General features: G+C 37.1%; 1 long non-coding RNA gene across 2 annotated transcripts; it reads right to left on the reverse strand.

The window, feature by feature from the left end:
• Positions 1–5,579: 5,579 nt before the first annotated feature.
• On the reverse strand, positions 5,580–42,087 carry LOC148007687 (uncharacterized). Of its 2 annotated transcripts, XR_015646675.1 has the most exons (8): positions 41,973–42,087; positions 37,881–37,974; positions 32,720–33,167; positions 30,847–30,912; positions 29,405–29,474; positions 15,209–15,253; positions 13,860–14,010; positions 5,580–5,747 (listed from the first exon to the last, which is right to left on the reverse strand). It is a non-coding gene; the product is annotated as an uncharacterized LOC148007687 (long non-coding RNA). The 2 variants fall into 2 exon arrangements; XR_015646679.1 differs by lacking the exons at positions 29,405–29,474; positions 30,847–30,912; positions 32,720–33,167 and having other exon boundaries at positions 15,209–15,249; positions 37,877–37,974; positions 41,973–42,081.
• Positions 42,088–72,089: the final 30,002 nt, after the last annotated feature.

Below are 72,089 nucleotides of genomic sequence, written 5' to 3' on the forward strand. Positions count from 1 at the left end.
CTTGTTCCCCTTTTAAAGAAGGAGTAAAGCATCCACATTTTGGTCATCCTCTTGAGTTCCATGTGTTCTGTGCATCTAGGGTAATTCAAGCATTTGGGATAATAACCACTTATCAATGAGTGCATACCATGTGTGTTTTCTGTGATTGCATTACCTCACTCAGGATGATATTTTCCAGTTCCAACAATTTCCTATGAATTTCATAAAGTCATTGTTTTTGATAGCTGAGTCATATTTGATTGTGTAGATGTTCCACAGTTTCTGTATCCATTCCTCTGTTAAAGGGCATCTGGGTTCTTTCCAGCTTCTGGCTATTATAAATAAGGCTGCTATGAACATAGTGGAGCACGTGTCTTTTTTATATGTTGGGGCATCTTTTGGGTATATGCCCAAGAGAGGTATAGCTGGGTCCTGAGGGAGCTCAATGTCCAATTTTCTGAGGAACTTCCAGACTGATTTCAGGAATGGTTATAGCACTCTGCAATCACACCAACAATGGAAGAGTGTTCCTCTTTCTCCACATCCTGGTCAGCATCGGCTGAGTTTTTAATCTTAGCCATTCTGACTGGTGTGAGGTGGAATCTCAGTTTGTTTTGATTTACATTTCCCTTATGACAAAAGATCTTGAACATTTCTTTAGTTGTTTCTCATCCATATGGCATTCCTCAGCTGTGAATTCTTTGTTTAGATCTGAACTCCTTTATTAATAGGTTTATTTTTCTCCCTGCAGTCTAACTTCATGAGTTCTTTTCATATTTTAAATATAAGCCCTCTATCATTTGTAGGTTTGATAAAAATATTTTCCCGATTTGTTGGTGGCCATTTTGTCCTAACAACAGTGTCCTTTGCCGTACAGAAGCTTTGTAGTTTTATGAGATCCCATTTATTCATTCCTGATCTTAGAGCATAAGCCATTGGTGTTTTGTTCAGGAGATTTTCTCCATTGCCCATGTGTTAGAGATTCTTCCCCTCTTTTTCTTCTATTAGTTTGAGTGTATCTGGATCTCATTAATCTTTAAACTGTATGTTAATTTGTCTATAATGTGATATGCCAGTGAACAGGGTTCTGTGTTATGTTTCCCATGACTCTGAGGGAGAACATTTCTTAGATGTCCATGTGAAAATTAGGGATAGGATTTAGCTTTAAGATAACTGTTTACATCATTTGAAAATAACAGTTATTTCTTACACGCAATCCCTCTGTATTGTACTACAAACTTTTTCCATCAGTCTTCCTGTTTTGTCAAAAGCTACATGGCTCTGTCAGAATAGAGACAATCACTACTTCAAGCAACACTTGGCTTGTGCCTTAAAGGCCTAGAATGAAATATGTGTCTGCGATCTAGGATGACTAAAGAGTTTCTGCTCTGAGAATACATTTTGTTAAAGGCAATTTACTTTGCTGTAAGTTCTTTGATTTCCCTATCACATTTTTTTTATTTTTCCTATCATAAATCTGCCCAAGAAGCTTGTATTTGTCAGGTGGCTGTCCTATTCTGTGATGATTAAAGAACAAACTTGAACACACACACACACACACACACACACACACACACACATACACACAAAGGGGGATTACTCAATATCTTCGTCTGAAGAGTGTAAGACTCAAATTTTGGGTGTCTTACTTGCTGTGGTTTACTCTAATCATAAGCCTTACATAGGTTCTGTACCTCCAATTTCAATGTCTTTCCCATACTTATCCCTTTTGTATTCAAATATGAATTCTTTCATCTAGTGACCCATAATTGGTCACTGACAGGCTTGTTTTACTGGTTTCAGGAAGAGCTCAGAGTTCTATCTCTTTATATGCAGGCTGCTAGCATAATTCTTCCTTCCATGAAGCCTGGCATAAAAAAAACCATCACATTTCACCCAGTGGTCCCATCACCATATTCAAACACGTGTGTCTCTGTTGATGATACCTAAATATAGCATGATGCAAAATACATTTAGTTCAACTTCAAAATTCCCCTAGTCTATAGCAGTCTCAATAATGTTGAAATTCTAAATTTAAGATTTCTTCTGCGATTCTTCCAATCACTTAAGTGTAATCCCCAAAGCTAGACAGGCAACCAGGTGGACAACATTCAAACTCTGCATCTTCATCTGTGATGTCAAAGTGGTCTTCAGACCTTCAAATCAAATTTTACCTTTGTTGTCTGCAACAAACTTCTTTCTCCTGGGCTGAGGTTATACTATGTTATAACCTCATAGATATATCCTATGGCTCTGGCATCTTAAAAATCTTAGGGTGTCCAAGGAAGCTTTAATGTTACAATGTTACAGATTTTGTTACAATGTCTGCAATCCACCCAAAATCTTTTAGGCTTCTCCTACTGCTGTCCGTACTTCTGTATATTTGCACACTGTAGTACTCTAAACTCAGATTAATCCACTCCACTGCCACTGTTCTTGGTTAACAGCCCATGGTACTGGTATCTCCAATATTCAAGGGTCTTCTAATGCAATTAGTCTTCACCAACAGCCTATCATGGCTCCCTTAATGGTGCTAAGCCTCAAATCCTTTTCATGACTCCTTCATTCCTGGGCTGTCGACTACAATTGAGGCTGTACATTCACCAATGACCTTTCATGATCTCTTAGAGTGCCAATGTTCAGGTGTTCTCCATGACCCCTTTATGACTTCAATTCCAATACAACCTGGGTGATTTTTTCTTATTACCAAGTACAGCTGCAGCACTACATACATCCATGGCTATCTCTGGAATACAGTTTCTTTGTGCCCTCAGAAAATACTTCCCAGGAGATTTCCCTTCAGCAATGCTGGTCTATTCTTCATCACTGCTAATGTGTTATCCCCAGCTAACCAGCATCAATTGTTCCATTAGTTCCTTCTATTTTTCACTCTAAAGCCAGAGCCACATGGCTGAAGCTACCATGTCCTGTTGCTTTTTTGGGCTGGAAAATGACCTCCCTTACTCTATTACCAGCTTTCTGTTTTCATAACTCCTTCTCTGTGTAAGCTTGGCTTTCCTGGAACTTGCTTTGTATATTGACCTTGATCTCAAGAATTTTCATGGCACTGTCTCATATAATGCTGAGATTAAAGGCATATACCACCATGCCTCTATTCAGTCTTTTCTTTAGGCAGAATCTGGTTGGTCCCACCCTGGCCTTGCATTTAGAGATATTTTTGGCTTTGGCTTCTGCGATGAAAGTTGTGTATGAACATGCTCGGTTCTAAACAGAACTAGGTATGTTCTTGACTGTAGATCCCTTAGTCTGTTATTTCCTAGAACATAGGGTTTAGGTCCATTTCACTTTCTTGTGCCCCTGTAAAACTTGAATCATCTATTTCATATTTTTTTTCTTTCTAAGCTTGCTACATTTGTTCAAAATGCTGTTCATGAGACTTAATTAAAGACCAATGTGCTGAGCTTTTTGAGAATTCCTTTGTCAATGCAATTAATATAAATCTCTTTATTTTAGCATTACGTAGACTACTCAGAAATGGGCAAAACACAGCCACATTCTTCACCAAAATGTCACAAAAATCATTCAAGGCAACATTCTAAAATTCTACTACACTCAACGCTCTTGGAACACTTTGGTACACTTCAAATGATATTCAGGGATGACGAATATGTATTCCTACTAGGATATTCCATTAAATGCAACTTAAAGAATCCCACTTTTTTTAAAGTCCCCAAATACAGATTATTCCACAAAAAAGGCATGTACTCATCAATCAATCACATCAATACCCCAGTTCCTGGTACAAACTTCTATCTTAGGCTTTTACTGCTGTGTACAAACTCCATGACCAATGCAAATCTTTTTTAATTATTTTTTTAATATTTAAGTCTTTACCCCCTTCCATTCTGGCCTCTGACTGTTCTTTATCCTATACCTCCTTCACCCGTCTTTCTTCAGGAGGATGCCCCTGCAAGACCACACTATCAAACCTTTCCTCTCCCTAGGCATCAGGTCACTTGAGAGTTAGTTGCATCTTTTTTCACTGAATCTAAACCAGGCAGTCCTCTGCTCTATGTGTGTTGTGGGCCTCATATTAGCAGGGTTTTTGTCTCCTGTTTAGTGGCACAATGTCTGAAAAATCTCAGGATTCCAGGTTAGTTCAGACTTCTGGTCTTCCAATAGGTTCTCCAACCTCCTTATCTTCTTGCAGCTTTTCCCTAACAAACCTATGGGGTTTACCAGTTTCTGTCCATTCATTGGGTATAAATATCTGTATTTCACTCAGCTGATTGTTGGGCCCTTTTGAGAGCAGTCATGTTAAGCTCATTTTAAAATATGGTATACCCTATCTACAAAAATCGGTGCCAGACCTTGGAATCTACCCTTGAGCTGAATTCAATTTGGGCCAGTCACTAGACCATCTTTGCCTCAGGCTCTTCTCCATTTTTGTCCCTGCTATTCTTCCAAACAGGAATAATTATGGGCCAGGTTTTTTGACAGTGGGATGGCAACCCCATCTGTCAACTTGTTGCCCTGTTTTCTACTGAATATGCACTCTAGAAGTACCCTCTACTGACTGTAGGAAATCTCGTCTAAGGCTACTTCCTTTGAATCCTGAGAGTCTCTCACTTCCCTGGTCTCTGGTATGTTCTAGAATATCCTCCCACCTCCTATTTCTTGAAGTTGCCTTTTTCCATTCTTAGTTCTGGCCATCAAGACTTCAATCTGGTCCCCCACATACCTGATCATGTTGCCATCTTTCCTTCTCTGTTCCCTTTCAAACTCAGGACCTTCCCTCCCTCCCCTATAATTGTTTCCTTTCCCTTTCAAGTAGGATTGTGTCATTCTGACTTGGACCCTTTGGGTTGTTAAACTTCTAGAGTTTTGTGTATTGTATCCTGTGTGTATGTTACTTTTTTTGCTAGTATCCACTAAAACCAGGAACACTGAGTGTAATAGAAGAGAAACTGGGAAACAACCTGGAATTTACTGGCACAGGGTGAAATTTGCTAAACAAAACACCAGTGGCTCTGCCTCTAAGATAAATAATTGATAAATGGCATGTCATGAAAATGTAAGGCTAAGGACATAGTTAATAGGGAAAATCAGCAACCAAAAGATTGGGATTTTTTTTTTTTACTAATTCACATCCGATAGAGGGCTAATATCCAAAGAATATAAAGGACACAAAAAGCTAACCACCAAGAAACACAATAACCACTAAGAAACAATCAACCCAATCAAAAAATGGGGTTCGTAACAGAGAATTCACAGCAGAGGCTTCTTGAATGGCTGAGAAGCACTTAGAGTAATCTGAAAAGTCCGTACTGATCAGGGAAATGAAAATCAAAACCACCTTGAGATCCTACCTTACATCAATCTGAATGGTCAATGAAAAACTCAGGCCACAGCACATATTGTGGAGGAATTGTAGAAGGAGGAACATTAGTCCATTCCTGGTGAACTTGCAAGATGCTACAATCTGCAATCAATCAACTAAGCTATTAAGAACAAGTATTCCATGGAATTTGCAGGCAAGTAGAGGGAAGTATAGAACATCATCATGAGTGAAGTAACTCAGACTGAAAAGGATGTACATGGTATGTACTGACTAATAAGTGGATAATAGCCAAGACAAGTTTTATAAAGTTGAACATTTAATTGGGTCTGGCATATAGGTTCAGATGTTCAGTCCATTATCAGGAAGCCAAGAGCATGGCAGCATCCAGACACGCATTGTGTAGGAAGAGGTGATAGTTCTCTATCTTCATTTAAAGTCTGCTAGCAGAATTCTGGCTTCCAAGCACCTAGGAAAAGGGTTGAAAGCCCATATTCACAGTTAGACACCTACTTCAACATGGTGATACATTATAATGTGACAGTTCCTGGGTGGAGCATATATAAACCATCACAGAAAGCTTTCTTAAAAGGTAATCGCTAATAGGAGACCAAATTCAGGATATGCAAAGTGTTGGTAAAGGTATGAAGGAACACCCATTCATAGCCTGCCCCACATGTGTCCCATACATATACAGCAACCAAACTAGATAAGATGGATGAAGCAAAGAAGTGCAGGCTGACAGGTACCAGATGTAGAACTCTCCTGAGAGACATAGCTAGAATACAGCAAATACATAGGCGGATGACATCATTAAACCACTGAACTGAGAATGGGACCCCTGTTGAAGGAATCATATAAAGGACTGAAAGAGCTTGAAGGTGCTTGAGACCTAATATGAACAACAATGCCAACCAACAGAGCTTCCAGGTACTAAGCCACTATGCAAAGACTACACATGGACTGACTCTGGCCTCCAACCTCATAGGTAGCAATGAATAGCCTAGTAAGGGCACCAGTGGAAGGGGAAGCCCTTGGTCCTGGCAAGACTGAACCCCCAATGAATGTGATTGTTGGGAGGAGGGCTACGTAATGGGTGGAGGATGGGGAGGAGAACACCCAGACAGAAGGAGAGGGGAGGGTTTAGGGGGATGTTGGCATGGAAACCAGAAAAGAGAATAACATTTGAAATGTAAATAACAAATACCCAAGATAATAAAGATGAAAACAAAAAGAAATTCCAGTGTCAAATCATATCAATATTAATTACTCTCCTGCTCCAGGCGAAATTAATACTCTCTTCTGCTGTTCTTGACATTAGACTTATATGCAAGTAGATCTAGATTATTATATATGAAGTTTTAACAGTGAAAGCCATAGTATGAATAACAGAAGTAACAGTAGTAATTTCAAGAAGCAAATATACTGTCTAACCACAGATTCCTCTGCTTGTGCCACGCATATATCCTAAACGTTGACTATGTTATTTCTTTTGTATGTACAGTTCTTTATATTTTTTAAGTATTGGGTTTGTAGGCAATAATAATTTATCCTTGTTTTGGATTAACTATTTTTCTTGTTTGTAGTTTATTTCCATTGTAAATGTACTAAAGATTGATCTTAAGTAACAACATTTTTAAATGTGTATTTGCAACTAATAATTTTATTTAAAACATTATTTTGTCTTTGTCAATTTCAGTATGCAGATGTTAGAACATAATTTTGAAGATAGAAGTAGTTCACTGACAGAGCCTGTCTGGAGCAAGAGTGAGATTATCACCTGTCCAAACAATGAAAATCTCATTCTGAGATCAACAGGAATAGGACTGTTTTCCCTCTTGCTCTGGCCCAGAGCACATAGAACTTATTATCTTATCTACCTCACCTTTAGGTAGTTACTTTGTCTGGTGACTAAATTAGTGCTCAAACTTCCTCTCTCAGTATGAGGATATAGAAGCACCTAGAATTCTTTTTTCAAATAAAGCATTCTTAGAAGTTCAGCCACAGCTAAGAGGTATACTCACCCCACAAACACCTATCTCCTACCCAATTTATATAACTCTTCTTAACCCCAATAAAAATAATTATTTCTCTGAAAAGCTTCCCTGGAGATGGCTTCTTATTCAATACTCATGAAGACCGTATTATTCTCTAAAGAATCTGGCTGATCAAAGCTTCATTCTTTCCATTCAAGCTTGGTATACAAGGGTGCCAGGATTCCCCAAGGACAAAGCACACTGAGGCCAGTAGATAATTAAATTACAGAACAGATAAGAATATGCCATAATTTAAATTTTTCTCTTCAGAGGAATGGAGGCTGAATGGCTAATTCCAGTTTCCAGGTAGGATTGTAAGTGGAGGGACAAAGAGACCATCCAACATTGAAAACTTTCTACACAAATATGTCCTATCTGTAAGAAATGCAGGGACAAAGATGGAGCAGATATCCAAGGAATGGTCAAACAATAATCTAAAACTTAAGATGTATCTCATGGACAAGCACCAATTCCTCACTACAGTAATAATGCTCTGCTATGCTTTCAGACAGAAACATAAGATGAGTATCCTCTGAGAGGGTCCTCACAGCAAAACACAGAAAGAGATGCAGGGACCCACAGCCTACCATTACTTGGAGCTTAGAGAATATTTTGGAAGATTTGCAGGGAGGCTTGGGAGTCAATTTAGGGATAGTAAATTCACAAAAAACTTTTGGGCTTTAGTTAATGGACAAAATTGATGGACTGGGTGTTACCTGTATCATTTGTTTTATAAATTGAAGAATGGTAATGATTTTCTCAATTTATATTTAAGTGAAAAGGCCTTTTAACTGGACAAAAAAGGGGAAATGTTGTGGTTTGCCCTGGAGTTATCTGTATTTTGATGCTAATTCCACTGCTGCAAGGAAAGCTGCCTAGTCACATACTCAGCACTCAGGTCACTTCACCAGAACCTTCTCCACACTGAATTTGTAAAATACAGGTGAAGGGCAGGTACAGGATAAAAGGAGGCCTGTCATTGGATGAGAAGGAATGATGGGCAGGAGAGAAGTTTGAAGGAAGCGGAGGAGACTGGAATGGAAAGGAGAAAGAGACAGGAGGGAGACGGATAGAATCCATGACAGGACAATATGGCAGGTGATATTAAGATTCTGCACTGTGTATTTACATGTTGTTATTAATGTTCTTAAGGGATGGCTAGTATTGGGCTTTGTATGTTTAGGTGGGCAATTATATCTTATCAATTGGGTCAGAGGTTATCGTGTTGTGTGTTTTTTCATGTCCACTGATTTAAGTGTAAGGAAGTGTGTGGTGGCTGGTCTGGGTTGCCACAGAGTTGGGATGTGTGTTTCTGTCATGGAAACCTGCTTTGTGAACTAGATAGGTAGAGAAATTGCTGCCAGGCTCAGAGAGAGGCCTTTAGCAGTGTGATATGGGATGGTGCCGAGCAGATGAGATGCATCGCTGACTGAGACTTGCTGATGACTAGCAGACATCTTCGGGGCACTGCAGTTTAGACCTAGTTGGGGAAAAAGACAACCATTTCTTTTTATTTTTTTATATTTTTGCAACAACAGTTGCTGGATTTGTCTTAGAGAATATGTCCTATGCCTTACATTAGCTTTCCATTTTCATGAGGTCCCATTTAGTAGTTCTTGATCTTGAATCATGATCCATTGGCATTCTGTTTAGGGAATTTCCCCCTGAGCCAATGAGTCCCATGCTGCTTTACATGTGCTCTTCTATTAGATTCAGTATATCAATTTTTATATTGAGGTCCCTGTTCCACTTGGATTTTAGTTTTGTGCAAAGTTACAATTTGGGGTTTATTTTAATTTTTTCTATGTACAGAGAACCAGTTATAATAGCACTATTTATTGAAGATGCTTTCTTTTTTCCATTGTATATTTTTGGTTTCTTTGTCAAAGATCCAATTTCCCAAAGTTTGTGGTTTTATATTTGCATCGGCAATTCTATTCCATTGATCAGTGTACTTGTCTTTGTACCAATATCATGCAGTTTTGATCAATATTAATTTGTAGTTGAGCGTGATGTCAAGGATGGTGATTCCCCTATCCATTCTTTCTCTTATTGTTAAGAATTGTTTTGGTGTTCTTGTTGTTTTTGTTTTGTTTTGTTTTGTTTTTTTTTTGCCTTTCCAGATGAATTTGATAATTGCCTCTTCCATGTCTGAAGAATTTTGCTCCGGTTTTGCAGGAGATTGCATTGAATCTATAAATTGCCTTTGGTAGGATGGCCATTTTCACTCTGTTATTTCTACCAGTCCATGAGCATGGGAGATCTGTCCATTTTTTTGAGACCTTCTTCAATTTCTTTCTGGAGGTCTTGAAGTTACTAGTTTGGTTAGAGTTACCCTAACATATTGTATATTATATGTGTCTATTATAGAGTGAGTTATTTCCAATTTCTTTCTCAGCCATTTTATCATTTGTATACATGAAGGCTACTGATTTATTTGATTTAGTTTTATATCTGGCCACAGTACTGTAATTGTTTATCTGCTGGCGAAGTTCTCTGGTAGAAATTTTGTAGTTGCTTATGTATAGTATCATATCCTATGCAAATAATGATACCTTTATTTTTTATTTGCCAATTTATATCTCTTTGATCTCTTTATGTTGCCTTTTTGTTCTTGATAGCACTTTGAGTACTGTATTGCATATACATCAGAATAGGGAGAATCCCTGTTTTGTACCCCATCACAGTTGGGTTGCTTCAGATGTCTCTCCATTTAAGTTGATATAAGCTGTTGGTTTGCAGTAAATTGTTTTATTATGTTTATATATGGCCTTGGATTCCTGATTTCTCCAATACTTTAAACATGACTTGTTGTTGTATTTTTTACAAATGCTTTTTCTTCATCTAAGGAGCTGATCCTGTGACTTTTTTCTTTGAGTTTGTGTATATGGATTTTTATGAGTTTCCTAAGTGGATTACTTTAACAGATTTTTATGTACTGAACATTTCAAACGTCATCTGCCTTCCTGGTTTCTTCCAGAACCCACCCCCATCTCGTTCTCTTCAGCCCTGCTTCTATGATTCTGATTTCTTTATGCCCTCAACTCTATACTCACTGCCCTAGTATTCAACCTTCACAGGAATAAGTGACTCCTCGCCCATTAATGTAAGATAAGGCCATCCTCTGATACATATGCATGTGGAGCCATGGGTGCCTCTATGTACATTCTTTGGTTTATGCCTTAGTTTTTGAGAGCTCTTGTGCCTCTGGTTCATTGATATTGTTGTTCTACCACTGGGGTTGCAAAACACTTTAGCTTCTACAGAACTTCCCCTAACTCCTCAATTGGGGTCCCAGTGTTCAGTATGATGTTTGTCTGCAAGTATCTTCATCTGTATTGGTAAGACTCTGGCAGAGCCTCTCAGCAGACAGCTATATCAGGCTCCTCCAGTCAGGAAACACTTCTATGCCTCAGCCATTGGATCTGTGTTTGGTATTTAAGGGATGGATTCATAGGTGAAACAGTCTCTGGATGGCCTTTCCTTCAATCTCTGCTCCACTTTTCAATCCTGCCTTTCCTTTAGACAGGAAAAATTTTAGGTTAATATTGGTGAGATGAATGGGTAGCCCTATCCCTCAATTGCAGGCTGTGCCTAACCTCTTTATATTTTTCCCCTTATTCTCTCTCCCCATTTTTGGGTATTTCAGCTAAAGTCATCCCCACTGGGTCCCTGCTTTCCTGGCATTTGAGATTTTCTGGAGCCTGTTCACCATCCTACACTGCTACACTCCCCTGTTGAATTTCCTGACCATCTCCTCCCATACCTGATTGTGCCCCCCTTTTTCTTCTCCTCCTCCTATTTTTTCTTCCATTTGCTTCTCACCCTCTACCTTTTATGATAATTTTGTTCCACCTTTTTAGTAAGAGTGAAGCATCCATACATTGGTCTTCTACCTTCTTGACCTTCATATGGTCTTTCAGTTGTATCGTGGATATTCTGGAATTGTTTTTGTCTAATATCCAATTATGAGTGAATACATACCTTGTGTATTCAGTTCTGACTGGGTCAGTTCACTAAGAATGATATATTCTAGTCCCATCCATTTGCCTAAAAATTTCATGAAGTCATTTTTTAAAAGCCGGAGAGAACTCTTTTGTGTAAATGTACCACATTTTGTATCCACTCCTCTGTTGAATGGCATCTGGGTTTTTTCCAACTTATGCTTGTTATAAATAAGGGTGCTATAAACATAATGGAGCATGTGTCCTCGTTATATGTTGGAGCATGTTTTCAGTATGTGCCCAGAATTGGTATAGCTGGCTTCTCAGGTCGTATCTCCAATTTTCTGAGTAATTATTTGAGTGATCCATATCCTTACCAACATCTTCTATCTCCTGAGTTTTTGGTCTAAGCCATTCTGACTGGTGTGAGGTTTCAGAATGTCAGTCTCCTTTTGATTTTCTTTTCCCTGAATACTGAGAATTCCTTTGGGGCAAAGGGTTTTTTTTTTAACAACAATACAAAATAATAATACTTGGCTTCCTTAAAATGTAATACAAACTGTTTGAAAGCCGCTACCACCTTCAGAGGATATTAAACACTAAGCAATTGAATCTACAGTTTGAGGGTTGACTACAAAAGTTCAAAGATATGTAACATTTCTACTCAGGTGAAAGAAAGTACTTGATTCCTCAGATGTCTTTAGCTTAAATAACTATATCCTACAATAGTTGCCTACTAGAGGAAATAGAGGAAGCGAAAAAATGACATAAGGTTTATACAGAAATGTTAGATTGAATTGCAGGTCATTTTCACACAATTTCTATCACCCCATGTTGTGAGATCTTTGAAATAGTTCTTACCCCTGGCTCCAGAATTCCCCTGGTTCTTAAGACTGGCAACAGATCCTTGCATACCTCCACAACTATATCAGAAATACCAGGGAAAGGGAAGTTTCAAGGAATTTGACACTCGTTTTTATTTTGTTATAATGATGTTGAGAATTAGAGTAAAAGTCAATTTAGACAAAGTTCGTATTTGATGGTAAAATTCATGAAAACTATTATGTTTTTTTATTGGAAAGAGGAAATATGCTTAGAAAGGGAAGATCTTATTTAAAAATATTAATTATTAGAATGCTCCTGTTGAACACAAGTAGAGCATTTGTCAAGCACCTTCGTAATTCTATAGACAGATCCCTCTAAGTATAAGGGAAAATATTTTCAGCAGAAATGAGAACAGCAGCAACAACAAAACACTTAAATGTCCTAAAAAATGAGAGTGTTATCTTCCTCACTCAAATTTCATCCAGGATACAGAATCTACTATTTAGGTTATATGTATATTTTCACATATAATTCTATTTTAATAAGAAACATTATTTGGACCCTGTAATAGTCTATCTGCTGCAATATATTTATCCTCAGATAATATCTTCAACTGCCTCAGCTACCTCACTTGGTCTGGGCACATCTCATTGGCCTTTCACTCTTGGACTGAATGGTAGACCACATCAATTCTTCCATAAAAACGGTTTTGTGATGTAGTTGTCAACGTACTAGATAGAGCTGCTTTACTCTTTGTTTTGCAAGAACCATTTTTCTATAAGCAAGAATCCACTTGTCTGCATATCTGAGTGTGTTTCTCATCCTCCCTCTTTTCAAGATGGTATCTTATCACTCTGATATGTTTTGAGCCAGCCTTCCTCAGTATTTAGTCATTTTTCATCCACAGGCCCTTAATTTGCTCTTTGGCTATAAATTAATTACTAATATCCTATGCTATACTCTGATATAACCAAAATGACTTCACAAAAAGACTATGTTGAATTTTTTTTTTGCTTTCATAACAAACTGCTTTACTGACCGTCTAAAATGAGTAATAAATATTTAAAGAGAAAAAAAAAGGCAAATAATTGCTTAAAGTCAATGAACCCCCCCCATACACTGTAATTATCATAATTCTTGAGTACAAATTATGTGGCAGTGAAGCAAGTATATCCTATAAAATGTGTCCCGGCCTTCTGTGTTTATATACATATTGGCAGGTACATTAAAGAACTGCAGGATTCAAAACATGTCCTGTGTCCACATTCCATTTTAAAAAATGACATCTAAATTTACGTTAAAAAAATAAAAACAAACTAGGATTCTACTAAAAACCACAATTTTTTTTTCATTTTAAAATTATGTGAAGTGATTCTTGACTTCTGTGATTCCTCAATTAAAGCTGAACACTTCCTTATCTAGAAAAGCAAATCCTACTTTTCAGCGCATATGAAAATCTATATTTTAAGAAAACAAGACTTCCGAAATACAGGCGGAGTTGTACTATTCGTATAATTGCTAATTCATTCTGAAAATATCCTGAAACTGAAAATAGGAAAAAGAAACTATGGTTTTCCTGCCAGCAAAGGAAATTAGTGAAGGTGGGTGTCACTTCTAAGCTTGGCGGGAGAGGAAGTTGAAAACCGAACGGAATTTTGGTCTTTGTAGTTTGTCCTTATTGTGTCTCCTTGAGGCCAGGGAGGTGGGGGATGGAGGGGTGGAGAGGGGTGGAGGACGGGGCGGGGCAACGCGGCATACAGCGCTTTTATAACTTACTTCCTTTAGCAGATCTACTGATTGGAGCAACAATCCGCAATTGTATCTTAGTTATTGTTGAGTGTACTGAAAGGAAAACGATTCCTCCGTATTGTCTAGAAAGCATTTTTTTTCGAATTATTTCCATTCTAAATCCATTCTTCAAAATAGTCTAGAAATAAAATTTAAAAATAATTTTTAACAAGGAAACATACCACCCCTCACAAGGCATGCTGTCAATTGCTTCAAACAGAAACAGTTAAACCGCTGGCGGTTTTTTCTCCCAGCTTTGATGAGAGATTTTGGTCCTGGCCTTACTGCAACTTTGTATGCTAAAGTAGGCGTTCTCTTAACATATCCTTTATGAAAACTGCTCTTTTGTTTGTTTGTTTGTTTTGTTTTGCTTTGTTTTTTAAAGGAATGGGAGGAGGAATGTATCTGGAGTGAGAGGAGAGATACTCCGGAGAGCTTCATAGAGTGGTTGAAGGGAAATGAGGTATAATGAATGAGAGAAGAATAAACATCATAATAGTAAGAGTAATCATAAATAATAATTATTATTATTATCATTATTATAAATCTTAAATGTAGCACAATGGAATTGAATAAGATTAATAGTGAAGGTTAAGAACTAAAAAAAATTGCTCAAGGCTGTATTTATAGAAGTATATATGAGAGGAAAAGACACTTTAGAAACAGAATTATGTTTATTCTATTAAAGGCTTATCTATCAACTGTTAGTAGAAAGTTAAAAGGCAGAATTAAGTGGTTCGTTACAATGCCATCCCCAAACTTCAGGGACCCCAAAAAGCCCTATTGGGGCTATTTCTGACATAAATATGTAAGGGTTTTACTTGTGACTTCCAGTTCCAGGTATCCCAATGTCCCCATTATATCAAGTCAGAGTGATAGCCCCCAGTTTAGGGGTTCAGTGTTTTTATTATGGTTACAACAAACTTGGGACTTTTCATAAGGGACAACAAGTTAATATTTTAAAAACTGCATTCTGTTGTACTCTGTTGGAACAGAACACAGGAACAAACCCAACTGATAAACAGGATGGTTAGCTATTTCTGCAGGATGTCTTACGATATCTATATGTATCTTGACTCCATTATTGTAGCCTGACTGACTGTGTGCTAGTGGAATGGGTTGCCATATGATGTTTGTGTAGGTGAACTTTGTGACTTTCTTCCTAGAGTTTGAGTTTAGCCCTTGGTCTCACAAAATTGTGTTTCTTCAAAAACAGATTTGATTGGGATTTATAAAATGTTAAACATTATCAATTTTGATAAGCAATTATTCTAAGAGGAATGATTGAAGAGTAGTTGATTTGAGGATCAAAATTTTGTTCCACATGAAGAACAAACCTGGGGTGGGATGGGCTTGTCTTCATGCTGACGTCTGAGCACTACCTGCATTTGGAAGCAAAGAGGATCCACCTGTAGGTCAACTGTTTCTGATCATTCAGATTAATACCCACCTTTCCTCCACCCAACCCCTTTACAGAGCTTACTGCTCATTCCTAATGAAAGATAGCATATATAATGGGTCAATCCAGAAGTGCTAATGATCATCACTGAAGAAAGTATCTGCAATTACTGTTGCTAGAAGTAGTGCCCCCTCAATGGTGGCTGAAGAAAGTAAATGTGCCAACTCTCACAATGATGGGATATTCTAGGGAAAACCAGCTTCAACACCTCAACTAATAAAGGCCTGTTATATAAATTGTAATGTAACGGAATGAAAAGTATATAGCAGAATATGCACCTATAAAGAATGAAGTATAAGTATCATCTAAACAATGGTTAAATAAATCAGTTTCACTTTTAAATCTGCATTTTGTATGTGCTCTGCGCAATTCTCTCCATCTCTTTTTAAACTCAGTCAGCCTCAGGGGATTCTCATTGATCTGTAATTATTCTGTCAATTTGTATGTAATGGGATATGCCACCTAACAATGCCCTGCATTATCCTTATTCTTCCTATGTCTCTGAAGGTGAACATACCTTAAATAGTTCATGTAAAAGTCAGGGATAGGATTTGGTTTTGAGATGACTATTTAAATTCTTTGAAACAACTCTGTTTTTTTCATATTCTTTATCTCTCTGCATTCTACTAAGATATTTTTTAGAGGCTTACATCATTTTTTCTGTTTTCATATAGTGAATGACACAGTGAGCCATATGAGGTTATCACTCGTTTAAGAATAGTTTGGCTTTTGGCTTTTGGATGTAAGTGCACGAATGAATTCTATTGTCATAGATATATGAGAACCAAAAGTAATTTATGCCTAGAGAATTCATTTCTCATGAACATTTCCTTTGCTGTAGGCTCTTTGCTTTTCCTGTCATCATATTTTTCCCCTATCACAAATCTGCCCATGAAGCTAAGTGCTTCCTACTTTATCTTCACCTACTTACGGTCTACAAGATTTTAAAATTCATGTAAAAGTTGTATTCAGCAATTTGCTGGCCTCTTTTTTACTGGTGAAACCACAAATTTGTGAGTATGTGTGTATATATATATATACATGTGTTTATACACTCATATATGATATGTTATATATATGTTATATACATCTATATATATATACATATACATATATATATACATATATACATATATATATATATATATATATATATATATATATATATGAAATTGCTTAATGCTGACATCTGAAATCAGATTCAAAGTTCGGGTGCTGTTTTTTCTATGGTCTCTTCCTGAATACTTATCCTTCCATTGTTTCCTCTAATTCTTATGGCCATAGATTTCCCATAGTTATTCCTTTAGTATTCAAATACAAATCTCTTCTGGTAATGACCCATAATTGACCATTCAAATGATAGTTTCACTGAAAGAAAAGGTCAACATTCCTAGCCATCAGGAATGTGCATATTAAAACCACAATGAGATTTTGTCTTTCACTTATTTGTTTGCCAAAGGGAAATAAAACAAATGTCCGTCAAGTCTAGGGAGCATGATGAGTACTAAGAATCCTTATCCACTGCTAGTGGAAGGACTGCCCTTTGGAAAGCAGTATGATTTTTACCTTGGGTACCTGGGAATGTTGTACCTCAAGATCCAAGTATACCATTATATACATGTAGACATGTGAGTCCATATCTTATTGTGGGGACATTTCCTCATTGGTGCTGTATTAGTTAAAAAAAAACCAAAAACAAACAAACAAAAAAAAAAAACAGCGTAGCTGTTCATACGTAGGAAAATGGTTAATGAATATGTGGTACAATATGCAATGGAATATTACTCATATATTAAAAAACAAATTATGGCACTCATAATTAAAGAAAGAAGAAAAAAACTCATGGTGATATACTGAGTACTCCAGAGACAAACATGGTACATATTAGATTATATTTGGATATTAGATTTTAATCTTACCAAGGCCATGCAAAAATTCTTAAATCCACAGATGAACGGTATAGAGTTAGTGAAAAGATAGAGGAAAGGATTTAATGAGGAATAGTAATAATATAAATAATTTTGGCATTCTTGTGGTTATCATTGGCATGGGGCTGTTAAAGTAGATGGGAAGACAAGAGGATAGAGGTAAGTACTGATTGGAATAGCCAAAACCATTTTGAAAATCTGTAAACATTTCAGTATTTAACAGAAATGGAAGGAATTTAAATGAAATCACCAAGAATAGAGAATGCCCTACTTAGATACAGTTGTCTCTTGTCATGTCTTTAAATCTCTAATTAAAAATATTGGTTATATCTAATATATATGTTTGGCCAAAGTTTCTTTTTTTTCTTTCTTTTTTTTTCTTTTTTTTTCTTTTTTTTTTATTAACTTGAGTATTTCTTATTTACATTTCGAGTGTTATTCCCTTTCCTGGTTTCTGGCAAACATCCCCCTAATCCCTCCCCCTCCACTTCTTATTGGGTGTTCCCCTCCCCATCCTCCCCCCATTGCCACCCTCCCCCCAACAATCTAGTTCACTGGGGGTTCAGTCTTAGCAGGACCCAGGGCTTCCCCTTCCACTGGTGCTCTTACTAGGATATTCATTGCTACCTATGAGGTCAGAGTCCAGGGTCAGTCCATGTTTAGTCTTCTTAATTTAACTCCACCCCCTCCAAAGGACTCAGACCTTTCCCTAAGCTATTGACTGTTCTGCACTAATTGATTATGCCTCTATTGCAGAAGATAACACATTTCTATTGAACATAGAGAGGACAAGCAGGTGCCTAACTAACTGTCACCTACAGAATAGTGTTGGTACTACTGAAACAAAGACATTCCACAAAGATACTAAGGCCAGTACATGGTTCTGGGAGAAATGGCAGCAAAGCAATATTACCTTCCAGACTTAATAGGATTGATGTACATGTGAGCACAGAGAGATAATGACACATGCATATGGTCTGTACAGTGCAAAGTTATTCAGGGTCTGTGCACCGAGAGCAGGAATGATATATAATTTCCCACCCATCACCAAGAAGCTATCTCCATTTGATAAATTCTCCATACTGGAAAAATAGTTTACCCCAGTAGTACCTTACTGGGCACAGAATGCACTCTGAAGATTAGGCCCCTTTCCACGTAGTATACAGATAAAAATGTGAATCAAAAATAATTTTGAGTTCTTATTTTTTGAGTCATAAGGTACTATTTTTTAACCATACTGGTGATTTCATATATTATGGTATGAAATTTTGTATTTTAATTGGTGCTTTTCTGGGGACCTGTGTCTCTGTATCTATGTGCTTTTTGTGAGGTTTTATTTATGTATTTTCTGTTTTTTTGCTCTTGGTTTTCTTTTACTTTATTTATGTTTTCTGTTTATGTGTGTATGTTTTCTAAGTGGAGAGAGAGAGAACAAGGGGATTTATGTGACATGGAGGTGGCAAGAACCAGGTAGGTGAAATGGGTGCAACAAATTAGAATATAGAATATAGAATAAATCCATAATATCAAGTAACCAGTACTAACAGAGAAACAAAACACATGAACAAACAAAAAACATAATTTGGTAGATATAAGATGTAAGTTAAGGAATATAGACAAAAGTACAAACTAAGAAAAATTAGGAAGATACTTTGCCTGAGGTAGTAGCAAGAGCAAGTGAATGAAATTATTAAAATAATGGAAATCTAATTCTAATGATTAAACTGTTTGCATATAATGACTTTACCTTAATTATTGCCTATCTTTGTCACATAGAAATGAATAATAATTTAAAAGAAATTTAAATCTATTTTTGATATCCAAAAATAAAGTAAATATAGCAATTTTCTCCCCCATTATACTGGACATTTGAATACATGCAAATTGCAAAATGTAAGCTGATAAGTTTTTGCGGTATCATACTAGAATTTAGGTCTAATCAATTACAAAATGTTTAGAAATTTAGAAGTATCTGGGTACAAACTTATTGATGTATAAAAAATTTTACTGGAACAGAAAAGGAAAGATCATTTTCTCACAGCCAAATGTGGATGTCTGCATCTGGTAAGAGAGATTTAGGATCATTTCAATTCAAGTTCCAACTCTGAAGTATTTATAGAAACTTGTATAGCTACATTGTAAACAAAGGTCATATACTAGTATATTTTGGAAGTATCTTTATGAGGAAAAATCAACTGAAGATGTATGTAAAGTGAGAAAATGTCTACCATAGGTTTTAATTTTTTTTTCTTTTTTTTTCGGAGCTGGGGACCGAACCCAGGGCCTTGCGCTCCCTAGGCAAGCGCTCTACCGCTGAGCTAAATCCCCAACCCCCTACCATAGGTTTTATATAAGACTTGACAATAGATCTATCTTAGTTTTCATGTGTCTGTACTTTAGCTAGTTATCTGATAGTAAATTTCTAATATTTTACTAGATAGTTGAGAAGACGTTAATTGAGATGGTTTGGTGGTAAGTTGCTAATGTGGGTACTAAAAGCCCAAAATTTTTGGTTCTATTATTTAGCTTCCCAAATATCCACAATTGCAATGTTCTCATGAGTCCTCCAAATTTCTCAGAAATCTAGTAGATATATTTTTTCTATGGGCTTTAGTTTAAAGGTTGCCCTGTTGTCTAAAATCTACATGCTGTACATTGAAAAAACTAATGTTGCTATATGTACTATGAATCTAGGAAAGATTTCTTAAAAGGAGATAATATGAGGCAGAACTCAGGGTATGCAAAGACATTAGGGTATTAAGCAAAAAATTCTAGATCAAATGAATATTAATTACTCTCTGGGTACAGGTGTGATATTACACTCTTCTGCTGTATTTGACATAATATTTATATGCAACATTGAACAGGATGCTTATACATCATTTACATGAAATTATAGCACTAAAGTCCATAGTATGAATGGCAGGAGTAATAATAGCAGTTGAAGGAAGCAAATGTCCTATCGACACATAGATTCCTCTGCTTGTGCGATCACAATTCTTATCAATATTGACTATGTTATTTCCATTGTTTATATATTTCTTTATATTTTTGGAAATACTGAGAATGTAGGTCATTCAAAACCATTTATCATTGTGTATAAAATGTAGTACTTTCTCTTTAGGGTAATTTATTTCCTTTCCAAACTTGCCAAAGATTGTTCTTAAGTAACAATATTTTTGTAACTGGTATTTGTAACTAATAATTTTATTTGAACCATCATTTTTCTCTTAGTCAGTTTCTGTATGGATATGTTAGAAGATTTGGGACCAGAAATGAAAGCCCTGGGAGAGCCAGCCAGGAGCAAGAGTGAGGTAAGGCCTTTCCAAGCCATAAAATCTCATCTTGAGAACAGTAGGAGGAGTAGGAATGTTTATCTTCTTGCTCTGGCCTGCATGTTCTAGTGCAAAAAGGCCTTTATGCCCCTACCTCCATCAAACGCGTGATAGTCACATAGTCTTTAATGTTCAAATTTCCACTCGCACTTTGAGAATCTGGAAATCTTCTTTATGCCAATGAAGCTTTCCTAGCACTTCAGTCACTGCTAATTATATATCCACCCCCTAATCCTTATCTTCTCCTCAAAGTTTTGATATCTCTTCAAACCCCCAGTAAAGAAGACCTATTTCTCTGAAAACCATCTCTGGAGATGGCCAGTTATCCAACACTCATGCAGACCGCTTTCCTCTCTAAAGGACCTTGCCCAGCTAAGCTTCATTCTTTCCATTCCACCCTGGTACACAAGGAAAGATGGATTCCCCCCAGACAGAAGCAAACACAGTCCAGTACATAGCTAAATTACAGAAGAGATAACGAAAGAATATGTTATAATTTAAATACTTCTCTCAGGACATGTAGAGTCTAAAGGCCTAATTCTAGAGTTCACGCAGTGAGGGACAAGGAGACCAAGCCCCACTCCAAACATTTTACCCAAAATATCTCCTATCTCCTAGAAATACAGGGATGCACACAGAGCAAATATGGAGGGATTGTCGAAACAATGATCTGACCCAATTGAGACATATGGAAGATTAGAGGATACTGATCTATATCCACAGAGTGAAATCCATGTATCACTGTCTAACAGTTTACAATAAAACAAGTGAGAAACATGAAAATCCCAAATACCAATGAATTGTCTGTAATTCAGTTTCCTAATAGTTTTAGCATGAATAATGTACTATTCCCCTTACAGTTATTCATGTTATAGGGATAAAAATCCTGTGATATTTTCATAACCCCTGGATATTTACATATTAATATATTTTTAACATGACAAGCAAATAAAACAGATGAAATGATCTACTTAAGGAAAACAATTTTGGCAGTCTTACTTACAGGCAACTCCAAAACAAAAATATCTTACCTTATTCCTCAGAATAAGAAAAAATAACACATATCAAAAGACAATAAAGGACAGTAAATATTCAAACTAGATTACTTTATTAGATCTCAAAAAAATGAAAATTTATTATTCTGTAACACTGATATATATATATATATATATGCACGTGTGTGTGTGTTTGTAGTATTTGTGCATGTGTGTGTGTATTATGTGAAAGATGACCCACATTACCATATTAAAACTAGTTTGGAATCAGCTTTTCTTTATTATAACTATCATTGCATCAGAACTCATCCAGCTGTGATTTCCCCCTGATGATAATCTGTATATTAATCCTCAAGTGCTTTTATCACTTCATATCCTTCAGGGCATTGCAGAACCTATTTAAATTCTCTTGGGAATATTATTTTTATGTAGCATCTGTATACCAACCAAATATTTGTATTTGTTTAATTTGACTGCCATTATTCCCACACACCAATAATCCACAATACTATCAGCTCTTTGAAATGTTAATGTTCACCTTGATGGGGCAGATTGAACGATCAAGGGGAAGGGGGCCATTGTAGCCAACACAACACAGAACAGGTAAAAGGAAGCCAGGTCCAAATGTAATAGTTTTCTGATATGATCCATCAAAGACTTGAGATCTATATAAAATTTTTCTAATTGCATCATATTTTCAATACTTAAAAAGCAAATGTTATGTCTACCTAAGAAAGAAACAAGGGATCAAAGTGGGAGCTGACCTTGGCTGCTGCCCTGCCTTGCTGATCATTCCTAGGGTGGAGGTAACAGGCACCTTTGACTGCTTTTCTCAGAACTGAACCTGCTGCACTGACTTGATTAATCACAGTCCCAACCCCCAGTCTGTTCCTGTGAGCCAGCACAAACATGCAGTCACACATGTGTGCATGTTTCCAGGCTCCAGGGATTCAAAATCTTTTCTAAAGCTAACGACATAAGCAGGAAGTGACGAGCTTTAGGCTGTCCTATTGCTAGTATGGAAGAGGGGATCTTCACAAGCTCCTTTATATTATCCAAACTATTCCACAAAATTGAAACAGATGGAGCACTACCGAATTCCTTCTATGAAGCCACAATTACTCTTATACCTAAACCACACAAAGACACAACAAAGAAAGAGAACTTCAGACAAATTTCCCTTATGAATATCGATGCAAAAATACTCAATAAAATTCTGGCAAACCGAATTCAAGAGCACATCAAAACAATCATCCACCATGATCAAGTAGGCTTCATCCCAGGCATGCAGGGATGGTTTAATATACGGAAAACCATCAACGTGATCCATTATATAAACAAATTGAAAGAACAAAACCACATGATCATTTCATTAGATACTGAGAAAGCATTTGACAAAATTCAACACCCCTTCATGATAAAAGTCCTGGAAAGAATAGGAATTCAAGGCCCATACCTAAACATAGTAAAAGCCATATACAGCAAACCAGTTGCTAACATTAAACTAAATGGAGAGAAACTTGAAGCATTCCCACTAAAATCAGGGACTAGACAAGGCTGCCCACTCTCTCCCTACTTATTCAATATAGTTCTTGAAGTTCTAGCCAGAGCAATCAGACAACAAAAGGAGATCAAGGGGATACAGATCAGAAAAGAAGAGGTCAAAATATCACTATTTGCAGATGACATGATAGTATATTTAAGTGATCCCAAAAGGTCCACCAGAGAACTACTAAAGCTGATAAACAACTTCAGCAAAGTGGCTGGGTATAAAATTAACTCAAATAAATCAATTGCCTTCCTCTATACAAAAGAGAAACAAGCCGAGAAAGAAATTAGTGAAACGACACCCTTCATAATAGACCCAAATAATATAAAGTACCTCGGTGTGACTTTAACCAAGCAAGTAAAAGATGTGTACAATAAGAACTTCAAGACACTGAAGAAAGAAATTGAAGAAGACCTCAGAAGATGGAAAGATCTCCCATGCTCATGGATTGGCAGGATTAATATAGTAAAAATGGCCATTTTACCAAAAGCAATCTACAGATTCAATGCAATCCCCATCAAAATACCAATCCAATTCTTCAAAGAGTTAGACAGAATAATTTGCAAATTCATCTGGAATAACAAAAAACCCAGGATAGCTAAAGCTATCCTCAACAATAAAAGGACTTCAGGGGGAATCACTATCCCTGAACTCAAGCAATATTACAGAGCAATAGTGATAAAAACTGAATGGTATTGGTACAGAGACAGACAGATAGACCAATGGAATAGAATTGAAGACCCAGAAATGAACCCACACACCTATGGTCACATAATTTTTGACAAAGGAGCCAAAACCATCCAATGGAAAAAGATAGCATTTTCAGCAAATGGTGCTGGTTCAACTGGAGGTCAACATGTAGAAGAATGCAGATCGATCCATGCTTATCACCCTGTACAAAGCTTAAGTCCAAGTGGATCAAGGACCTCCACATCAAACCAGACACACTCAAACTAATAGAAGAAAAACTAGGGAAGCATCTGGAACACATGGGCACTGGAAAAAATTTCCTGAACAAAACACCAATGGCTTACGCTCTAAGATGAAGAATCGACAAATGGGATCTCATAAAACTGCAAAGCTTCTATAAGGCAAAGGACACTGTGGTTAGGACAAAACGGCAACCAACAGATTGGGAATAGATCTTTACCAATCCTACAACAGATAGAGGCCTTATATCCAAAATATACAAAGAACTCAAGAAGTTAGACCGCAGGGAGTCAAATAACCCTATTAAAAAATGGGGTTCAGAGCTAAACAAAGAATTCACAGCTGAGGAATGCCGAATGGCTGAGAAACACCTAAAGAAATGTTCAACATCTTTAGTCATAAGGGAAATGCAAATCAAAACAACCCTGAGATTTCACCTCACACCAGTGAGAATGGCTAAGATCAAAAACTCAGGTGACAGCAGATGCTGGCGAGGATGTGGAGAAAGAGGAACACTCCTCCATTGTTGGTGGGATTGCAGACTGGTAAAACCATTCTGGAAATCAGTCTGGAGGTTCCTCAGAAAATTGGACATTGAACTGCCTGAGGATCCAGCTATACCTCTCTTGGGCATATACCCAAAAGATGCCTCAACATATAAAAGAGACACGTGCTCCACTATGTTCATCGCAGCCTTATTTATAATAGCCAGAAACTGGAAAGAACCCAGATGCCCTTCAACAGAGGAATGGATACAGAAAATGTGGTACATCTACACAATGGAATATTACTCAGCTATCAAAAACAACAAGTTTATGAAATTCGTAGGCAAATGGTTGGAACTGGAAAATATCATCCTGAGTGAGCTAACCCAATCACAGAAAGACATACATGGTATGCACTCATTGATAAGTGGCTATTAGCCCAAATGCTTGAATTACCCTAGATCCCTAGAACAAATGAAACTCAAGACAGATGATCAAAATGTGAATGCTTCACTCCTTCTTTAAATGAGGAAAAAGAATACCCTTGGCAGGGAAGGGAGAGGCAAATATTAAAACAGAGACTGAAGGAACACCCATTCAGAGCCTGCCCCACATGTGGCCCATACATATACAGCCACCCAATTAGACAAGATGGATGAAGCAAAGAAGTGCAGACTGACAGGAGCCGGATGTAGATCGCTCCTGAGAGACACAGCCAGAATACAGCAAATACAGAGGCAAATTCCAACAGCAAACCACTGAACTGAGAATAGGACCGCCGTTGAAGGAATCAGAGAAAGAACTGGAAGAGCTTGAAGGGGCTCGAGACCCCCTATGTACAACAATGCCAAGCAACCAGAGCTTCCAGGGACTAAGCCACTACCTAAAGACTGTACATGGACTGACCCTGGACTCTGACCTCATAGGTAGCAATGAATATCCTAGTAAGAGCACCAGTGGAAGGGGAAGCCCTGGGTCCTGCTAAGACTGAACCCCCAGTGAACTAGACTGTGGGGGTAGGGCGGCAATGGGGGGAGGGTTGGGAGGGGAACACCCATAAGGAAGGGGAGGGGGGAGGGGGATAAAAAAGATAAAAAAGAACAAAAAAAAAAGAACAAAAAAAAAAAGAAATCAGTTAGGATAAAACCAACGTATTTCCTGGGCAATGGGGATACATAATGGAGATTTATAGTCATCTTTACATTTCTAAAGGAAAGAAAGAGTGCTTAGGAAAAATGTAACCCAAATTAGGGAATGTAAAAAGGCTCTCGATACTTGTAATACTATCATGAGAAATCACTATGGAATAACAGATGATGCCTTAACAACATTCTGCACTATTCAGGTTTTACTTGCTTAGGTATATTTTTAAAATTTCCTATGTGTTCATGTAAATGAAAACCTTACCATGGACTTAGTATCTGTTGTTTAATAAAATAATTGGTTTAACTTTCAGTGATGAGGTTTATTTCCCTCGTGCTTTAAAAAATGTTTCTGTGATATACTTTTTTAATTATTTCTGTTTGTTTATTTTTAAAACAGAGTATTTCTGATTAGAATTTTCTGGACTTGTACCTCACATTTTAGACCTGACATGCTTTGAACTCTGAGATCAACAGATTCTGTTTCTTAAGTACTAGAAGGAAATTCATGTGCCACCATGGATGATTTATTATTATTATTATTATTATTAGTAGTAGTAGTAGTAGTAGTAGTAGTAGTAGTATGCTTTCATCACTACATTTATTTTAGTAAAATGGATAACAGACATGGTGAATGTGATGATTAGGCAGTCATTTTCCAACATCAGGGTCCCCTGAATCATCTGAAGATTACCATTTTCCCCTTTAGCTCTGGAGACACATTTCCCTGAATGATATTGGCAAAGACTCACTCCAGGTCTCTGGATATTGGCTCAGTTGTAATATACAAGACAAATAAAATTTTGTTAGTGGCATTTTTGAAGGTAAAAGAAAACATCAAAGCCTGATTGAGACTTGGATCCTTGTAACACAGGAGGCCCACAGTGCCATGGAAGCTGCTGTTCTTCACAAAAGAGCTATCTGATAGTGAACTTTGGAGAAAGCACTGTTAGTGTCCCACTAATACATTGCAACTCTGCAAGTTGTGTAAGAGATTCTTAATCCTATTTTATGTTGTTGAATACCTTGATCCCTTCAATCCAAGAACTTTAGACATCCCTCCCTGTGTCTCCCAAGTAGGGCACCTTGTTCACCCTTGGTAAATTCCCAAGATTAACAGCCACTTTATTTTTAACCATTTATGTATATTTCTCTCTGACTCTCTCATTCTTTCAATCTTTGTCTCTCTGCCTCAGTCAGTGTGTGTTCTTCTCTCTGCCTCTCTCTGCCTCTCTCTGCCTCTATCTCTCTGTCTCTGTCTCTCTCTGTGTCTGTGTCTGTCTGTCTGTCTGTCTCTCTCTGTGTGTGTGTGTGTGTGTGTGTGTGTGTGTGTGCGCGTGAATGAACATAATGTAGAAGTATGCATCTGCCAAAAGCTGTGTATGTCTTCAGATCTGCCATTTCGTGTAATTTCAAAATTACTGACATAATTTCTTGGAAATCTTGCAGAGAACTCCTTGTTTTTATAAGCAGAAACACCACTCAGGCTCTTCTATGCACATTTAAGCCTTGATGATATAAATGTGTGCTGAATATTAGAATGAAAGTACAAACAAAATGTAGAAAGCCTTCTGATTTTAAATGTTCATAAACAGTAAATTTCCAGTAAATGAAAATATGACTTAGCAATATCCTTTCTGCATATCAAGGACTAAATGGGAAAGGGAAATAACAAGGAATTAGTAAATGGGTTAGTACCTTAGCATTTCTTCTTGGTCCTACCCAATAGTTATCTAGATACTGCCACGTAGGCCTGGCTAGCTATAAAGGGGAGTGTTTAGCCTCTCTCTATGCTTTTATATCTCCCTGACTCTCTTCTCCAACTCCATTTCTACATCCCCCTTTCTTTATGTGTTCCCATGTAGCTTTCCGCCCTTTCTTCATTCTCTTCTCTGCCTCTATTCTCTTCTCATACCCCACAAAACTTTATTCTATACTAGGCCCATGGCTGTTACCTTGAGATAATGGATGCCTCGACATTGGTCTGCAGAGGCAAACCATCACATCAATCTGTGTTCCACAAAAATATACCCTTGGATTTACAACACAAATTATTTGCTGCAGTAAATTGGATTTGCATACTGGCAGGTTCACATTTCCCGCCATATCATGGACTTTCAGGCACTGTGTCGACATTCTTCTCTACCCAAACAGGATAAAATTGGGAAGAAACCCTACCATCACTCATACAATAGTCAGGGTAGATGGCTACTGGTCTCTTTTCAGCTCACATCTACCCATCTACTTTCCTTGGCCACAGAGGTATTCATAGCCTACATGACTGGCCTTTCTGGCTGATTACTCATCTTAGAACCTCTAACCTTGGTTGAGCTCTATTTCCCTCCGTGAAATGGTTTCTCTCTCACTGCTGAAAAATGCTAGGCCTAGGTAGACTATTCTCCCTTGGGCACTGGCTCCACAGCTCAGGAGCTGGCCCCAGATCAACCCCTAGGTTATCTCCTGATGTCCTGACAATCTATTCTGGTTGCTCATTCGATTCTTAGCTATTAATTTGTCCTTTGGAAGCAACAAGGTTAATAATTCCTATTTTCACTCAAAGATAATGGCTTCTTTGCTATTTTGAACCTCTGTACTGGGATGTCTCCTGGTCTTAAAGGCTTCCAAATTTGTTTCCAATACCTGGAAAGATAATAACTCTAAATGGCCACTTAACTGTACATTGAAAAAAATTTACAACTCTCACCAGCAATATGAAAAATGGAAGTTTTCCTATGTGTAAGCTTTTGCCCACCTCCCTTCCAACCACTTTATTCCTCGATCCAACTATCTTGCTCTCTGCTCCCTGAACTTTTAACTCTCCAGGCATTGTTCTAGCTGTTTGGTCCAGTGGGCAGTCTTAAATTTCTACCTCCTTGGATTTTTTTATTTCTTATTTCTTTCTGCTATGATCTACCCTAACCTTAAGACAGCTGTGGTATGAGAATGAGCATCAGAGCTGCTCCATGAGCCTGTCTCAGATGTGCTGCACCACCATTTCGACTTTGTTGCTCTGATCATGATGATAGGACCTGCACAGTGGTCTAGGCTGCTTGCAGTGACAGGGAGAGATCTCCTCACATGAAACAAAATGGCCTGTCCACCAGACAGAACATATCTATTTGTATCTTTGCATGTTTTCCTCTGCTGATACATAGCCATGCTTCTACAGGGAACTGTCATTCAGCTCAGAGGTATAACCAACACAGGTGGAGCTATAGCTTCTGCACCATCTTGGATGAAGACAGCCTATGACTATTTGCCATCTTTGTTATGGGTTTTCCTCACGTGACATCTCTCATTCTAAGAACGGCCTGAATACAAGATGCCTAGGACACTTAACAATTAGATAACATTTTCATATTATTTCTATCCTGCCCTGGTACATAATTTTAAAACTCATTTAGGGATTTACAAGAGTAAAAAGGACCACAGCCTTAAATGTATGTTTAGCCTTGGTTTTGCTGCTGTTATTACTGTCATTAAGTTATAATCTCTGTGCTTCCTTGATAATAGCCAGAACCAATAATTAAAAGCAGACACGGATTGTCTAATTCATATATATTTAACAGATCCGTACATTAAATCTTGTTGGAAATCTGCTAATTATAACATTAAATGTTTAAGTTCATTATGAAAGAGACCTCTAAATCCTCTCAGAGAACTTGCACAAGATCTCCAAAATGATATACTGTAGCAACAAGTGCCTCTACCTGGAGCGGTACAATGGCCACTATGAGAGATGGTGCAATTTCCTTGCCTGCTGCCAGGGCTCAGCCTTATCTGTAGACAAACAGAGGACAACCAGAGAATTAAATGTCTCATATTGCCTAAGACAAGGTGAGTCATTGCTCCCATATTCCTCCTACACAGGAGCGAGTCCCTTATCTTCTAGGCCTGATGGCCAGGCTACCTTTGCCTGAGGTGTGATGGAGAGCACAGGGACCTAGAAAAACTGTTTAGGTAATGGACTATAGACTAACCTCTGTCATTTTAATTAATATATTATATCTAGATTATAATTTATTCTTCCCAGATTTTCTGATTTCATGGAAGCTAAATTAATGAAAGTTTGACAGCTAAAAAACAGACTACAAGTTCCTTAAGTTAATCTACTACTATATTAACTCATTAGTCTATTCATTAACTACTTAAGACTCTCAGATCTGTTATTAAAAAGAGTTAAAGGTTTGCCTTGCTCATAGGCTTGGTGATAAAGGATATACACGTTCAGATGAACTTTCACAGATGACATATTCTGCTCCTTCTTTATCAAAATTCAGTTTCCAGTTACTAATATTTCATATTTCTTTTCTTTACTATTTCATTGTTTTATTGAGACTTTAACAGTTTAAAATTCTAATTCGTATCAAAGGAGTTGTGATAAATTAGTCTAAACCTAATAAAACACTCCAATATATGACCCAATTCTATAACCACAAGTTCAAATTTTCTTTCCTTTGATTGTCTTCTAAATATATACTTAAGTTATATCCCATGCTAATATAAACTATCAGCTATCGAAGTTACAAATTTAAGTTTCCTTTGGCTGTCTTTTAACTATAGACTAGAAGAGTTTCTCACACTAAATTCATCTGATCAACTATAAAATTCATAAAATCATCAAATTTTGATTGTCTTTTGAATGTAAACTTGAAAATGGTTTTCATTATACTAAATTTTTATCTATTCATTCTCCCAGATAGAAGCTCTTATTTTTCCTTTTGCTCCCCAAAAGACTTTTATTATTATTATTATTAGATATATTCTTTACTTACATTTCAAATGTTACTCCCTTTCCTGTTTTTCTATCCATAAGTCCCCCATTCCCTCCCCGTCCTCATTTGGGTATTCCCCCCATCCATCCCCCTTATTGCCTCCTCCCCCATATTTCCCTGCACTGAAGGTCCAATTTTTGCAGGTCCAAGCGCTTCCACCTACACTAGTACCCCAACAAGTCTATTCTCTGCTACATATGCAGTTGGAGCCCTAAGTCAGTCCATGTATAGTGTTTTGGTAATGGTTTACTTCCTGGAAGCGCTGGTTTGTTGGCATTGTTGTTCTTATGGGGTTGAAAGCCAAAAGTCTTTTGTCTTCCCTAAGCTCAGTTTAAACACTGTTCATGGTATTAACAAATTTCTCTTTTATGACTTACTTTCTGTCAAAGGTCTACTGACTGGCTCACATCGATGCAATAGGGTCTTAGTTTCCGTGGAGGGTACTGAAAGTGAAAAAACATATTTAGCTTTAAACTGAGTTAATATCAGGATTGCCTAGAAAGCATCTTTCATGATTTGCTCTATTTTTAAATCCACTCATCAAAGTAGTCTAGTAATGAGATTTAAAAAAAAAATTGTAACAAGAAAATCTGAAGCAACCTTTCTATTAGTTCATCCAGAAGGAATTAAATCACTGATGTTTGCATCACTCAGCCTTGAAAGGATTTATTCCTAGTTTTATTGTAACATGCTATGCCAAGTTTAATTGATATGTCTCAGGGAAACTTGCTTTTTTTGAACGTTACATTGGAGAAGTGGATTTGGATCAGAGGAAAGATATGCGAGAGGACTGCATGGAGAGGTGAGAGGTGACACTCTATAGGGTATTTAATTAATGAGAGAAGAATTTTAAAATAAGTAATAGAAAATCTGGAATGTAAAACAACAGAAATTGAATACTGTTAAGACTCAAGATCAAGATTTCAAAATTTTGGTTTAAGCCCATATATTTTCTAAGTATATATGCGATGAAGAAGACATGTTAGAAACCGAGTTATGTTTATCCCAGAAAACATAATTATCTTACCAGCTACTGGGAGGAAAAGAGTAGGGGGGAAAGGGACAGGATCAGGTGTAGGAGGAGATCAAAATGATAGGCAGACTGTCAGGAAATTGAACAGATGTGTAGAGCAATGAGGGATAGGGAACAATAGGTAGCATCCAGAAAGTCCCAGATGCCAGAAAAGCCAGAGGCTCCCAGGAAGCAAAGGGGATGAGATTAGCTGAACTGTCCAACAAAGGGAGGAAGAAACTGTAGAGACAATATCCAGAGGTTAGGGAAGGCCCCCAACTGGGGGATGGGATCTCCAAATTTTAATTCATCTCTAAATATTAACCCAGAATTCCTCCTGTCTAATGATAGTACAGGGAAACAGCGCAGAGCAAAGCCTGAAGGAAAGGCCATCTAGAGACTTCCCCACCTATCCATCCCATGTACAGACATCCAACCCAGACAGTATTGCTGATCTCAAGAAGTGCATGCTGATAGGAACCTGAGAGCTGTCTCTTGAGAGGCTCTCCAAGAGACTGACAAATACAGAGGCAGATGCTTGCAGCCAATTATTGAACTGATTGATGCAGCAAAATGGGACTCAAACTGAGGAGTTAGGGAAAAGACTCAAGGAGGTGAATAGTTTTGCAACCTGCTAGGAAGTACAACAATCTCAACCAACCATACCCCCCAGAGCTCCCAGGGACTATACCAACAACGAAAGGTACACATTGAAGGAACCATGGCACTGGACACATATTTATCAGAGGGTGGCTTTATCTGGCATCGATGGGAGAAGAGACACTTGGTTCTGTGAAGGCTAGATGCCCCAGTGTAAGAGAATGCCAGGACAGTGGGGTGGAAGTGGGTGGGTCAATGGGGAACACCCTCATAGCAGCAGGGGTAGTGGGAATGGGATATGTTTTGCATAGGGGAACCCTGGAAATGAGTTAACATTTGAAATCCAAAAAATAAATTATCCAATTAAAATGAATAAGTAAAAGTAAGAAATTAAATGTTGTTTAAAGAGGGAAAAGCTTTGACCTACATGCAAAACAAAAGAAATTTTGAGAGGAATGGGATATGTTCATGTTGACTTCTCAGCACTTAATGCGTACAGTAGGAAAGATGACAACTGTCCTTTTTTTCAGAAAGACCCTAAGCAAAATGACACAGAGGTAATTGGTGAGCCATAATGAAAACTATCATGTATTCTGGGACAATCTAAAAGTGTTAATGTTTATCACTAAAGGAGTTACCTTTGATTACTGTTGCCAGAAATACTGTCCCATCCTTGCTGGCTGTGTGCTGCCACTTTCACAACTTGAAGACTTCAACTAATGAATTCATACTAGTTATATAAATTGGAGTGCAACTGAAATGAAAAATATTTGCAAGAGTACACCAATACAAAATGAAGAATAAATATAGCACACATAATAATGGTCAATTAAATTAATCAATTAAATTAAACATTTAAATTTCTACTCTGTATGTACTCATGGCAAATTACTTCGCACCATCTATTATTTCTCTCAGGAAGACTCAGAGGATTCTCATTGCTCTTTAACAATTGTGATGACTTGTGTGTAATATGATGTGGCAAAAAACAGGGTACTGCATCATTCTTTCAACGACTCTGAAGAAGAGCATACTTTAGATGTCCCAAGTAGTATAGGTTTTATCTTTGGGATGACTCTCTAAATCCTGTTGAAAAAAATAAAAAGAGTTAAATTGTATTTTTGAGTCCCTCTGTGTTCTGACAGGCCCAAAGTTGGATCAAGATCAAGGGGAGGACCCCAAAACATGACATAAATACTGAGGCTATGGGACATTCAGGAAAATAGACCAATCCTGACTGTCCCTCAATCGAATCAAAAAGCAGCTGAAAGAGTCATCTGCTGATATGTGCACCCAACCAATGAACATGACCTCTCTGATTGAATTAAGGAAAAGCTGGAGGAAGCTGAGGAGGAGGGGAATCCTGTCAGAGGACCAGCGGTCTTAGATAACCTGGACCCCTGTGATCTCTCAAACACTGGATCACCCCTTGGCTGCATATACCAGCTGAGATGGGGCCTCCAACACACATAGAGAAACGGTCTCCTGGGTCTGGGTTCAGTCCGAGAAGACATACCTAACCATCAAGAGACTGGAGTCCCCAGGAAGTTTATAGTTCTGTTGGATTGGGTGCGGTTGGGGCATCCTCTGTGACCCTGGAGGCAGGATGGGGAGGAAGTATGGAATGTAGAACTCTCAGGGAGTTGTGTGGACCAGTGGGGGAATATAATCTGGGGTGAAATTTTTGTAGAGTTTTCCATCAATCTTCTTGTTTCGTTGAAAGGTAGATGTGTGAGCACAGAGGTAACCAAACTTTCAGGCATAACTTCGCTTGAGTCTTTAAAGACAAGAATGAATAATTTTTCCATTATCTATGAGTACCAAAGGTACTTTCTTCCATGAGAATAAATTTTTAATGACAATTTCATTTGTAGTAGGCTGATTTACCTACTATCATATTTTTATTTTATTTTTCCTATTAAATATCTACCATGAAGCGTAGAGCTTCATATTTTCATATCCCTATTCATGAACTACATGTTTCATAAATTTTTTTTTTGGTTTTCTTTTTTTTTATTTTATTTTATTTTTTTTTTTTTTATTATCTTGAGTATTTCTTATATACATTTCAAGTGTTATTCCCTTTCCAGGTTTCCGGACAGACATCACCCTCCCCCCTCCCCTTCCTTGTGGGTGTTCCCCCTCCCAAACCTCCCCCCATTGCCACCCTCCCCGCATAGTCTAGTTCACTGGGGGTTCAGTCTTAGCAGGACCCAGGGCTTCCCCTTCCACTGGTGCTCTTACTAGGATATTCATTGCTACCTATGGGGACAGAGTCCAGGGTCAGTCCATGTATAGTCTTTAGGTAGTGGCTTAGTCCCTGGAAGCTCTGGTTGCTTGACATTGTTGTACTTTTGGGGTCTCGAGCACATTCAAGCTCTTCCAGTTCTTTCTCTGATTCCTTCAACGGGGACCTATTCTCAGTTCAGTGGTTTGCTGCTGGCATTCGCCTCTGTATTTGCTGTATTCTGGCTGTGTCTCTCAGGAGCGATCTACATCCGGCTCCTGTCGGTCTGCACTTCTTTGCTTCATCCATCTTGTCTAATTGGGTGGCTGTATATGTATGGGCCAGCTGTGGGGCAGGCTCTGAATGGGTGTTCCTTCAGTCTCTGTTTTAATCTTTGCCTCTCCCTTCCCTGCCAAGGGTATTCTTTTTCCTCATTTAAAGAAGGAGTGAAGCATTCACATTTTGATCATCCGTCTTGAGTTTCCTTTGTTCTAGGGATCTAGGGTAATTCAAGCATTTGGGCTAATAGCCACTTATCAATGAGTGCATACCATGTATGTCTTTCTGTGATTGGGTTAGCTCACTCAGGATGATATTTTCCAGTTCCAACCATTTGCCTACGAATTTCATAAACTCGTTGTTTTTGATAGCTGAGTAATATTCCATTGTGTAGATGTACCACATTTTCTGTATCCATTCCTCTGTTGAAGGACATCTGGGTTCTTTCTAGGTTCTGACTATTATAAATAAGGCCGCGATGAACATAGTGGAGCACGTGTCTCTTTTATATGTTGAGGCATCTTTTGGGTATATGCCCAAGAGAGGTATGGCTGGATCCTCAGGCAGTTCAATGTCCAATTTTCTGAGGAACCTCCAGACTGATTTCCAGAATGGTTTTACCAGTCTGCAATCCCACCAACAATGGAGGAGTGTTCCTCTTTCTCCACATCCTCGCCAGCATCTGCTGTCACCTGAGTTTTTGATCTTAGCCATTCTCACTGGTGTGAGGTGAAATCTCAGGGTTGTTTTGATTTGCATTTCCCTTATGACTAAAGATGTTGAACATTTCTTTAGGTGTTTCTCAGCCATTCGGCATTCCTCAGCTGTGAATTCTTTGTTCAGCTCTGAACCCCATTTTTTAATAGGGTTATTTGTTTCCCTGCGGTCTAACTTCTTGAGTTCTTTGTATATTTTGGATATAAGGCCTCTATCTGTTATAGGATTGGTAAAGATCTTTTCCCAATCTGTTGGTTGTCGTTTTGTCCTAACCACAGTGTCCTTTGCCTTACAGAAGCTTTGCAGTTTTATGAGATCCCATTTGTCGATTCTTGATCTTAGAGCATAAGCCATTGGTGTTTTGTTCAGGAAATTTTTTCCAGTGCCCATGTGTTCCAGATGCTTCCCTAGTTTTTCTTCTATTAGTTTGAGTGTGTCTGGTTTGATGTGGAGGTCCTTGATCCACTTGGACTTAAGCTTTGTACAGGGTGATAAGCATGGATCGATCTGCATTCTTCTACATGTTGACCTCCAGTTGAACCAGCACCATTTGCTGAAAATGCTATCTTTTTTCCATTGGATGGTTTTGGCTCCTTTGTCAAAAATCAAGTGACCATAGGTGTGTGGGTTCATTTCTGGGTCTTCAATTCTATTCCATTGGTCTATCTGTCTGTCTCTGTACCAATACCATGCAGTTTTTATCACTATTGCTCTGTAATACTGCTTGAGTTCAGGGATAGTGATTCCCCCTGAAGTCCTCTTATTGTTGAGGATAGCTTTAGCTATCCTGGGTTTTTTGTTATTCCAGATGAATTTGCAAATTGTTCTGTCTAACTCTTTGAAGAATTGGATTGGTATTTTGATGGGGATTGCATTGAATCTGTAGATTGCTTTTGGCAAAATGGCCATTTTTACTATATTATTCCTGCCAATCCATGAGCATGGGAGATCTTTCCATCTTCTGAGGTCTTCTTCAATTTCTTTCCTCAGTGTCATGAAGTTCTTATTGTACAGATCTTTTACTTGCTTGGTTAAAGTCACACCGAGGTACTTTATATTATTTGGGTCTATTATGTCAGATAAGGTCATCCTCTGCTACACATGTATCTAGAGCCCTGTTGAACTCCAGATATACTTTTTGGTTGGTGGTTTAGTCTCTGGTAGCTCTGTGTGGTCTACTTAATTCACATTGTTCTTCCTATGGGGATACAATACACTACAGCTACTTCAGTCCTTGCCGTAGCTCTTCCATTGTGGTTCCCAAGCCTCAGTCTGATGATTGGCTGTATCTGCAACTATTTTGCTTAGGTGCTGATAGACTCACTCAGGGAACAGCCATATCATGCTCATGCTTGCAAGTGCTTCTTGACATCAACAGTAGTGTTGGGTTTTGGTATCTGCAGACGGAACGGATCCCTCGATATGGCGGTCTCTGGATGACCTTTTTTTCAGGTTCTGTTCTATTTTTTTGGTCCCTGTCTTTCCTTTTGGCAGGAATATTTCTGAATTAAAATTTTTGAGATGAGAGTGTGGCCCCATCCCTCATCTAGGGGTTCTGCTTATTTACTGCAGGTGTTCTCTTCAGGTTCTATCATTCCTTTGTGGGTTATTTTTGCTAAAGTCATCCCTGTTTGGTCCTGGGAGCCTCTTGTTTTACTGGCATCTGGGAATTCTTATTAGTTATACTCAGTTCCACAGTCCCCACTGCTAATTCCTGACCTTCTGTATTTCTCTTCTATCCCTTCCAATACCTGATCTTGTCCCTCTTTTTCCCTCTCCCTCCTCACTTCCTTCCAGGTCCCTCCCTTCCTCTATCTCCTGTAATTATGTTGTTCTCTCTCCCATGTATGATCGATGCATCCACATTTTGGGGTTCTGAATTCTTAACCTAAATGTTCCTCAACACTGAGCCCATAAACAACTGAATGCATATTGAAAATATGGTACATTTACACAATGAAATGTAACTCACTTCTTGAAATAATGAAAAGATGGCACTCTTACTAAAGTGGATAGAACTAGAAAAAAGTCATCGTGACTGAGAAAAAACATCCTGAGTGAGGTACTCAGAACCCCATAGAAAAATTTAGGATGTGATCACTTAACACTGCTTGTTGGGTTTTAATCTAAGAATCCTTAAATTCTCAGTGGTAAGATATGGAGTAAGGAACTAGAAAGGATGGAAGGTTTTCCTGAATAACTAAAAAGTATAATTAAATCTGGAGATATTTGATGTAATATAATATTGGAACAGTAATATTAAATATAGAAATGGATGAAAGTAGGGTAGAGGAAGACAGAATCTGTGGACCATCTGAAGAATGTTATAGAAAAGTACTACAGTAGAGGCACCTCAATATGTAATATGTAAATGGAATATTCTTAATACAACAGCAAAACATGGTGAGAGTACAACCTTACTGCCTTCTCTTACAACCAAAACCCCTCCAGTACCATATATGGGGTACATGTAATTGAGTTTTGATGACTGAGATCTCAGAGAAACTCTCAGTATGTATTGGTTGCTTTACAAAAACTGATAGCAAAGCCATATTGATGGAACCACACTTACCTACCTCATTGCACATGAAGACGTTTCAGTTGGTGACTAACTGGGAATATTCCCCCTTCTAGATAGTGTTCATGGATTGGAAAATTTATTCATACTTCCTAAGGAGAAAAGCACAGAGGAACATAGCTGAAATCCTTCAGTTTACAATGGTGAGCTCTCAACAGTGTACACGGGTGCAATAGTGGTACAAATATGGTGAGAGTAACAGTTATTTGATTGGATTCAATGCCCAGACCATGAGAGATATTTCTTACATTGCTCATATGCTCAAGGAAAGGGATAATATGTAGATTGTGGACTAAGGGACAAACCAAACACCGTTTCTGTTTTTGTTTTGTTTTGTTTTTTCAACAAAAGAAATGTGGAAATTTAAAGAATTCTAGTGACATTCTGTTATTCCGTTTAATAAGTATATTGCTCAGCCATGATCTCAGAAGCTACTATCTGTTATAGTTGGGAACAAAGGCAGAGCCACATACCTGAACATTGTGTAGAGAGTAAAAGAGATTTAATTACTCAATCATAAATGAAAATTCTCTATCTATACTCTCCCTTCACATCTCATGAATCTTTGTGTTGGGAGAAATCTAAGAGCCAGTGGGGATGGAAAGAATGTCTTCCAGATGTAATAGACCTAACTACCTCATGCATAATCACATATAGATTATGGCAAAATGCATGTGATTTGCATAGAGTAAAGTGGATTAGCCCCCCACTACTGAGAGAAAAAAATAAACATGGTCTCCCATCTCTAACCATGAAGCTATTTCCAATATACAAATGTTTATAAGGAGAAATTAATTTAATATGGTTGAGTCTCACTGATTATAGAAATCACATTCATGGAAGGTGTTATTCAAAGTAGTAGACAGCCAAATCTTATGAACCCAATGGTAGCTTGATTCCTAATGCTGTATCTCTCAACATAAAACCATATATAACTGTAAAAAGGAGAAAGTCTGCCCCAGCAGATTTCATGATAAGATTATGATCTATACACACAATAAACTGATTACTGGACATAGAGAATTCAACTTTGAGCTGTTCAGGAAAGTTTCTCTGGTGGTTTTCATTCATAATGCCAGTAAACACTATTCAGGTTCCTTTAAGAAAAAATGTTGGTTTCCCTATCCATTAATAAACTTTATATGCTACAATAATTACTGGCCTGGTAAAATGCACTAAAATTTCAATTGTGCAAAGTGTATTTTGTGCTTAACTAACCCTATTATTAATTAGAACTGACGCCACTTCCACAGGAGAGAGTTCAGGAATGATGCTACAAAATGGTCAATACACTTGGCCAGGGAACTTAAAGATCCTAGCAGAGAACACACTAATGTTGTTTTTCTAAATCTCCATTCTGTAAAATTCCCCTTTAAATATTTCTATTATGTCCTTTGGTATGTGTTGCTAATTATTTCAGTAGATAACAATTTTATTACTATTGTTTTGGTTTGCACATTGATAAATAACTACATAAAGGACTGTGAATAAGCAACAGTCAGTACTCAGACACAGTTGGGAATTCTAAAACTTCCCATATTGGGTAAAATCTAGAGGACAGGAATGAATGATATGGGATGTCTCTATAAAAGACCTGACTGTTGTCAACACGGCTTCCTACAGTTAGGGTTACAAGTGTACCCCACACAAGATTGAGTACAAATTCAAGAAAGGAAGAGGAGGGCTTCTCAATATTCCAACTCTATCTGCACACAGTCTAACTAACATAGATGGCAAATAGGGTAGCAAGTGTCCTGTTTCCTTAGAAATGTGGTCACTGGTAAGGATAAACATAACATATTTCAGAAAAATAAAACAACATACAACAAATTCAGAGGGAGAATCATGTCAAATGGAGAGAAACTCAAAACATTTTCATTACAATCAGGAACAAGATGAGGAAGTTTATTCTTCCTGTCTTAGTCAGCATAGTATTAGGAGACTCCTTTGAATATGATATGATTTTATGCATAAAAGTTACTAAATGTGGCATCAGGAACCTGACAATTCTGATACTTACATTCAGCAATGTAGCAGTATAAAAAATTTATGAAAATTCATGTCCTGAAATAACAAATATTTTGAGGAACAAACCGTAGAATTATATATTATACATAATATATAACAACATGTTATGTAAAATATTACATATGTATATATTTGAATATCCAAAGTTCAGGAGAAATTGGCATTCCAGATTTCAAATTGTACTATGTAATAGCTACAGCAATAAAAACTGTATTGAATGGTGCTACTCTGCTTTTTCTGTATTAATTAACCACTTTAGAAACAATAACCTTAGACTGTTGTTGGCTTGGATCAACATAGGCTTGCATTTTAGAAATATTTTTAAATTATTAAACCCAAACAACATTTTCAAATAAGAAACAGAATACAATGAGTAAAAAAAAAATAGGACATGCCTCTGAGCAAATCTGTGTCTCAAAGCCTATTATTAGTCTGCATTGATTCGACTGTACATATATTAGACCATTCAGTTTAGTGTTTTTATGGCATACTTGTGTGTGCTAACAATTGGGTCTCTGATCCTTGTGCCTGCTCCTTTTCCTTCTTTTTGATTGCCTTGTCCACCATCAATATGATGTTCTTTGTTTATCTTATTATATTTTATTTTGTTAACGTTTGGTTGTTATCCCTTGGGTGTTCTTTTCCTCATGAGAGTCAGAAACGGAACAAATCTGGAAGGGACAGGAGGTGGGGAGAATGTGGGAAGAGTTAAAAAAATAAAGAAAACTGTGATCATGATATAAATACAAAGATTAAGAATGGAAATGAAAAACTGGGACAAAAATCAATTTTCAGTAAAAAAAATCATTTTATAATGATAAACACAATACAATTCCAAAAAGACCAAAAAGCATACAAAACAAAGAGAAATAAAAGCAAAGACATAACCTTGTGGATTTAACTGATGGAACATGGCCAACGTCTCCCAAACCAAACCCCCCAAAACAACCCAAAAACAAATCTGCATCCTATTTTGCATATCTTATAAATTTCATCCATATCACCGGATCAAAGCAATGTACAGATTACATATCCAAGAAAGTTCTTTCTAATCCACCAGTTTATTGTTGAATCTGGGAAAGATTAAAAAATAAAAACGTATTAACAAATAACATATACCTAAAGACACTATAGTATTGTCATGACATTCAAACTAGATCACCTTTTGAGATCACAGAAGAAAAAGGTTTATTATCCTGTACCAGTCTATACAGTGTATGTGAGTATGTGTCTGTTTTTGTGCATAGATAGATAGATAGATACAGAGATACAGAGATACAGAGATACAGAGATTGATAGATAGATGTTTGTATATATAAATATATAATATAAATATATATATGTATATATATATATATATATATATATATATATATATATATATATATATATATATGGAAGATCCAGCACGTTTCCACATGGTTGCAGCTCACACACCCGAATATACTCTGCCCACTATTCTTTCTTATAGCCATTTTGGAATCTTCTTTCCTTTATTATAATTATCATAACATCAAAACTCATTCTTACCTGATGACCCTAACTATTCAGAAATTTGGAGGTGCAAACCACATGATCTATTGTATGTTTTCCCTCTGATGATAATCTATATGATAACTCTCAAATGTTTTTAATCCCTTCATAATTTACAGTTTATGGCAGATACCAAGATAGAACTGTAACTTCCTTTATGGGTGTAATTTTTATGCAAAATCCATATGCGAACTTAAATGTTCTTTTTATTTTCCTCATCACCATTACTCCCACACACAAATAATCCACAATTCTGTCAGCTCTTTGAAATGCTAATATTCACCCTGTAAGAAATCTGAGCTGAAGTGACAGGGCAGATTGACAGCTCAAAGGGAGGGGCACTGCAGCAAACACAACACAAGACAGAACAAAGGAAGCCAGGTCCTGATCTGATAGGTTTCTGATCTGACTGTTCAGAGTCAAAAACTGAGATCTATAGAATAATCTATCCAAACAAATTTGCAATATTTAGTGTGAAAAAAATCATCTCTACCTATTAAACAAATTATGGGGCTTTGACGGAGCTGACCTTGTTTGCTGCATTGCCTTGCAGACCATTCTTAGGGTCGTTAAAACAGGCATCCTTGGCTTCCTCTTCTCTGAATAGAACCTGCTGCACTGACTTAAGTAATCACACTATCCCCCGCCCCTTGTCTGTGCTAGTGAGCTGGCATAATCCTCCAATCACGCATGCGTGCATGGTTGCCAGGCTGCAGAGATACAAAATCTTTTCTAAAGCTAATGACACAAGGTAGGGCACCATAGCTTTAAGCTGTCCCATTGCTAGTATGAAAGTGGGGGCACTTCCTAAACCCCTGTATAAATTGGTCAGGGATAAATTCAAAGTGCTTTCTGGTCAATAATGACTACAGAGTATTGAATTATATTCACATTTACATCTGTATACAAAGGGAAAAAGAGAGTGCTTAGGAAAACGTAACAAAATTAGGGAATGTACAAAAGCACTAGATACTTGTAATATCAGGAGAAATCATTGAAGAAAAGAAGATGCTACTTTAACAACATTCTGCATTAGCCAGGTTTTACTTGATTAGGTGGATTATTAAAGTTTCCTTTGTGTTCATGTAAATGAAGCACTTATCATTAACATAACATTTGCTATTTACTAAAAGCATTAGTTTGTCATTCTATGATGATTTTTTCTTCTGTTTTAAAAATTGTTGCTATGAGATACTTCCTTATTTGTTTGTATTTTAGATAGGATCTTACTGATTAGATTTTGCTGGACTGGAAACTCACTTGTAGACCGGGCTGGCTTTTATTTCATAGATTTATTAACTTTTGACATGGAAGCGCTACAAGTAAACTCAATGGCACTACAATTATCTAGATTTTATTAATGTCAAATATATATATATATATATATATTCTCTCTCTTTCTCTCTCTCTCTCTCCCTCTCTCTCTCTGTCTCTCCCCCCCTCTTTTTGTGTGTGTCTTTTTTTCTGAGAAATAATTTTGCAGAGCAGTATTAGTTTTTATAAGCAGAATCATCCCTCAGCATCACTATTCAACTTTAAAAGTTGGTGATTCTGATGCCCAATGAATATGCAACGAAAGTACAAATAAAAATGTAGAAAAGCACCTGAATGTTAATGATTGTACATTCAATAAGTTTTTCAATAACTGTAAATATAATATTGACTTAGTAATTTCCTTTTCTGCAAGACAAAGTGTACATGGGAAAAGGAAATGCATAAGGAACTAATAAATGTGCTTTGAATTTGGACAATCAACACTCTGTACTATAATCAAGGAAGGAAAACATTTGCAAAAATGAAAAGATGATTTTAAAGGAATATGGGAATACTCAGCTTCCTATTCCATAGCAAAGGAATCTATCAGAAGGTATCCCTGTGTGACTAACTTTGGTTCAATATAGGACTGAGCAGATAAATATGGCAATATATAAATTCATATCATAATGAGAGAAAGGGATGACCACTCTTAAACAGGCTGGGCTACTGCAGATCAGACCCTCTGAATCTTCTCTCAATGATGGAGATGTTTAAAGGTTGCTGAAAAAACACTTTTGCAATCATGATTTTAAAGATACCTTTCAAATATCAATTTCAATTAGTAAAAATGCCTGTGAAATTACAATGCTGTTGTCTTGTGTTTATCAAAATTGTCAGAGGATACTTGGTAGCAAGTGTGCCATAAGTTATAGTAATTTATTATTTATAAAGGCAAAGTTTGCATCAATCACTTGTTTTCTGGCCAGGAAGATGCTGTGCAGAATAGACTGTAATTAAATATACAGTGTTCCATCTTTATCTGCCATTTGCCAGGTTAAAAAAACGAATTTATATAAAGGAAGTTCTGTCTTCCAGATTGTATACAATAAACACAAATGGCAAGAGTAATAGAGGGTTTTCTAAACAAGAAAATGAATCCCAATTTTTTTTGCATCTATACTTTTACTCTGTGTCAAAGTGTGATTAGGACACTGAAAACACTGAAAGATATTCCCGTGTTTTATATTATTATTGTGTGTGTGCTGTGTATTTATTTATTTATTTATTTATTTATTTTTATTGGATTTTTTAAATTTATATTTCAAATGTTATTCCCTTTCCCAATTTCACAGACATATGCCTGCTATTCCATCCCACTCCCCTTCTTCTATAAGGGTGTTCTCCCCATCCACCACCTTCTGCCTTCACCCCAACATTCCCCTATAATGGGGGTCCAACCTTGGCAAGAGCAAAGGTTTCTCCTTCCATTGGTGCCCAACAAAGCCTTTCTTTGCTACTTGCGCAGTTGGAGCCATGGGTCACTTCATGTACAGTCTTTGGGTAGTGGTTTAGTCCCTGGGAGCTCTGATTTTTTGTTCTTATGGAGTTATAATCCCTTTACGTTCTTTCAATCCTTTCTCTATTTCCTCCAACGAGGGTCTTTCAGTTGCTGCTCTGAACTCTGTGTCTGTATCCCCTCCTATGATTATTTTTGTTCCCCCTTTTATGAAGCAGTGCAGAAGAAACTCACATTTTATGAGCTTTTCATTGTCTCTGATTAGTTGAGTCCTCCTTTTTCTCCTCTGTCTCCTCCTCCTTTTCGCCTTTATTAATTTATGTTTATGTTTATACCCCTTTTAATTTTTGGAACTTGAGTGACAGTATCTCATTCTTTAGAATAGATTGGGATCAATTTTGTGGTAAACATTTTTCTTCTTTCTCTTGAATGATTTGATTAATATGTAAGCCATTGTATCTTGAATGCTTTTAATTTGATTTAACAACGTGAATTTTGCTCTGATCATTAATTATTTTTAGTTACTATTAGATTTTTTTTTTGCGAAAAAGAGCAGTCATGTTGGCACATGCCCTTATATCTAACAACTAAGAGGCATAGGCAGAGAGTCTACTCTGAGTTTACTTACAGCAAGAAATACATGTTAGAATTTGTTTGTAACAACAACAAAAATATATTAATAAAATTCAAATTTTAGTAGCAAAATATTATATCTTCTCTTTTTATATCTCTAGTGGTAAGCAGCAGGTTGCTAAATTATATCTCAAACCACAGAGAGGAAGCAGACAGACTTCATGAGTTTTTTCAAAGAGAGAAAGGCATCCCTAGGGTTATGTTTTTTGAACAATGCTGCATCTGGTAACCTTCCAGAGCCATCAACTAGGAGCAAATGTTTAAAATTTAGGAAACAATAGTGGACATCTCATTCAAACTAGTGCATTCTACTCCTTGTCACCACAATCTCAAACCAATTTATAGTAAAAACATATACTATACAAATGTAAAAGGCGACAATATTTTTCACAGAATGAAAACTCCTTAAAAGCTTAAAGTGTCTTTTCAGCCTCAAGTCAATACCTTCAATGTTGCCCTTGTAATATCCATACAATTATGTCAAGCATATATTAATTTTTATCTAAAATGAACTTAGACTGTTCTAAGAAATCGTTAAGATGATCTTGAGTTTCATATTTTTCTGACCCTACCTCCTGGTTGCTGTTGTTCCTTGTGTGTATAGTATATCTGCATTTGTGATGAATGTCAAATTCAAATCTGCTTAAGTCAGGCAAGTATACTAGCAAAGGTTGAATATCAAACATAAATGTCCTTGGATCAAAAAGTTCCACAGCATTTCCATTTCCAAATATTTTACCATCTAAATTCTCTATAAAACTCTAAAGTCTCATTTTGAAAAGGGGGCTCCTTTAAAAAGGTACTTTCTTATCTCACGAGGGACGAAGCAAGCAACCATGTGAACAGCGAAAAATCAAACCACAATGGTGTTAATAACTCAACATCTTAATAATGGTGATCCACTTACAATTTTCTGGTATTTTGAAAGGGTCTGGGTAACATCTCTGAGTCTGCCCTTTGTTGCATATATGCAATTGTTCTAGGCTATGACTGACTTGACACTATGGATGCTACTGATCTTGCTGGTCATCCTATTTACTTGCATGTCCCCACAATGTGGGGTACCTTGCAGCAACTGGGCTGCACTTTATCCAGTAAACTTATCTATCATGTTTTCAAGAGACCCATCTCTTCTACACACTGACAAGCCTCAGCTGTTGTCCATGATGTCTCATTGCTTTCATAACTAGTGCCACTTGGGTGAATCTAGTTCCTAGAGTGTATCAGAATTATGACCTCTTCATTTTTGGAACACAGTTTCTGCATGCTGACCTGAGGCATGATTTTTCTAGAGACTTCACATCTATGATGCTGGTGTCTTCTTTATAACAACTGAATGATTGTTTAAAGTAAGATGGCCAGCATTTATTTCCCAGCCAAGTTATAGTTTCCTTCCCTTTTAGTGGCTCTGTTATTGAAATTTCTGAATTGAAATCTCTTCCAGGACATTCAAGAAACAGGGCAACTGTGGAAGATCCTGCCTAAAAGATTGAATGTAAAATAATGCATGCTCTTCTTAATATCTCTTTTTATATTTAGTGTAATGAAATAGAAATAAGAAGGGATATATATATATATATATATATATATATATATATATAGAGAGAGAGAGAGAGAGAGAGAGAGAGAGATTCAAACTGATTCAAAACTGATGGTGAGGATGGACTCAAAGTATCCTGGAAACAAAGAAACAGCAAAACTGTTTTGTGATCAAGAACCCTGGATGGAAAATGAGATTCAACGTTATAGTCCCAAAGGAGGAGCTATTACCTTCATGGATGCAGGGAAATGTAAGTCTGTATAAGTAATTGAATAAAGACCATGGCTGAGAACTGTTCCCCTGTGCTTAGGCAGGTTTAATGATCAAGATATCAGGTAAATATTACCTTGAAAAATTCGGTGTGAAGGATTGTGTGAGATTGAGACAGAGGGCAGAAATGGAAAGAAGAATGGGCATCTGAGAACTTAGTAAAAAGTTATTTTTGATAGAGCTCTTTGCCAGATGATAATGAAACAGAAAATGCTACAGAAGTGCTACACAGAGCAGTAACTTGAGTATTTCTTATTTACATTTCGAGTGTTATTTCCTTTCCCGGTTTATGGGCCAACATCCTCCTAACCCCTCCCACTCCCCTTCTTTATGGGTGTTCCCCTCCCCATCCTCCTCCCATTGCCGCCCTCCCCCCAACAATCACATTCACTAGGGGTTCAGTCTTAGCAGGACCAAGGGCTTCCCCTTACACTGGTGATCTTACTAGGATATTCAATGCTACCTATGAGGTCAGAGTCCAGGGTCAGTCCATGTATAGTTTTTAGGTAGTGGCTTAGTCCCTGGAAGCTCTGGTTGCTTGGCATTGTTGTTCATATGGGGTCTTGAGCCCCTTCAAGCTTTCCAGTTCTTTCTCTGTTTCCTTCAACGAGGGTCCTTTTCTTAGTTCAGTGGTTTGCTGCTGGTATTTGCCTCTGTATTTGCTGTATTCTCGCTTACACAGAGCAGTTTAAGGAGATTCTAAGCCTATTCTTCTAATACCACTAAGGTGCTTGGTGCTTCAAAGACAGGGGAGGCTGCTTTTAGATGACTATTTCACTATCAGTGAATAGCACTATGTCAGGAGCATGAACTCTATCCTTTATCTATTTTATTCTCAGCTTGTACTTCAATGAAGTGAGGGCCAAGTCAATGCCCTTAAAGGATAAGATCAACATTCCAATTAAGGCATACAATATCAGTGTTGGCCCTTTCTAGCTCAGCTGGATTGCAATAGCCCTGTGCAATGTCAAAAATGTGATTCCCAATTACAATGTACAGGAAAGGGTACTTTCTTCACCATCTGAAGAAACATCAACTAATAACCTAAATCTGTCCAGCCTTATGTCAAAGATGAAGATAAAGTACAATCAATAAAGAAGCATCTATGAAATATGATGGCAATATAATTTTTGCATTTATTAGCTATTTTGTTAGCAGGTTGTATAAAAATATTATTCAAAAAAATCTTAGAATTTCCATACCGCTCCTCACCAGGTATGCTCATGGAAAAACAAAAGAAAACAAAATAAAATAATTAATCCTTTGTGCTGTTTTTCTGGAAAGAGGACATTCATCAAATGCACTGAATCATGCTTGCCTTGAAATCAAAGTACATCAAAGTCAGTGCATTAATAATGGGCCGTCTAGGCCATCTGTTGAATCCTCTCCTCAGCCAACCAATAGAATAGTTCTGTAAAAAAATTTCAACCTGCATCATAAAATCCAGAATATCCACTGAATGAGTATATATTAATGAACCATCAGACTATAGTTTATTATGCTTTTCAAAAGTATTTTATTTCCTTAAAACACAGAATCATACTTATTCCCCAAATGTCTATTTTTATGAATTAGGAAATACCAGACATTTTATACAGCATAATACAATTCCTCATAAGTGAAACCTATATACCTCCTATATGTGAGGTTACAGGGAGATGGTTATTTTACTAGTATGTAAGCAAGGACTGTTTGTCAAGGAATATCGGAAGGACCTTCTTCACTCTATTACTTATACTATGCTTCAGTGAAAACCATTGCTGTTTCCAAAAATCAAACAAAATTAATTCTTGAGGCAAAATTGGAATGACCCAAATAGCAGGGGGTCATGTATAATCAGGCACTCTTCTGTCACATAAACATATTATTAAATCATATAGAGATATTTTTTGACATTGCTCAAAGTTAAAAGTTGTGGAATGACAAGACATCCCAAAATGGTCATCAGTTTGGCTGGCAAGAATTTTTCAAGTAGATGGTATTTCCATTTAAAGTATGCCCACTGAACTTAACCAGTCCCACACCTCCCTGCACTCAAATTCCTGTGAGAGTGAGAGCTGGACTCTCAGAAGTGTGGAATATTCTGAGAGTTCTAAGGTGACTGTCACCTATGCTCACATTCCTGGCCCAAGAATAGCCCTCTTATTGCCCTAAGCGCTCTCACATGAGACTTCCAATTTCTATGTGCACCAAGAACCAAAAACCAGTCATCAGGAGCAATTATACATCTGAGAACAGAGGTAAGATCAATTAATTTTTCTACTCAAGCAACTGGCCTGGTGAACTTAGGACACAGGAAGGCAGAAGTCTGGGACATGACACTTCCGGTTTCTGGCTGTGCCCACAACTAAACCAATCCCACAGCTCTCTGCACCCAAACTTAAGTTGAGTGGAGACAGCTGGGCTCTGAGAAGTTGAGAAAATCTTCAGAGCTCAAGGGAGACTGCCATTTCGGGAGACATTCCTAGCCAAGAGGAACCAGCCTAGTACTCTCTGAATACAGGAATATAGGGGCCATCAGCAGCAGCATTCTTCTGGTTTTTGCCTGTTCTTAGAACTGAAATGACCTGGTCTCACAGATCCCTTCATCCAAATCCCATGGGAGAAAGAGCTGGACACTCAGAAGTGCAGACAATCCTGAGATTTCAGAGAAGACAACTATTTCTTCACACATTCCTTACCCAAGAGGAATGCCCAGTGCCCTCTCTGGTCTCTGGTCACAGGGACCTAGGAGCAGTGAGGGGAAGGAACCTTCTAATGTCTGCCTGTGCCAAGATTTGGAAGCCAGTCTCCAGAGCACCTACACACCTGAGAGCAGAGGTAAAACCAGGATTTCTACTCCAGTGACCCACCTGGTAGGTTCAGGTCACACAAATACAGAAGCAGCTTTCTGTTCCCAGATCTAGCTGAAAGAAAACAGGTCTATAGCAGTGCTTACACATGGACATACAGAGGTTCAAGCCACTGTTAGACACAGCAAGACAAGCTAACACCAGAGAAAACCTGAATGTGAGAGGGAAGCACGGAAACCTAAACAATAGAAATCAAGCAATCATCAGGGCCCAGTTCTCCCACCAAAGCAAGTAATGGATATCCAAACACACCAGAAAATCAAGATTTGCCTTTAAAAATCACATCTCATGAGGATGATCGAAGTCTTTAAGAAGGACATAAATAACTCCCTTAAAGACTTAAAGGACAACACAGATAACAAAAGTAGGAGCCCTAAAAGAGGAAACACAAAAATCCCTTAAGAATTACAGGGAAACACAACCAAACCTGTGAAGGAATTGAACAAAGCAATCCAATATTTAAAAATGGAAATAAAAACAATAACGAAATCACAAAGGGGGACAAGCCTGGACATAGAAAACCAAGAAAGGAGATCAGGAGTCAAGATGCAGGCATCCTCGACAGAATACAACATATAGAAAAGAAAATCTCATGGACAGAAAATATGATAGAAAACATTGACAAAAGAATCACAGATAATGAAAAACATAAAAAAAGGCCTGACCCAAAACATCCAAGAATGGCACGAAGCAATGGAAGAACAAGGTATAGAAGAGATTGAAGAATCCCAAATTAATGGGCAAGTAAGTATCTTCAACAAAATTATAGAAGAAAACCTAACTAAAGTGGTGTCCAGAAACATACAAGAAGCCTACAGAACTCCAAATATATTGGAAGAGAAAAGAACTTTCTCGTGTCAAGCATAAAATGCACAAAACAATGAAATAATATTAAAGCAGTAAGGGAAAAAGGTCAAGAAACATATGGAGGGAAACCTATCAGAATTATACCAGACTTATCGATAACTAGGGTAAGAAAGAAAATAAAGAAATTGAAGACTCTTTTAGAATTTAATGAAAATGAAGGCAAAATATACCTAAACTTATGGGACACAATGAAAGTTGTGTTTATAGTAAGACTCATAGCTCTGAGTGCCTCCAAAAATAAATACAAGACAGCATGCATTAGCAGCATGGCAGCACACATAAAAACTCTAGAACCAAAAAAAGGCAAATTAACCGAAGACTAGAAGAGGGCAAGAAATAAACTCAGGGATGAAATCAACCAAGTAGAAACAAAGAAAGTAGCCAAGAATCAACAAAATCTGGAGCTGGTTCTTCTAAAAAATCAACAAAATAGATAAAACCTTAGCCAGACTAGCCAGAGGGCACTGAGAGTATATCCAAATTAACAAAATCAGAAATGAAAAGGGAGACACAACATCAGAATCTGAGGAAATTAAAAAAAATCAGATCCTACTATAGAAGCCTATAATCAGCAAAACTGGAAACTCTGTAGGAAATGGGCAATTTTCTAGATAGATACTAGGTACCAAACTTAGATCAGGATCAGATATCCTTTGAAACAATTCCATAACTCCTAAAGAAATAGAAGCAGTTATTAAATGTCTCCTAACCAAAAAGAGTACAGGACCAGATGGATTTAGTGAAGAATTCTATCAGAACTTTATAGGAGAAGTCATACCAATACTGTCCAAATTATTCCACAAAATAGAAACAGAAGGATCACTACCCAATTCCTTCTCTGAAGCCAGAATTATGATTATACCATACCCCACATAGACCCAAAAGAGAAATAGAACTTCAGACCAATTTCACTTATGAGTATTGACACAAACATACTTCAAACTATCTTCAACAATAAAAGAATCACCATCCCTGACCTCAAGGTGATTTACATAGCAACAGTGATAAAAACTGCATCATATTGTAACAGAGACAGGCAGGTAGATAAATGGAATAGAATCGAAGACCCAGGTCACTTGATCGTTGACAACGGAGCTAAAAACATCCCATGGAAAAAAGAGCATTTTCAACAAACGGTGCTAATTCAACTGGAGATCAGGATACAGAAGGACACAAATCAACCTATTCTTATCACTCTGTGCAAATCTGAAGTCCAAGGGTATCAAGGACCTCTATATCAAACCCGATACACTCAAACTAATAGCAGAAAAAGTATATAAGTTTCTTGAACACATGGGGACTGGGGAGAATTTTTCAAACAAAACACCAATGGCTTATGCTCTACTATCAAGAATCCACAAATGGCACCTCATAAAACTTCAAAGTTTCTGTAAGGCAAAGGACACTGTTATTAGGACAAAACGGTACCCAACAGATTTGGAAAACATCTTTATCAATCCTACAACCAATAAAGGGTTAATATCCCAAATATATAAAGTACTCAAGAAGTTAGACTCCAGAGAGCCAAATATTCCTGTTAAATATGGGATACAGAGTGTTAGGGATTTAGCTCAGTGGTAGAGCGCTTGCCTAGCAAGTGCAAGACCCTGGGTTCGGTGCCCAGCTCCAAAAAAAAAAAAAAATGGGATACAGAGCTAAACCAAAAATTCTCAAGTGAGGAATATCAAATGGTTGAGAAGCACCTAACAGACTGTTCAGCATCCTTAGTCATCAGGGAAATGCAAATAAAACAAAAACAAAAACAAAAAAACAGAATCCCACCTCACACCAGTCAGACTGGTTAAGATCAAAACTCAGGTGACAACATGTGCTGCCAATGATGTGAAGAAAGAGGAACACTAGTCCATTTTGGTGGGATTGCAAACTGGTGCAAACTTGGACAATCAGTCTGAAGGTTCCTCAGAAAATTGCAATACCTGAGGACCCAGTATACCCCTCCTGGGCATATGTGGAAATGGTGCTCCAATGTACAACAACGACACATGCACCACTGTGTTCTAGCAGCCTTATTTATAACAGACAGAAGCTGGATAGAACCCAGTTGCCCTTCAACAAATGAATGAATACAGAAAATATGGTACTTCTACACAATGGAATGCTACTGAGCTATCAAAAATATGACTCCATGTAATTCACAGGCAAAGAGATGGAATTAGATAATATCATCCCCAGTGAGGTACCTCATTCATAAAAATAATTTAAAAAAATCCCAAAAAACAAACAAAAAACAAACAAAAACCAGACAGAATATGGACTCACTGACAAATGGATATTAGCTCTAAAACTCAGATTAACAAGATAAAATCCACATACCACATTAAATTCAAGAAAATAGATGAGTAAAGTTTGGATGCTTCAGGCCTTCTTAAATAGGGGGAATAAAAATATTCATAGGAGTTGACATGGAGATAAAGTTTGCAGCAGAGACTGAAGTATTGGCCATTCAGAGCCTGCCCCACCTGGGGATTCAGCCCATATACATATATCTACCAAAACCACACAATATTGCTGATGCCAAAAAATGCATGCTGACAGGAACTTGGTGTAGCCGTCTCCGAAAATGCTCTGCTAGAGCATGACAAATTCAGAGGCAAATGCTCTCAGGCAACCAATGAACTGAGAATGGGGTCCACATTGAAGGAGTTGAAGACAGGATTGAAGGAGCTGAAGTGGTTTGCACCCCATAAGAAGAACAATACAAAACAACCAGAGCTCCCAGTAACAAAACCACCATACAGAGTACACATGGATACACCCATGCCCCCAGCTGCATATGTAGCAGCAGATAGCCTTTTTGGGCATGGATGGGTTGAGAAGTCCTTGGTCCTTCTATGGCTGTACCCCTCAGTGTAGATGAATATCAGGGCCAGGAAGTTAGAATGGGTGGGTGCTTTGATAGGTGAATGCCCTCATCTAAGAAGGGGGAAGGATATGAGTTAGGTGGGGTTATGAATAGGAAACTGGGAAAGGGGATAAAATTTGAAATGCAAATATCACATAATAATATCCAATAAAAAAGCTTTAAGGGGAAAATTATGCAAATTTCAAAGACAATTGTTTTGGAAGAGTATTTTATTATTTGCTACTGTATATAAGTGTTTGAAAATTTTTTATGGAGCACATGTCTAAAGAGTATAGGAGAGTGAGTTCTCAGCTCCCCAATGACTTGAATCACAAATCATGGGAAGCAGACATATAGGTGTTATTAATTGAACATAGTTTCTCTGAAGGTGTAATTAGTAATTTTAAATGTTGAGAAATTCTTTGGGGGAAAGGGAGTTATTGTAATAATGCTCTGTCACATTCCTCCTCTATCCAACCACTTTGTTTTTATGAGCATGCCTCTCCACACATTCAACCACTTCTGCCTCACCAATCTATCCTTATCCTATGTTGGGACATCAAGACTCCACAGTACCGAGGGCCTTTCCTCATGTTGATGTTAGATAAGACCATCCTCTGCTACACATGTATATAGAGCCCTGTGGACCTCCAGGTATACTCTTTGGTTGGCAGTTTATTCTCTGGTAGCTCTGGGTGGTCTCTTTAATAAACATTGTTCTTTCTATGGTGTTGCAGTCGCCCTCAGCTCCTTCAGTCCTTCCCCTAGCTATTCCATTGGGGTCTCCAAAGCACAGTCTGATGATTGGCTGTGCATCTATTTTGCTGAGATGCTGATAGAACCACTCAGAGAACAGCTATATCAGGCTTCTGTCAGCAAGTGCTTCTTGAAATCAGCAGTAGGGTTGGGGTTTGATATCTGCAGATGGAATGGATCCCTAGATAGGGCAGACTCTGGATGGCCTTTCCTTTAGGTTCTTTTCCATTTTTCCCTCTCTTTCCTTTTTTTTTTTTTTTTTGGTTCTTTTTTTTTCGGAGCTGGGGACCGAACCCAGGGCCTTGCGCTTCCTAGGTAAGCGCTCTACCACTGAGCTAAATCCCCAGCCCCACCTCTTTTTCCTTTTATCAGGAACATTTCTGGATTAAAATTTTTGAGATGGGTGGGTGGCCCAATCCCTCAACTAGGGATGCCTACCTCCTGGAGGTGGTGTCTAAGGTTCTATCTCCCCTGTGTAGGGGATTTCTGATAATGAAATCCCTATTTGGTCCTGGAAGCCTCTTGTTTCCCTGGTATCTGGGGATTTTTAGTAGCTATCCCCAGTTCTGCAGTCCCCTCTGCTAATCATTTCTATTCGGTTTCCTAACCATCTGCATTTCTCTTCTATCCCTTCCAATAACTGATTTTGTTCCATCTTTTCCCTCTCCCTCCACTCTTCCTTCCAGGTCCCTTCCTTCCTCTATCTACTGTGACAATTTTCTTCTCTGTTCTTTGTAAGATTGAAGCATCCACATTTTGGTCTTCCTTCTTTTTTACCCAGATATCCTCAACACTGTGTCCATAAACCATTGAATGAATAATGAAAATATCGTACATTTATACAATGAAATGTAACTTACTTCATGAACTGATAAAGTCATTGAACTCTTACTTAAGTGGATAGAACTAGAAAAAAGTCATCCTGAGTGAGAAAAATCATGCTGAGTGAGCTACTCAGAACCAAAAGAAAAATTTAGATGTGATCACTTAAAACTACTTGTTAAGTTTTAATCCTTACAAATGTATGTAAGAATCTTTAAGTCCTCAGTGGTAAGGTATAGGGTGAGGAACTAGAAATGATGGAAGATTTTCCTGAATAAGTGAAAACAATTAAATCTGGAGACATGTGGTATAATGTCATAGTTGAAAGGGAATATTAAATGCAGAAGTGGAGGAAAGTGGGGTAAGGGACATAAGAATCTGTGCACTTTCTGAAGAATGTTATAGAATAGTACTACAGTAGAGGCTCCTTAATATATAATATGCTAATGGAATATTCTTAAAATACATCACAAAATAATGGGGAGAGTACAACCTAACTGCCATTTCTCACTACCAAAGCCACTCCAGTGCCATGTATGGGTTACATCTATTTGAGTTTTCATGACTGAGATCACACAGAAACTCTGAAACAACTTACATTCCTACCCACATCATTGGTTACTTTACAGAAACTGGTGGCAAAGCAATATTGATGAGACAACACTTACCTATCTCACTGAACATGAAGAAGTTAAGTTGGTAACTAACTGGAATATTCACTAGATAGTTCTAGAGAGTGTTCATGGATTGGAAAATTTATTCATACTTCCTGAGGAGAAAAGGAAAGATGAACATAGCTGAAATCCTTTAGTTTACAAGGGGGACAGTCTACAGTGTACATGGGTGCAATAGTTGTACAAACACGGTGAGAGTAAGTTACAATTATTTGACTGGATTAAATGCCCAGTCCATGAGACACATTCCTGAAGAAGTTTATATGCCAAAAAAAAAGGGATATAAGTAGATTGTGGATCAAGGCACATACCAAACACCATTTTATTTTGCAAAAGCATTGTAGCAATTTAAGGAATCTTAATGATATTCTGTTATTCCCTTTACTTAGTATATTTCTCAGCCATGATCACAGAAGCTACTCTCTGTTATTGATGGGGAAAAAAGGTAGACACATAACTGAAAAATGTGTGTAGAGTAAGAGAAGTTTGGTAACTGAGTCATAAATGCAAATTCTCTATCAAATCTCTTCCTTCATCTCTCATGGATCTTTGTGTTGGATGAAAACTAAGAGCAACTGGGAATGGAAAGAATGTAACAAAGGAACCAATGTCTTTCAGATGTAACAGACCTAACTCACATGTGATCTCATATTGATAAAGACAGCGTGAATATGGTTTCCATAGAGTAAAGTGAATTTGATCCCATTACTGAGAGAAAGAACAAATGTTCCTAAAGGAGAAATTATTTTAACATGGTGGAGTCTTGCTTATTATAGAAATCACATTCATAAAAGATTTTATTCAAAGCAATAAACAGCTAAATCATATGAACTCAATGGTATTTTGGCAATTTTTTGATTCCTAATTCTGTGTCTTTCAACATAAAAACAGATAAAATTGAACAAATGAAAAAGTAGGAAAGAGCCTGAGTTTTTCCCAGCAGATTTCAATATAAGATCATGATATATACACACAATAATCTTTCTTTGCTGGGCATAGAGAATTCAGTCTTGTGCTATCCAGCACAGTTTCCCTGGTGGTTATCTTTCATAATGCTAGAAAACACTATTCAGTCTCCATTAAGAACAATATAAAGGTTTTCTTATCCATTAATAATCCTTATATGCTACAATAATGACTGGTTTAGTAAAATGCATTAACATTGCAACTGTACAAAGGGAATTTTGTTCTTAACTGACCACATTATTAATTAGAAGGGAAGCCACTTTAACAGGAGAGAATTCAGGAATGATACTACAAACATGGTCAATAAACTTGGCTAGGGAATTTAAATATCCTAGCAGAGAACACACTAACATTGTATTACTAAATCTCCATTTTGTCAAATTCCCTTTTAAATATTTCTGGTATGTTCTTTGGCAAGTATTGTTGATTATTTCCATAGATAACAATTTTATTACCAATGTTTTTGTTGGCAAAATGATACCTATCTCCATAAAGGACTGTTAATAAGCAACAGTCAGTTCTCAGACAACAGTTGGGAGTTCTAAAACTCCCCATACTGGGTAACAGCTAGAGGACAGGAACACATGCTATGGAATGTCCCTTTAAATGGTCTGGCTCTTGTAAACATGGCCCCTACAGTTAGAGTTACAAGTGTGCTCTTCACAAGATTGAGCACAAATTCAATGTCTTCTCAATATTCCAACGCTGCATGTACACATTCTTACTGACATATATGGCTACTAGGGTAGCAAGTGTCCTGTCTCCTTAGAAATGGGGTCACTGGGAAGGATAAACAGAACAGATTTCACAAAAATAAAACAACATAAAACTGGGAGCATCCTGCTAAATGGTGAGATATTCAAAACATTTTCATTAAAATCAGGAACAGGAGAAGGAATTTTATTCTTTCTTTCTTATTCAGCAAAGAATTAGGAGATATCTTTGAATAAGATATGATTTTATCCATAAAAGTTCTGAAATGTGGCAGCAGAAACCTGATAATGCTGAAAATCACTTTCAGCAAGTAGCAGTATAAACAAATTAATGAAATATCATGTCCTGAAATAACAAATATTTTGAGGAAGAAGATATATAAACAATATCATTTATAAAATATTATATATAATACTGGTATATAATATATATTATGTAATATATATTTTATATTATATATGTTATATAAAATGTTACATATGTATAACCTATGTATATATTTGTTGATGGCCAATAATATCCTTCACAGAAAATAAAAAGTAGTGCTGGAAAATTATATGGAGACAAAAAAGATACCCTGTAAACTAAACCTGGATAATAAACAAAGTTGAGGAGATATGTGCATGCCAGATTTCAAATTGTACTATGTAATAGCTGAAGTAACAAAAACTGTATTGAATGGTGCTACTCTGTTTTATCTGTATTAATTAATACCACTTTAGAAGCAACAAGCTTAGCAAACCCTCAGAATGATGTTGGCTTGGATCAACACAGGATTGCATTATATATATATATATATATATATATATATATATATATATATATATATATATATATATATATATAAAATTCTTAAACCCAAGCAACATTTTGAAATACAAAACAAAATACAATGAGTAAAAGTATAGGACATGGCTCTGATTATCTCTGTGTTTCAAAGCCTATTATTAATCTGCATTGTTTCCTCTGTACACATCTTAAAGCTTTCAATTTAGTGTTTTTATGGAATACTTGAGTGTGTTAACAATTAGGTCTCTGACTTTTGTGTCTGCTCATTTTCCTTCTGTTGGATTGCCTTGTCCACCATCAATATGTTCTTTCAATATCTTATTATATTTCAATTTGTTAATGTTTGGATGTTATCCTTTGGGTACCATTTCCCCATGAGAGCCAAAAAGGAAACAGATCTGGGAGGGAGGAGAGGTAAGGAGAAACTGGAAAGAGTTTTAAAAAATAGAAAAATGTAACCATGATATAAATAAAAAATGAAAATGGAAATGAAAAAGTGGGACAAAAATTAATTTTCAGTAAAAATAAAACACCATTCTTAATGAAAAACAAATTATAGTTCCAAAAATTCAGAAAGAAAAAGAAACAGAAAAAAAAGAAAAAACAAACCCTTGTGGATTTATCTGATGGAGGATGGCCAAATCGCACCCAAACAAACCCGGGAAAACCCAAAAACAAATCTGCATTCTATTTTGCATATCTTATAAAGTTCATCCAAATGGGAGGATCAGAGCAAAGTATAGATTACATATGCAAAGAAAGTTCTTTCCAATCCACCAGTTTATTGTTGAATCATGGCAAGATTTAAAAGTAAAAACATATTAGCAAATAACACATACCTACAGACACTAAGGTATTGTCTTAACATTTAACATTCAAACTAGATCACCTTCTGTGATCACAGAAGAAAATGGTTTATTATTCTGTACTACTCTATGCACTGTACATGATTGAGTATGTGTGTAAGTATTTTTGTATATATATATATATATATATATATATATATATATATATATACATATGTGTGTGTGTGTGTGTGTGTGTGGGTTTATATGTATATATGTGGAAGGTACAGCACGTTTCCACAAGCTTCGAGTTAACACACCCAAATACACATTGCCCACTACTCTTTCTTACATTCATTTATGGAAACCCCTTTACTTTATTATAATTATCATAACATCAAAGCTCATTCTTACCTGATAACCCTAATTATTCAGAGACTGGGAGGTACAAACCATGTGATCTATTGTGTGCTTTCCATCTGATGATGATCTACATGCTAACTCTCAAATGTTTTTATCCCTTCATATCTTTCAGTCTATGGCAGATACCCAGATACCACTGTAACTTCCTTTAAGGATGTAATTTTTATGCAAAATGCATACACAAACTTAAGTGTCCTTTTTATTTTCCTGACTGCCATTACTCCCACACACCAATAGTCCACAATACTGTCAGCTCTTTGAAATGCTAATATTCACCCTGTAAGAGAACTGAGCTGAAGTGGAGGGGCAGATTGACAACTCAAGGGGAGGGGCACTGCAGCAAACACAACACAGCACAGGACAAAGGAATCCAGGCCCTGATCTAATAGGTTTCTGATCTGACTGTTCAGAAGCAAAGACTTGATATCTATAGAATAATCTTTTATCCCAACAAATTTGCAATATTTAGTGGGAAAAATCATATCTACCTATGAAACAAATTATGGGTTTTAAGGGAGCTGACCTTGTTTGGTGCATTTCATTGCTGACTGATCCTAGGGAGGTTGTGACAGGCATCATTGGCTGCCTTTCTCTGAGCAGTCCCTGTTGCACGACTTATATAATCACACCACCCACGCCCCCAGCCTGTGCTAGTGAGCTAGCATAACCCTCCAATCACATATGCTTACATGGTTGCCAGGCTGCAGAGACTCTAAAACTTATGACACAAGGCAGGCAGATGTGGGCTTTAAGCTGTACTATTGCTAGTATGAAAGCAGGGGTCTTCATGAAATTGTTCAGAGATAAATTCGAGGTGCTTTCTGGGCAATGATGACTACAGGATATTGAATTATATTCACATTTAAATCTGTATACAAAGGAAAGAAAGAGTGCTTATGAAAAAGTAACAAAATTAGAGAATGTACAAAAACACTATATACCTGAATATCAGGAGAAATCACTAAACAATAAAAGACGCTATTTTAACAACATTCTGCATTAGTGGACACTGGCTAAAAGACTGAATATAAAATAAAATGTGCTCTTCTTAATATCTCTTTTCATATTTAGTGTGATGGAATGGAAATGAGAGAGAGAGAGAGAGAGAGAGAGAGAGAGAGAGAGAGAGAGAGAGAGAGAGAGGAGAAATTAAATCAGATAAATCTGAAAGATCACTAGATTTTGAAAATGTTAGTCGATCAAGAAGAAAAGTCACTCGAGAAGAAATTACTCACAAGGAATACAAAATAAAGTCCTGGGGATCTACTATACAGTACACAGTTTTTCCCTTCCAGGTTCTCAATTGCCACACTCCCAGAAAGCAGCAGACTTCTCTAAGGATTCAAGACATTAACTCACAATTTGAAAAATACACAATGATGATAATAGATCTCAAGGTTCCAAACAAAGAGGATATTGCAGAGGGCAGTGAACCTTACTTACTCAAAACTGATGGTGAGCATGGACTCAGAAAGTATTCTGGAAACAAAGAAATAGCAAAAATAGAACCCTAGAAGGAAAATGAGATCAAAGTAATATTCCTAATGCCGGAGCTATTACATTTATGGATGCAGGGAAATGTAAGTCTATATGAGTGATTGAGCCAAGGCCCTGGCTGAGAAGTGTTCCCATGGACCTAGGTAGGTTTAATGATCAGGGTATCAGGTAACTAATATGAACATGACAAATTCAGTGTGAAGGATTGTAGGGGCTGGGATTGGGACAGAGGACAGAAATGAAAAGAAGAATGTGCATCTGAGAACTAAGTAAAAAGTTATATTTGGTAGAGTTCTTTTCTAGGGTGGAAAAGAATGGAAAATGCCAAAGAAGTGCTACACAGAGCAGTTTAAAGGAAAGAAGGGATAGAATGAAGGAAGGAGGAAGGACAAAATGGAAAGGACTATGAGGCTAGAAGAAAGGGAACAGAAGCATATGTAGGTCACAAAAAAGAATAATGGGATTAGACTCATTATATTTTTAAGTGACACAAAGAAATCAATTATGTTATATAATTTAAACCTCCTAATACATTTTAATTTGTTTATAAAAGTATTTACTTTGCATCTGGCTCAATGCTCCTCTTCTAGTCACTTCCTCTCACAATCCTTACTCAAACTCCCTCTCCTTCTCCCATGAGTGAATGGGGGTTGGTCTGGATATCTCCCCAACCTTATAAATCTTACACATACATTATGAATTTTGAATGTAAATGGATGGAACTTGAGAATATCATTAGGTGTGGCATAACCCAGTCTCAAAAGGAAATGCAGGGTATATACTCACATATAAGGAGATATTAGACGTAAAATTGAGGATTTCCATGCTACCCTCCAGAGACCTAAAGAAGTTAAAAGAAAGAAGGCCCATGCAAGTTTGTTTGAATTTCACTTAGAAGGGAGAAAATGTCTTAAAAGGCATATGGAGGAAGGGATTTAATAGGGAGAGAGTATAGTGAGGACAATGGTCAGCTTCAGGGGTGGGTATGGGGAAGAACATGAGGGATGGCTACATGTCTATGAAAATGAATGAAAATATGAAAGGAAAAGGGTTGTGGAAGTAGTGGTGGGGTTTCTCCAGGATGAAAGAGAGACTTGAGATGAGGTAGTATTTGAAGAATAAATAAAGGTTACCTTTTCTCTGACTCTCAGCATTGGGGATATGGAACCTGAAAAGGCCATATCCTGTAGCCAGGAAGTTACCACATAAGAGTTATAGAGACAGCAAACAATCCTCAAGATGTTCAACCCAAAATTTATCCTGTGTCCAAGAAATGTAGGCACAAGGAGTGGAAGAGAGTCAGAGGGACGGGCCAGCCAATAACCAGACTAACTTGAGCCCCAGAAGATGGTGGAAGTACAAAACCCTAACAATATTAATGATACTCTGTAGTATTTGCAGACAGGAGCATGTTTTCCTCTGAGCATCTCCACCCAGTAGCTGACTCAGAGAGATACCGAAACCCACAGCCAAACAGTGAATGGAGCATGAAAACTCTTATTCAAGAACAGGAGAAAGGATTGTGGATCCCAAAGGGGATGGGAATTCCACAGAAAGACCAACAGAGTTAAGTTACTTGGAACTCTGTGGGCTCTCAGAGACTGAATTACAAACCAAATATATATATCAGCTAAATCTAGACCTCTCCGCACTTATATAGCAAATGTGCAGATTGGTCTTTACATGGGTACTAAACAAGTATTAAGGGGTCTCTCCCAAATAATCTTGTTTACATGTGAGATATTTTCTTCAAACTTGGGTGCTTTGTTGGGCCTCAATGGAGTGGATGGCTCTAACCTCACAGAGATTTAAGATGACAGGATGGAGGATACTCATAGGGCCTCTACACTCTCCAATGATATAAAGGGTACTGGTGGAAAGGATTGTGGAAGGGGTGACCAGGAGGATATCATTGAGAGGCATGTAAACTGAACAAGTAAAGAAAAAAAACTAATCTCCAAGACGTATCTTCTGATCACAATGCATATTTTCCAAGCATGTGGTATTTTTCACTAGAATCAAGAGAATCAAGTTTAAGGGATTGAGAGATAGTTTGTAGTTGAATACTACTACTTTTACAGAGTTCCAACATATGCAAAATAATTTTTTTCTTTCTTTCTTTCTTTTTCTTTTATTAACTTGAGTATTTCTTATTTACATTTCGAATGTTATTCCCTTTCCCGGTTTCCAGACAAACATCCCACTAATCCCCCCCTCCCCTTATTTATGGGTGTTCCTCTCCCCACCCTCCCCCATCGCCGCCCTACCCCCAACAATCATTTCACTGGGGGTTCAGTCTTAGTAGGACCACTGGTGATCTTACTAGGATATTCATTGCTACCTATGAGGTCACAGTCCAGGGTCAGTCCATGTATAGTCTTTAGGTAGTGGCTTAGTCCCTGGAAACTCTAGTTGCTTGGCATTGTTGTTCATAAGTGGTCACGAGCCCCTTCAAGCTCTTCCAGTTCTTTCTCTGATTCCTTCAATGGGGGTCCTGTTCTCAGTTCAGTGGTTTACTGCTGGCATTCGCCTCTGTATTTGCTGTATTCTGGCTATGTCTCTCAGGAGAGATCTGCATCCGGCTCCTGTCAGCCTGCACTTCTTTGCTTCATCCATCTTGTCTAATTGGGTGGCTGTATATGTATGGGCCACATGTGGGGCAGGCTCTGAATGGGTGTTCCTTCTGTCTCTGTTTAAATCTTTGCCTCTCTATTCCCTGCCAAGGGTATTCTTGTTCCCCTTTTAAAGAAGGAGGGAAGCATTCACATTTTGATCATCCGTCTTGAGTTTCATGTGTTCTATGCATCTAGGGTAATTCAAGTATTTGGGCTAATAGCCACTTATCAATGAGTGCATACCATGTGTGTTTTTCTGTGATTGAGTGATTACCTCACTCAGGATGATATTTTCCAGTTCCAAACATTTGTCTATGAATTTCATAAAGGCATTGTTTTTGATAGCTGAGTAATATTCCATTGTGTAGATGTACCACATTTTCGGTATCCATTCCTCTGTTGAAGGGCATCTGGGTTCTTTCCAGCTTTTGGCTATTATAAATAAGGCTGCTATGAACATAGTGGAGCACATGTCTTTTTTATATGTTGGGGCATCTTTTGGGTATATGCCCAAGAGAGGTATAGCTGGATCCTCAGGTAGTTCAATGTCCAATTTTCTGAGGAACCTCCAGACTGATTTCCAGAATGGTTGTACCAGTCTGCAATCCAACCAACAATGGAAGAGTGTTCCTCTTTCTCCACATCCTCGCCAGCATTTGTTGTCACCTGAGTTTTTGATCTTAGCCATTCTCACTGGCGTGAGGTGAAATCTCAAGGTTGTTTTGATTTGCATTTCCCTTATGACTAAAGATGTTGAACATTTCTTTAGGTGTTTCTCAGCCATTCAGCATTCCTCAGCTGTGAATTCTTTGTTTAGTTCTGAACCCCATTTTTAATAGGGTTATTTGTCTCCCTGTGGTCTAACTTCCTGAATTCTGTGTATATTTTGGATATAAGGCCTCTATATGTTGTAGGATTGGCACAGATCTTTTCCCAATCTGTTGGTTGCCGTTTTGTCCTAAAATAAAATAATGGGGAGTAATTTTCTCCCCATTACAGTAGAAAATTAAGTACAGGAAATTGCAAAGAGTACACTGATACGTTCTTGCAGTATCATACTAAGAATATAGGTCTAATCAAAGACAAAATGTTAGAACTTTAAAAGTATTGGGGCATATATATATACATATATACATATATATATATATATATAAAGATTATTCACTCATATCCAAATATGGTTGTCAGCAGATGATAAGATAGATTTAATATTATTTCAATGCAAGTTCCAACTCTGAAATATTTATAGAAACTTATATAGCCACATTGTAAACCAAGGTTATATACTACCATATTTTGCAAGTAATTTTATGTGGAAAAATCAACTGAAGGTATGAGGAAAGTCAGAAAATTTCTACCATAGATTTTATATAATAATTGACAATAGTATATCTTAGGTTTCAAGTGTCTGTTCTTCCTAGTCTTCTAATAATAAATTTCTAATATTTTATCAGGTAGTTGAGATGGTATTAATTGAGAGAGGGTTGGGTGGTAAGTTGCTAATAAGGGAACTAAAAGCCCATGATTTTTTGGTTCTGGATCTTTAGCATTGCACATATACACAATTGCGGTGTTCTTAATTGTCCTCCAAATTTATTAAAAAGTTAGTATGTAACTATTTTCTATGAACTTTACTTGAAAGTTTCCCAATTTCATATGGAAAAATAATAAATCCATGATAGACAATACAATCCTGAACAATAAAATACCTTCAGGCAGAATCCCTATTCCTGATATCAAGTTGTACTACAGAGCAATAGTGATAAATACTACATGGAATTGCAACAGAAAAAGTCATATTGGTCAAAGGAATAGAATAAAAACTCAAAAATAATCCCCTACAATTACAGACATCTGATTTATGAGAAAGATTTCAAAACCATACCAAATGAGAGCATTTTCAACAGATTGTGATTGTTTGCATATGATTTGGCCTGGGAGTGGCACTGTTAAGAGGTGTGGCCTTGTTGGAAGAAGTTTGTCACTGTGAGGGTGGGCTTGGAGACCCTCCTCCTAGCTGCCTGAGGATTCTCAGTCTGTTCCTGGCTTTCTTGGGATGAAGGTGTACAACTCTAAGTTCCTTCTGCAACATGTCTGCCTAGATGCTGCCATGTCCTTGCTTTGATTGAATATCTGAACCTGTAAACCAGTCCAAATATAATGTTTGTTCACATGGTCATGGTGTTTGTTCACAACAATAAAACCATAACTAAGCAGAAGAATTCATACATTCAAGGATAAACCTGAGATGGATAGAATATAGTCAATTTGCTTTAGCAAAAAGAAACAGTAAGTGATGTTTTGCATCCTACTGTAAAGTGACGAACATGGTGGTCTTCTGAGACAAGAGACAGGATTTCTGTTTATATTCCATCACTAACAATGCCATTCTCTCTGGGCCAATCCTGCATTCAAACCATTATACAGGATTATTCTGTGTAGCTTTGGCTGTCCTGAATCTACTTCTGTAGACCAAACTGCCCTTGAACTCATAGAGATCCTCCTGCTTTGTTTCCTGAGAGCTGACATTAAAGGCATGCGCTGCCACTGCCAGACATTTTGTATTATGTTAGAGCAAGAAAAGATTATCACTTTAAAATGCTAATAATGAAAATGAATACCATTTAAGAATGATCAGTTTCTGGGCTGCAGAACAACATACTGTTGTTGAGGCAGAGTGGGGTGGATAGGAATGGCTCCCATAGACTCATGCATTTGAGTGCTTGTTCCATAGGAGATTGCATTATTAATAGGTATGTCCTTGTTGGAGTGAGGTTGACCTTGTTGTTCATGTGTTACTGTGAGGGCAGGCTTTAAAGACTCAGCAATTTTACTTCCTCCTGCTTGTATATCATGATGTTGAATTTACATATCTTACTTAACTCCTTATATGCTGCATGCCATGCATTTCTGCCATGACAATAGTGGAGTAAATGTATGAACAGTAAACCCCTCCCAATTAAATGTTTTATTTTATAAGCATTCCCATAGTCAGGGTGTCTGTTTACCACCAAGAACCTCAGGAACATTGTAATGAATCCAGCTGGATGCTAGAAGTCCTATCTAAGATTAATAAAGATAAAGGGTATTCTGTGACAGAGCTGACCATGTTTTGAGGAGGATTGTGGAAGGAATTCAGGGATTTCATATTCAAAATCCTTGAGTGTTGAGAACTCAGTGAAAAGTTTTGAGGAGCTTGAAAGACAAGAATATTCTTGGCAGTGCAAAAGAGGGAGGTCTAGCCTGTGAACTTTCAGAGTGAAATGTAAAGTGTGTATCAGAACAGTTTGCCATTTTGAATTGATAATCTATTATTATGGTTAGTTGACATAAAGAGTCAGCATAATTAAGAGAGAATGGCAACAATGAAGTGAAACACTTGTGTTATTGGGGCAATTGATCTTGGTTAGCTACAGCTAAGAAACTGTAGGTGATTGATGAAGAAGAGAACAGAATCATTTCCTGAAAACATGGAGAAACTGTGTTCCAGAGGTTGCCGAAGTTGCACCATGTCTTGTCAGCTGGACTTGGTAATCTGTAGAGACACGCTGGGAGTACTTGTTTTGAAAGCATGAAGCACGACTTGGAGACATGGAGGGCACCGGTGACTTGGCACTCTGAGACACCAGGAGATTGGTAAACATAAATACTCAGTCAGACTTGAAGCCTAGGACTGAAGGAACCCTATGAGAGCCATGGGTGAAAGTGCAGCTCAGTGCCAGCAAAGCAACCCAGCAGTTTTGGAGCTACCTGTACCATGGGAAAACCACTAAGAACAGCAGCAACAGTGGAATTGATCCAGCTCAAGCCTAGAAGATGAAGTATGTGTTACAGAGAACAGAGTTGTAGATGTGACACAGGCCAATTGGAGGAGTTCAGAAGATCCTCAATAGACAGCAGACTCACAGTAGTTGCAATCTGATATTGTTTGATTTGATTGTGACTATGTCCTGATTTTTATTTTTTGAATTAAGAAAGTTTCTTACTGGAGCCCACAACTGAGACTTTAAATTTTAAAAGACTTTTAATTTTAAGGGGTTTTTTTAAATAAGGGACTGATTTCAATTTTAATGTGTTTGAAATTATAAATCACATTAAAGCTAGAATTTGTGGAACTATTAATTTTTTTCTGTTTTTAATGTGAGTTCATAGGGATGAATAAAAAAGGAATAATAGAGGCTTCATAGCGATGTGCTTGTGGGTCAAGTGAACAAGGGGTTAGTTCTATCACCTGGTTTTGTGTATCAATTTGACACAAAATAATTAAAGAGAATCAGTTTCACTGGAGGAAATTCCTTCATGAGACATAGCTATATTTCCTCAATTAGTAATAAATGTGGGAGGGCCAAGACTATACTGATTGGTACCTTCCCACAGATATATTTGTGGGTTTTATAGGCAAGCAGGCTGAGCTAGTTGGAAACAGTCCTCCTCCATGGCCCTGCATTAATCCTGCTTGCAAAGTCTTGCTCTGTAGTTACTTCCTTTGGTGATGAAGAACAATGTGGATATGTAAGCTAAATTATACCCGTTTCTCTCCAATTTGGTTTTTGGCCATGGCATTTTTGTTGTAGCAATTGAAGGACACAGAGATAAAATATTATGAAGGAGGTACAATTACAGTAACGCTGGAATATAGGAAAATCTGCACATTCAAGTTTACTTGTGGGCTTTGGCCCTTCCATTTTCAGATTGGACTTTTGTTCAAAGATTGTTTATAGAAGTAGGGAATAAATAGTTGGTATAAAAGTACAGAATAAGATGTGAGTTTACTGTACTTAAACATGTCTGTAAATTATGTTTTCCCACTAGATGTAAGAAAGTTAAACAAAAATAAATTAGCTGATAATAATAATGATGATGATAAAGGTAATGATGATTTTTATGTATCAGAGTGATACAAACCATCAGTTCTGATTGTTAATTCAAAAATCCTTCTAAACACAGAGAAAATCCTCTGAAAACAGAAGGACCTAGGTTTATTCACATTAAAGTAAAAATGTAAGTATGTATACACAAAAATGTCTTCTCCATCAACTTAATGTTATGTCCACAATTATGTGATAATTCATTTCTGGATGACTGAGCATGAGTGTGACAGTTTGCATTTACTTGGCACAGGGAGTGGCACTACTTGGAGGTGTTGCCTTTTTGGAGAAGGTGAGTCACTGTTGGCATGGGCTTTAAGTCTATCTGCCTGGAAGTGAATATTCTGCTAACAGCCTTCAGATGAAGATGTAGAACTCTCTTTTCCTCCTTTCCCCCTGCAGTATGCCTGCCTGGAACCTGCCATGCTTCCACCTTGATGATAATGGACTGAACCTCTAAACTTGTAAGCCAGCTCAAATTAAATGCTATTCTTATAAGAGTTGCCTTGGTGATGGTGTCTGTTTGCAGCAGATAAAACATAACTAAAACAAATACCCTATAAAAGAACCATGTTTCTGTGGTTAATAGCAAAGAGTATGGGTTTGGGTCCCAGTACCCAGATTATGGTTTACAACAGTTTGTAACTCTCATTGCAGGGATTGAATAACCTCACCTGAATTCAATGGGCATGAGTCACACATGTAGTACATAAACATATGTGTAGCCAAGAAAATTGCATATATAAAATACAATATATAAATATAAAAATAATTTAGAAAAATGTTTGGGGGAAATATTATGTCTGTTCATTTCTTAAACAGTAAATATATTTTGTTTGCTCTCACACAGAATGACAGTATTCCCTACCTGTGTTTGATAAGTGCTCTTGAAGATCCATTGCCATGAATGTGCTGTTTAATATTCTTGATCTGTATTTAAGGGTGGGGTTCTAATAATTTTTACACTTGTATGGTTATTATAATAATTGTGGTCAGATATAAATATCATAACAAACATATGCTTATAAAATAAATTCAGTATTTCAGTAAAGCAAAAATAGCATTCAGAAATATACATAATTATATAAGGCAATGTAAACATATCTATGAGAAGACAGAAGCAGAAATCTAATGTAGGTAATGTGTTGTCTTCCAATGGCAGCATTCATAGTCACAAGGAAGAATTTCCTCTACAATTTCATTCCCCTTCTTTTTCTTTTCTGTTACCATTATTTTAGGCTTCTTTTAAATATATAGGATAGTTAATATGAATAAAAGTATGAGTTTCTTGAGCATGAAAGATTAAATAATCAGAGTAGCACTATTTAGTGATATGTGCATGAGCTTCTGTTCTTTCTCCAAGATTCTCAAATATTGTTCTAGAAATTTCATCCTAAACTGTAAATTTGAGGTAAAAAAATACTTAACAGATACATGGATGTAGGAATTCATTTGGGACTACATAATATACCATTAGTTGAAATTGAAGATAAATTTGCAAGATTTAGGATTAACATGTCTCTTCAAAGTTTACATTGGTAAATAACACTTTCATAAGATGCCTTCTGAATTTCTCAGACTGCGGCATCCCATATTTAAACTGGCACTGTCTTCCTGCTCCAGCTAGTGAAGACTAGTGCCCCAGAATGCTTGAAGTACTTACAAAATGGCACTTTGTACCTGAAAAGTATTGAATTGTTAACTATATATTTGTATCATAATTTTCTATGAAAATGAGAAATGAGTACAAAACACTGGGTCCAACTGAAGTGGCAAAACTTAAGAAATAATTGTGGCATCAGTGTCAGAGAAATTATAATGTGATAGACTATAGTAAGTCAGGATACAGAGCTGCCTCCTCAGTATTTGTTGAAAATGAAATGGGGAAAGTTTTTTGTTGTAGAAATTATTGAAACCCCAGCCCACGGTTTCTACCCTGCCTTTGGTAATTGAGTGACCCCTTTGAATGAAAACAAATAAGCAAACAACACACTCACAGCCTTTATATTTACAATAAGCTTTAATCAGCTCAAGAGATGGGCAGATATGTAACCCCTATGATATTACAATCTACTTTCCTATTGATAATCCTGAATTTGTACTGTTTTATCTTTGTGGATTTTAGTTCTTACTAGGCAGCCCTGATGACAATGCTATCTTCAGTCTCAACCCATGGCTACTCCTCCCTTTTCGTCTCCTGCACCTTCATTCCTGTTTCATTGCTATAGCTGGATCACTTTCCTCAGGCAAAATTGGAAAGACAAGGAGAAGAATGGGGGTGGGAAGAGCATGTATATTCAGGAACTCCTTTTTATCATAAAGATATGATACTGAACATATACATTGGCATATTTGTGACTTTCCACAATGTTAGAATTTATTGAGTGGTGATAAATTTAAAGTTTGTCATAAGTTTTTTAAGGGATTTTTCCAAGTAGACCCATTTCCTCTATAACAGGTAAATTATATGGACATATAATTTGTCTTAGATTTTATTTATTTTTTTAAGTTTATGTATTATCGTTCATCTATATGTATGTCGGTGAAGCACTTACACACAGATCCAGAAGATATCAGAAGATTCACATATTTTTTAAACAGTCATGTGCGTTCTGGCAGTTAAATGTAGATACATGGGAAGAGCACTCAGTGCTCTTACATGCTGAGTCATCACCCAGGACACAAGACAGGGTTTTGTAATGATGATCATAATTACTTCTATTAAGTTTCTATCTCAGTGTGGTCTGCTTTGATCAATATAAACACTTTAAAACCTCTTCCACCTTCAGAATATATTGGAAAATAAATATATGTGTCAAGAAGTGGAGGGGTGAGTACAAGAGAGATATACAATATTTATACTTAGACGAGAGAAGCAATTTCATCATCTGATGACACAAATGTATAAAATGGCTACATGGACCATGTTGTAAAAGTCTTAGCTCCAGGTGAAAATTACTGACAGTGTAAAGAAAAACTTTGTACAGACAGAAATGTCAAAATGAATTGCTAACTATTTTCACAGAATAATGTGAGGGAGTTTACATCTATTTTCTTGTCCATAAGCTGTGTTATAATTTATAGAGAATATATATGTAAGTTACAGTACATAAATATAGATACTGAACTATTAGCCCAAGTTATGTAGATTGGGACATTTTCCTTTCCCAGGTTCCATAATCCCATCCCTGTCTGTCCACTAATTGAAATTTAGCATGATAATTTCACATCTCTAGAGCACCAGGTTCATAATTTCTAGTGAAAGGCAATGTTCCATTAAAAATATGACCTCTAATTTCAATTTTTGTTATGTGATATTAAGAATCAGAGAATATTATTCATTACTGGAAAAAGAAGATTTAAGTGGAAAATGAAGCTATTACTTAAAATATAGAGCCTTAAATTATTGGAATAAGAGTGTTGCACACTAGTAAATTGTTTACCAAGCTTATTTAAAGTTCTGGAGTTTGATCCTTACCAGTATAGAAACAGACAGACAAACAAACAAACAAACAAAAAAGAAAAAACAAAACCAGAACCCAAACAAAATTTTGTATCCTGATTATGAAATACTTTCATTCCTTACTGAAATTTCATTCAGGATCATTAACTTTTTTCATGATATCTGCACTTTTTCATATAAAATCATATTTAACAAAATAATTTTTCAGTGAACAAGCACCCACCAACTCCTACACCAGAGTATGTTTCTTATACTTCCATTTTATCAAGAGGTAAAGTCTCTCTAGTACTTAGTAATTTTCCATCCAAAGTTCCTTCACTATAAATAAAGAAGTGTCTATAAACAAATTCCCAATAACCTATGATGTCTTCAGAAACATCTTTCGGGAGTTTTCACATGAGTACTGTGTAATTTTTAAAAAAAAAAACAATATGCAAAAGAGATGCTCAAACTAAATGAGACTACACACGTGTGTG

Source organism: Rattus norvegicus, chromosome 1 (genome assembly GCF_021556685.1).
Source record: "Rattus norvegicus strain SHRSP/BbbUtx chromosome 1, alternate assembly SHRSP_T2T, whole genome shotgun sequence".
NCBI lineage: Eukaryota > Metazoa > Chordata > Mammalia > Rodentia > Muridae > Rattus > Rattus norvegicus.